The sequence below is a fragment of the Zea mays genome, chromosome 5, assembly GCF_902167145.1.
Source record: "Zea mays cultivar B73 chromosome 5, Zm-B73-REFERENCE-NAM-5.0, whole genome shotgun sequence".
Taxonomy (NCBI): Eukaryota; Viridiplantae; Streptophyta; class Magnoliopsida; order Poales; family Poaceae; genus Zea; species Zea mays.
In genome coordinates this window covers 74,587,107-74,659,195 of record NC_050100.1, presented here as the reverse complement: position 1 = coordinate 74,659,195, position 72,089 = coordinate 74,587,107, and positions in this window count along the sequence as shown.

The following is a 72,089-nucleotide window of genomic DNA, read 5'->3' as shown; positions in this document are numbered from 1 at the left end:
GGGAGACTGAATCACTTGGACGCTGAAGCAGTTCAAGAAACACTCAGCATGATAGTAGGTACGTTTCTAGTCGACTCCCATATTGCAGAAGTGTTATTTGATACTGGAGCAACGCATTCGTTTATTACTGCATCATGGGTAGAAGCACATAATCTTCCAGTAACTACCATGTCAACACCCATTCAAATTGATTCAACCGGTGGTAGAATTCGAGCCGATAGCATTTGCTTGAATGTAAGTGTGGAAATAAGGGGGGTAGTGTTTCCCACTAATCTCATAGTAATGAGTACTCAGGGAATAGATGTCATCCTAGGGATGAATTGGCTAGATAAGTACCAAGCAATTATCAGTTGTGATAAGAGGATAATTAAGTTGGTGTCCCCACTAGGAGAAGAAGTGGTAGCCGAGTTAGTCTCACCTGAACCAAGGAAAGGAAGTTGTCATCAGATGGCTATTGATAGCAAGGAGCCAGTTTCACTCGAGATTATCAAGGTTGTGTCAGAATTCCCAGATGTGTTCCTGGAAGACTTACCAGGCATGCCACCTAAGCGGAAAGCTGAGTTTGCTATAGAGCTTCTTCCTGGCACCGCCCCCATTTCTAAAAGAGCCTACATAGTATCTGGACCAGAGTTGGTTGAACTCAAGAAGCAGATTGATGAGCTGTCAGAGAAAGGTTACATCAGGCCAAGCACCTCGCCTTGGGCTGCCCCTGTCCTATTCGTGGAGAAGAAAGATGGCACTAGGAGGATGTGCATCGATTATCGAGCTCTGAATGAGGTCACAATCAAGAACAAGTACCCCTTGCCCAGAATAGAAGATCTGCTCGACCAGTTGAGAGGAGCCAGCGTGTTTTCAAAGATAGATCTGAGGTCAGGTTATCACCAGCTCAGGATTTGACCTTCAGACATTCCGAAGACGACATTCATTACCAAGTATGGGTTGTATGAGTTCACTGTTATGTCCTTTGGTCTAACAAATGCACCAACCTTCTTCATGAATCTGATGAACAATGTATTCATGGATTATCTCGACAAGTTTGTGGTGGTATTTATTGATGATATTCTTATATATTCTCAAAATGAGGAGGAGCATGTGGATCATTTGAAGATGGTATTGCAGAGATTGCGAGAGCACCAGTTGTATGCAAAGTTGAGTAAGTGTGAGTTCTGGATCAATGAAGTCCTGTTCTTGGGTCACATAATTAACAAAGACGGATTAGATGTGGATCCGAAGAAAGTGGCAGGCATTTTGAACTGGAAAGCGCCAACAGATGCTCGAGGAATCAAGAGCTTTATTGGAATGGCCGGATATTATCGATGATTCATTGAAGGGTTTTCGAAGATTGCGAAACCAATGACAACTTTTCTAGGCAACAAAGTTGAGTTCAAGTGGACCCAGAAATGCCAAGAGGCCTTTGAAGCACTGAAAGATAAGTTGACTACAGCGCCTGTTGGGGACTTGTTCTCAAATGCTATGAGATAAGAACAAGGCAACACAAAATATTAATGGTCAAAGACCTTCGTCCTTCGAAGCATTATCTCCCTTAGGATATAATGATCTTCAGACGAAGGTTATGAAGGACATACCTTCATCGTCTCAATATTATAATAATGAAAGTAGAAGCATGCGAAACATGGAAAATAACATGAATAATCATATGACATCATTAAGATATTTTTATTATATCATGAACAAATATGAACAATATCGAATTACATTTGTACCTTTGGCTTGATAGAAGGTGAAAATTCAGATGATGTGTGAGTGAATACAAGTCAGCGTGAACAGTACGGGGGTACTGTTCATCTATTTATAGGCACAGGACGCAGCCTGTGTAAAATTACATTCATGCCCTTCATATTCACTACTGACTTAAGAACAAATTGTCGAGTACTAGATAGCCTTTTCCTTCTTAAGTCGGTTCCTCTTTCTATTAATGAGTCGAAGCTTTCTCGCGCACAGCTTCGGCGCTGGTTCAATCCTTCGTTCCAATTCTGCTTTCCATACCGTATATGCTTTTAACCCGAGACCGAAGGTACCTGTTCATATGTTACACTTAGAAAACATTGTTAAATCATGTTTTTGAGGACCTTCGGAGCATGAAGGCCCCCAACAGTAGCCCCTCGCAATATTAATTTGTTTAAAATAACGAATTCAGACTGTGACATGGACGAAGGCCTTAAGCTGAAGGTCCGAAAAAACACCTTCCCTTTGCTAGAATAGCAACAACCAATGACAGACGGGACCCCCCAATTTGGGGCGTGCCGAGCGTATAAATAAGAACTCACACCAACCACATTTGATACGCTGCTTGTGCCATTTGCTTTGTTTTCTCAATTTCACAGCTCTTGCTCACTAACGCTTGTTAGTTTTTCAAGATTTCTGAGCTTTGGTTAAAAACATTTTCGTCATCTCTGAAGGAGAAATGTCTCAAGACAAGAAGGTTGCTGCTGAAACGAAGCTAACTGAAGAGGAGAAGCTTTTTGAGGAGAAGAAGGCTGTGAATCCTTACATTGCTGGATTTATCGAGTCAATGGCAAAAACAAATACAGAGAAGATTACTAAGGAGATACTGGAGGGCCTGTCTGAGGATACTGGCGACAGTGACAGTTATGATGCAGAAAGTGGGGGCGAAGATTCTGAGGATCGACCCTGGAGACCAAGTCATTCGATTTTCGGAAAATCGACCATCAAACAAAGTCATCTTGAGAACATGAGAGGAAGATACTTTTGGGATATGTCTATTGTAAGGGCTGGTGGAGACAACAATGTCCCGGCCCCCGAGGAAAACGAAGTTGTGATTTACCGAAGCTTCTTCAAAGCTGGGCTTTGGTTCCCGCTGAGCAGGTTTGTAGTTGAAGTTCTGAAAACCTACCAAATCTTCCTTCATCTGTTGACCCCCGAAGCCATATTGAGGATGGGAGTCTTCGTCTAGGCAGTAAGAAGCCAAGGGATAGAGCCAAGCGCGAAGTGCTTCTGCAGCATGCACAAACTTCTGTATGAGACGAAGGCCATGGGTAAAGAACATTATCACAACAACTTCGGTTGTTATGGATTTATCGCCCATCCCAACGCAAGCCACCCAGTGCCAACATTTTGGAAGAGATGGCCCAGAAATTAGATGGAAGAATGGTTTTATGTGAAGAACAACTTGATAGCGAGGGAGAACATCAAGGAGGTTATCATGCACCCCATATGGCCCCGCTTCGGTCTCCGAAAGCCGAAGGTTAAAATTGATGACGTCGCCAAAGCGTGTCAGAAGGCGTTTGGTACCGTCTGCTTCTTCATTGGTACAAGAGATTTAATTCAAGAGCATATAGCATTTAGAGTATGGCCGCTTGTAGAGAGCTGGGAAATGCCGAAGGAGACCATCACCAAGTCTAGCGAAGGTGAACTGGTCCGACTGAAGTATACATTCAGGTATGGTGATAAGTTTGATGAACCAAACAATGACTGGCTAAAATGCATCGAAGTTACAAGTGATGAGCTGCTTAGAGCTTATTCCAAGGCAGAAGATAATGCGCTATCTACAGCCTTCGGAGGTCGGGGAAAAAAGAGAATGAACAGAGTTTTTGACGCCATCGGCTTCGTCTACCCCGACTACCACTACCCGCTGCGGGGACATGGGAAGAAGAGAAAAGCTGCTGCTTTGGCCGCCCCAGCTGAACCTATGCCGAAGGCTGCAGGCAAAAAGATGAAGGTACTTACCCACCGGCCACGTTACATTGAACCGGCTGTGGTGCCTGAGTTTGGCGGGGAGGCCTTTTCTGCTGCTAAATCAAGAGAAATTGTTCCTCCCATGCAGAGGTCTGAAGAGCCAGCTATAATGCCGAAGGCACCTTCGGTTGAGTTAGTTGAAACGAAGGTTGACAAAGATAAAGCTGAAAGGTCAAAAACTGAAGAAGTAACAAAGATGCCAGGGATTTTAAGTCCTTCAACAGAAGCAACGACACTGAAGGCACAAAAGAGTTCTGCCATAACTCCTAAGAGGAAGAGGATGGTAAATGTATTAGATGTATTGGAAACAACTGACTCCATAAGTCTCGCTCCCACAGAGAAGGTTGCCAAAGCTGACAAAACACAACCCAAAGCTAATACTAAGCAAATAGAAGTTGAAGCTACAATAACCTAGGCTGAAATCGAGGCAGGACCCACAGTGCCTGCCGAGACGAAGCTTGCCACAACCGAGCAGGGGGCCGAAGGAATAACTCCAGATACTAATATAGCTTTTGAGAAAAGTGTGGCCAAAGAAGCCGAATCCTTACTCCCGAAGCACTCTCCGAAGATCTTGAATATATCATTCGATATGCTGCGGGAAAAAGATTATCTGAAGAAGAAATTTTTGAAGCCAAACACTATGCCCGGGAGCTGAAGTATCCAAAGGGGCCTTAGTGTTTAACGGTACAGACGAAGATGATTTCTTGTACTGTCTCCCGGACAACAAAGAATTATCCGTCTGCCGGGAGATGGCCAGAAGTATGGGTTTCCCAAAGCTCGAAGCTGGCCTTTGCGCCATGACGAAGGCCAATCTCGCAGATAGTCTTGCATACAACAGTCTAAAGGTACAGAAATTGTGAATTTTGAAGCTTATGAACTCTGTAATGAAGTCTTTTATTCTCATGTTAATCCTTTTATACTTTCTTGCAGGGCTTAATACTTAGGAACGCCCTAAGGGCACAAAAGAATGCTGAAGACGAGAGCTGCACTATAGCTCTCAACAACCTTCGAACAGAGGTTATCAAGCTTAGAAACGAAGCCAGAGAAAAAGACAAAATTCTAATTTCATTGGTGGATAAAGTAAAAGAAGATGAAGCTAGTTTCAAGGCTCAAGATGAAATTCAAAAGAATGAGATCGAAGATCTTTGGAAACAGCTGGCCGAGGCCAAAGAAAAATGTGGTCTCGCAGAGGCCAATCGAGATATTAGTGAATATTGGAAAAACTATTTAGAAAAAACAGTTGAAGAACTTCACGCATCCAAAGAAAGATGCTTTGAGAAATCCCTGGGCTGCGTAGAGAAGATAAAGGCTAGCTTCGCCAACGTGGGCGCCTATTCCAACAAAGATAACTTTATACGAGGCGATCTTGAAGGTGTTATCGAATGGATAAGCGGAGAGGCCGAAGCTTTTGAAGAAATTTTAAGTGATCGCGGGGATGTCTGCGCATTCTCCGGTGCAAGAGGAATTTCAGCCATCCTGGAGAAGGCGGGTTGCGATCATGTCAAAACCCTGACCTAGGTCAAAGCTGCCTTCTCCATGGATGACACAAAAGATCCCTCAGCTATAGCAAGTTTAATGGGCGGAAAATTTTACACTGATATCTGGGCAAATGGTGGCCGAGAAATGGCTCACGAAATTATGAAGAAAAGTGAAAAAGATATTCATGACGCTCGAGAGGCAGCGAAAAAAGCTGAGGAAGCTGCAGAACGCGAGAGATGGATATGTATTGCTTTGTGGCCTTTAGCTTCGGCGTTTGTTTTCGTGACTTCGAACTGATTAATTTTTTCTACTGCAGCTGAGCTATCTCCTCCACTGGAACTGTTCGACCCCCTGGTCGACCTAGAAACGAAGAAAGCAATAGAGATAATCAATATGGCCGAATCTATTGTTGACGAACTTGTTAACAAGTTGTTAAATGAATTTGCGGAGAAGGCCCTGAAAGAGGATTAATGCTTATTATAAAAAAATTAGATGATCAATGTAGCTTTGCTGTAACAAGACTATAATATTTGATGTGCATATTTTTTAATCTAATATGTAAATTATTTGTAATTCAGTTCTTTGCGATGCATAAAACTTTATATACATACCGTTTTTGAGCCTTCGGCGAAAAAACACCTTCCCTTCTTTTCATTCTTCGTAAAGAAAAAGATCCGTGCTTCATATAAATTCCCAAACTTCGTAAAAACATCCATGCTTCGTAAATAAGGAATCCCTTCTTTTGCAACAGAGCTGACGAAGCTATATTTTCGACTTTGTGCCTTGGCATATTTTCATTTTTACAGAGCATTCTCCAAAGATCGACTTCATAGTCAATTCGTGTCATAGGTGCGATATGATGTATGATGTGATGCTATGCGAGATGATGTGATGATATGACGCAAAGAATGATGTCAAGCCGAAGACTCACACCCACACGCCCACACTGAAACACACAATCTCTGCGCCACCTTAGGAACGATCGAAATCTCTTTGCCGTTTATTTTTCGGCTTCACCGCTTTTTTTCGGTGTAAGTTCTGCATCCCTTTAGGAACGTCTTTTTAACTTCTTCGCCTTCTATTTCGGCGGTATAAGTTCTGCATCCCCTTAGGAACGTCTTTTGAACTTCTTCGCCTTATATTTCGGCGGTATTTGGCTCTGCATTTCCTTAGGAACGACTTTTGAGCAGAAAACTTACATTGCGCTCCCTTAGGAATGACTTTTTGTAGCTTCGGCAAAACTTATGCCGCGTTCCTTTAGGAACGACTTTTTGTAGCTTCGGCGAAACTTTGGCTGCAATTTTTAGCTCTGCATTCCCATAGGAATGACTTTTGAGCTTCAACAATTTTTGAGCTTCGTAATTATTTGAAGAAGATATATTTCATACTGATAAAAGTGAAACTATTACAAGAAATTAAAACTAATTCTGCATTGTTTGTTCCTTATTGAAAAACAAAATGTCATAGAACATTAAAGTACTTCAGGGGTAGGATATCGCTCAATAAATGTGCTTTGATTCTGGCACAGTACTGTTGACTGTGCGAGCTTCGGATTCCTCCCTGACTTCACGTTGCTGGCCAGGAAGCCTGTGAGTGGCTAGCCGAAGCAGCAGAAGTTGTGGGATGATTACCCACATACTCTAATATGTAGGGAGAGTGGCACGAAGCAGTGTGCAAGACCTGCTTCGGCTGGTTCTGCCGAGCTTCGGCTTCTGCTATCTCCTTTTGCTTCTGAATGCTGATTTGGCACATTCTTGTAGTATGGTCCTTGTCCTCACCACATAATAAGCAGTAGATCTTTCTAGGTTGATCCCCAAATCTTCCCTCGAAGCCCCTGGCGCCTCTGCCCCTTGGAGCTGGTGGCCTGAAAGAGCTTTGTTGTTGCCCCGAAGATTGTGAGGTGTATTGCAACCTCTGAGGCTGACTTCCTTTGTCGTCACTCTGAGTGGAATTATGGATTGACCTGCCTCAGGTGGATTCTTCCTCCGAAGCCCCTGGTCATTTCTGAGAATCTGTAAGCTTCCTCCCTTCTTTGGCGGAAGTCGTTGTCAGCCCGGATGTACTCATCCATCTTCTGAAGTAGCTTCTCCAGAATTTGTGGGGGCTTCCTGGCGAAGTATTGAGTAGTAGGTCCTGGCCTAAGACCCTTGATCATGGCCTCGATGAAAATTTCATTGGGCACTGTAGGTGCTTGTGCCCTCAGTCGCAAGAACCTTCGTACATATGCCTGAAGGTATTCTTCGTGGTCTTGCGTGCATTGGAACAGAGCCTGAGCTGTGACCGGCTTCGTTTGAAAGCCTTGGAAGCTGGTAACCAGCATGTCTTTAAGCTTCTGCCACGACGTGATAGTCCCTGGCCGAAGAGAAGAATACCATGTTTGGGCTACATTCCGGACTGCCATGACGAAGGACTTCGCCATAACTGCGGTATTGCCTCCATACGAAGATATAGTTGCTTCGTAGCTCATCAGAAACTGCTTTGGATCTGAGTGCCCATCATACATGGGAAGCTGAGGTGGCTTATATGACGGGGGCCATGGGGTAGCCTGCAGTTCTGCTGCCAAGGGACAAGCATCATCAAAAGTAAAGGTATCATGATTAAAATCATCATACCATCCATCTTCGTTGAACAAGCCTTCTTGACGAAGCTCCCTGTGTTGGGGCCTTCGATCTTGTTCATCTTGAGCAAGATGACACACTTCTTCAGTAGCTTCATCGATCTTCCTTTGAAGATCAGCCAGCCGCGCCATCTTCTCCTTCTTCCTTTGTACTTGCTGATGGATTATTTCCATGTCCCTGATCTCTTGGTCCAACTCCTCCTCCTGGAGTATTGGACTGGTGACTTTCCTCTTCTGGCTTCGAGCCTCTCGAAGAGAAAGAGTTTCCTGGTTTGGGTCCAGCGGCTGCAGTGCAGCAGTCCCTGGCGCTAAAGCTTTCTTCGGCGGCATGACGAAGGTCAGTGCTTGCCGAAGGTGGTCAAAAGAGTTCACCGGAGGTGGGCGCCAATGTTGGGGACTTGCTCTCAAATGCTATGAGATAAGAACAAGGCAACACAAAATATTAATGGTCAAAGACCTTCGTCCTTTGAAGCATTATCTCCCTTAGGATATAATGATCTTCAGACGAAGGTTATGAAGGACATACCTTCATCGTATCAATATTATAATAATGAAAGTAGAAGCATGTGAAACATGGAAAATAACATGAATAATCATATGACATCATTAAGATATTTTTATTATATCATGAACAAATATGAACAATATCGAATTACATTTGTACCTTCAGCTTGACAGAAGATGAAAATTCAGATGACGTGTGAGTGAATACAAGTCAGCGTGAACAGTACGGGGGTACTGTTCATCTATTATAGGCACAAGACGCAGCCTGTGTAAAATTACATTCATGCCCTTCATATTCACTTTCGAGGACTAGATAGCCTTTTCCTTCTTAAGTCGGTTCCTCTTTCTGTTAATGAGCCGAAGCTTTCTCGCGCACAGCTTCGATGCTGGTTCAATCCTTCGTTCCAATTCTGCTTTCCATACCATATATGCTTTTAACCCGAGACCGAAGGTACCTGTTCATATGTCACACTTGGAAAACATTGTTAAATCATGTTTTTGAGGACCTTCAGAGGACGAAGCCCCCCAACAGCGCTTGTCTTAATCTTACCTGATGTGCACAAGCCCTTCTCAGTGTATTGCGATTCTTGTTACACTGGTTTGGGATGCGTGTTGATGCAGGAGGGAAGAGTTGTGGCTTACTCGTCACGACAGCTGAAGGTTCATGAGAAGAATTACCCAATCCATGACCTAGAGTTGGCAGCAGTGGTTCATGCACTGAAGACATGGAGGCACTATCTGTACGAACAGAAGTGTGATGTCTACACAGACCACAAGAGTTTGAAGTACATATTCGCTCAGTCGGAGCTGAATATGAGGCAACAAAGATGGTTAGAGTTGATCAAAGACTATGAATTGGAGATTCATTACCATCCAGGCAAAGCGAACGTAGTGGCAGATGCTTTGAGATGGAAAAGTCAAGTCAATATGATGGTTGCTCATTCGATGCCTTATGAGTTGGCCAAAGAGTTTGATAGATTGAGCCTCGGATTTCTGAACAGCATGCGAGGAGTAACAGTTGAGTTAGAGCCCACTTTAGAGCGGGAGATCAAAGAAGCACAGAAGAATGATGAGAAGATCAGTGAAATCCGGCAACTGATTCTAGAAGGCAGAGGCAAAGATTTTTGGGAGGATGCAGAAGGTGTGGTATGTTCAAGGACCGTTTGTGTGTTCCCAATGTCCAAACTATTCAGGAGTTGATCCTCAAGGAAGCTCATGAGTCAGCTTATTCTATACACCCTGGAAGTGAGAAGATGTATCAGGATCTGAAGAAGAAATTCTGGTGGTACGGATTGAAAAGGGAGATCACAGAGCATGTGGCAATATGTGACAGTTGTCAAAGGATCAAGGCAGAGCATCAGAGGCCAGCTGGATTGTTGCAACCGTTGCGAATTCCTCAGTGGAAATGGGATGAAATCGGGATGGACTTTATAGTTGGATTGCCCCGCACTCGAGCCGGCTACGATTCAATTTGGGTAGTGGTGGACCGCTTAACCAAGTCAGCCCACTTCATACCTGTCAAGACTAACTACAACAGTGCAATGTTGGCAGAGTTGTACATGTCCCGAATCGTTTGTCTCCACGGTGTGCCAAAGAAGATAGTGTCAGACAGAGGAACGCGACTCACCTGTCATTTCTGGCAGCAGTTGCATGAAGCTTTGGGTACACATCTGAATTTCAGTTCAGCTTACCATCCGCAGACAAACGATCAGACTGAAAGAACCAATCAAATCCTTGAAGATATGTTGAGAGCTTGTGCGTTGCAAGATCAGTCCGGATGGGACAAGAGATTGCCTTATGTAGAATTCTCCTATAACAACAGTTACCATGCCACCTTGAAGATGTCACCATTTCAGGCACTTTATGGAAGGAGTGTTTGGGCCAGACATTTTGCTCGAAGCTGAAGAGAACATCAAGATGGTTCAGGAGAACGTGAAGATAGCACAGTCAAGGCAGCGAAGTTATGCAGACACAAGAAGGAGAGAGCTGAGTTTCAAAGTCAGAGATTTTGTCTACCTGAAAGTATCGCCTATCAGAGGAGTCAGAAGATTCGGAGTCAAAGGCAAGCTAGCACCCCGTTATGTTGGTCCGTACCAGATTCTCGCAAAGCGTGGAGAAGTGGCCTATCAGCTCAGTCTGCCAGAAGGTTTGTCCGCATTTGAAAGGGAAATGTGCCCTTGGGCCATTTCTAAGTGTTTTGGTGATTTAGTGTCCAACACAAGTGCCTAAGTGTAAAAAGGTGAACAAAGTGCAAATCAAGGATAAAGGTATGTTTCTCAGACTTAGTACATTGTTTTATGGACTAATGTATTGTGTCTAAGTGCTGGAAACAGGAAAAATCCAATTGGAAATGTCTTGGCTCGAGCAGCCAAGAATCTGCTGAGTCTGGGAGCACCGGACTGTCTGGTGGTGCACCGGACAGTGTCCGGTGCGCCAGGCTGGCTCGAGTGAACTGGCCGCTCTCGGGAATTCACCGGCGACGTACGGCTAAAATTCACCGGACTGTCCGGTGTGCACCGGACTGTCCGGTGAGCCAACGGTCGGCCGCGCGATCTGCGCGGGACACGTGGCCGAGCCAACGACTAGAAGATGGCACCGGACTGTCCGGTGTGCACCGGACATGTCCGGTGCGCCAACGGCTCCAAGTCTGCCAACGGTCGGCTTCGCTATTTAAGGAAGGAAATCGGGCACCGGACAGTGTCCGGTGTGCACCGGACTGTCCGGTGCCCCCGACGACAGAAGGCAAGAATGGCTTTCCAGATTTGTGCTCAACGGCTCCTAGCTGCCTTGGGGATATAAAAGGGACCCCTAGGCGCATGGAGGAGAACACCAAGCATCCTTTGAGCATTATTGATCACTCACACTTCATTCTTGCGCACTTGTTCGACATTCTAGTGATTTGAGCTCCGTTCTAGTGTGCTAGTCTCTTGAGCTCAAGTCTGGGTTTTGCGTGTGCGTATTCGCTGTGATCTTTGTGTCGTGTGTGAGTTGCTAAGTCCTCCCTTGCTCTGTGATTCTTTGTGAACATCTCTTGTAAGGGCGAGAGGCTCCAAGCTGTGGAGATTCCTCGCAAGTGGGATTAAGAAAAGCAAAGCAACACCGTGGTATTCAAGTTGGTCTTTGGACCGCTTGAGAGGGGTTGATTGCAACCCTCGTCCGTTGGGATGCCACAACGTGGAGTAGGCAAGCGTTGGTCTTGGCCGAACCACGGGATAACCACCGTGCCATCTCTGTGATTGATATCTCTTGGTTATTGTGTTGTGTTGAGATCCTTCTCTAGCCACTTGGCAAATTACTGTGCTAACAATTAACCAAGTTTTGTGGCTTAAGTTTTTGAAGTTCTACAGGATCACCTATTCACCCCCCTCTAGGTGCTCTCAATTGGTATCGGAGCCGTTCTCTTCAAGAAAGGGACTAACCGCCCGAAGAGATGGATCCTAAAGGCAAGGGGATGGTGATCAACGACAAGGAGAAGGAGTCCTTCGTCAACGAGCCCAATGATGACAGGCCCACCGACTCAGGCTCGGGCCACAAAAGAAAAGACGGGAGGAAGAAGAAGACAAGGCGCATCAAGGAAATTGTCTACTACGACAGCGACGAATCTTCCTCCTCCCAAAAGGACGACGACGACTACGATAGACGAAAGACGGTTAACTCAAACTTTTCTTTCGATTATTCGCGCATCCCGCATAGTTCAAATGCTCAATTGCTCCCCATTCCACTTGGCAAGCCCCCTCACTTTGATGGAGAGGACTATGGATTTTGGAGCCACAAAATGCGTACTCACCTGTTTTCTCTCCATCCAAGCATTTGGGAGATTGTGGAAAGTGGAATGAAATTTGATAGCTCGGATAGCCCTGTGTTTATTAATGAATAGATTCATAAAAATGCAAGCTACTACTGTGTTGCTAGCCTCTTTGTGCAGGGACGAGTATCACAAGGTGAGCGGCTTGGACAATGCCAAGCAGATCTGGGACACCCTCAAGATCTCTCATGAGGGAAACGACGTCACCTTGCTCACCAAAATGGAGTTGGTGGAGGGCGAGCTTGGACGGTTCGCGATGATAAGGGGCGAGGAGCCGACACAAACATACAACCGGCTCAAGACCCTTATCAACAAAATAAGGAGCTACGGGAGCACGCGATGGACGGACCACGACGTCGTCCACCTAATGCTAAGGTCATTTACCGTTCTTGATCCTCATTTGGTGAACAATATTCGTGAAAATCCCAGGTACACCAAGATGTCGCCCGAAGAAGTTCTTGGGAAATTCATTAGCGGGCGAATGATGATCAAGGAGGCGAGGTACGTGGACGACGCCTTGAATGGTCCGATCAACGAGCCGCAACCCCTTGCTCTCAAGGCAACACGAAGCAAGGGGGCGCTACCTAACAAGGTGGCACAGATTGAGGCGGCCGGACTTAATGATGAAGAGATGGCTCTCATCATCAAAAGATTCAAGACGGTGCTTAAAGGTCGCAAGGGACAGCCAAGCAAGACCAAAGCCAAGGGGAAGCGCTCATGCTTCAAATGCGGTAAGCTCGGTCATTTTATTGCTAACTGTCCCGACAATGATAGTGATCAGGATCAAGGGAACAAGAGGGAGAAAAAGAAGAACTATAAGAAGGCAAAGGGCGAGGCTCATCTTAGCAAGGAGTGGGATTCGGACTGCTCTTCGTCCGACTCCGACAATGAAGGACTCGCCGCCACCGCCTTCAACAAGTCATCCCTCTTCCCCAACGAGCGTCACACTTGCCTCATGGCAAGGGAGAAGAAAGTAAGTACTCATAATACTAGTACTTATGCTTCTTCAAGTGAGGATGAGTCTAGTGATGATGATGAGATAGATTACTCATGCTTATTCAAGGGATTAGATAGAACCAAGGTAGACAAAATTAATGAATTGATTGATGCCTTGAATGATAGGAATATACTTTTAGAAAAGCAAGAGGATTTGTTGTATGAAGAACATGATAAATTTGTAGAAGCTCAGAAATCTCTTGCTCTAGAAATTAAGAGGAATGAAATGCTCTCTAGTGAATTATCTTCTTGTCATGAAACTATAGCTAAGTTAAAAAGTTTTAATGATGATTTAAATGCTAAACTAGAAGTAGCTAGTAAATCTAATTCTTGTGTAGAAATTGTTGAAACTTGTAATAGGTGTAAAGATTTTGACATTGATGCTTGTAGTGATAATTTAGTTTCAATTTCCAAATTAAATGAGGAATTAGCTAGTCTTAATGCCCAACTTAAGACTAGCAAGAATGAATTTGACAAGCTAAAATTTGCAAGGGATGCCTACACGATTGGTAGACACCCCTCAATTAAGGATGGACTTGGCTACAAGAGGGAAGCCAAGAACTTGACAAGCCATAAGGCTCCCATCTCCGCCAAGGAGAAAGGGAAGGCCCCTATGGCTAGTAGTGTGCAAAAGAACCATGCTTTTATGTACCATGATAGGAGACAATCTAGAAATGCTTATAGGAGTTGTAATGCATATAATGCCTTTGATTCTCATGTCATGTTTGCTTCTAGTTCTTCTTATGTGCATGATAGAAATGTTGGTAGGAGAAATGTTGTTCATAATATGCCTAGGAGAAATGTTGTTAATATTCCTAGGAAAGTAAATGAACCTTCTACAATATATCATGCTTTAAATGCTTCTTTTGCTATTTGTAGAAAGGATAGGAAGATAGTTGCTAGAAAATTAGGGGCAAGATGCAAGGGAGACAAAACTTGCATTTGGGTCCCTAAGGATATTTGTGCTAACCTTGCAGGACCCAACATGAGTTGGGTACCTAAGACCCAAGCCTAAATTTGCCTTGCAGGTTTATGCATCCGGGGGTTCAAGCTGGATTATTGACAGCGGATGCACAAACCATATGACGGGGGAGAAGAAGATGTTCACCTCCTACGTCAAAAACAAAGATTCCCAAGATTCAATAATATTCGGTGATGGGAATCAAGGCAAGGTAAAAGGGCTAGGTAAAATTGCAATCTCCAATGAGCATTCTATCTCTAATGTGTTTCTAGTGGAGAGTCTTGGATATAATTTGCTATCTGTTAGTCAATTATGCAATATGGGATATAACTGTTTATTTACAAATGTAGATGTGTATGTCTTTAGAAGATGTGATGGTTCACTAGCTTTTAAGGGTGTACTAGACGGCAAGCTTTACTTAGTTGATTTTGCAAAAGAAGAGGCCGGTCTAGATGCATGCTTAATGGCTAAGACTTGCATGGGCTGGTTGTGGCATCGCCGCTTAGCACATGTGGGGATGAAGAACCTCCACAAGCTTCTAAAGGGAGAACACGTGATAGGTCTAACCAATGTTCATTTCGAAAAAGATAGACCTTGTGCAGCTTGTCAAGCAGGTAAACAAGTGGGAGAAGCACATCACAGCAAGAATGTGATGACCACGTCAAGACCTCTGGAACTGCTGCATATGGACCTCTTCGGACCTGTCGCCTATCTGAGCATAGGAGGAAGTAAGTATGGTCTAGTTATTGTTGATGACTTTTTCCGCTTCACTTGGGTGTTCTTTTTGCAGGATAAGTCTGAAACCCAAGGGACCCTCAAGCGCTTCCTAAGGAGAGCTCAAAATGAGTTTGAGCTCAAGGTGAAGAAGATAAGGAGCGACAACGGGTCCGAATTCAAGAATCTTCAAGTGGAGGAGTTCCTTGAGGAGGAGGGGATCAAACACGAGTTCTCCGCTCCCTACACACCTCAGCAAAATGGTGTGGTAGAGAGGAAGAACAGGACACTCATAGATATGGCGAGGACTATGCTTGGAGAATTCAAGACCCCCGAGTGCTTTTGGTCGGAAGCCGTGAACACGGCTTGCCACGCCATCAACAGGGTCTACCTTCACCGCCTCCTCAAGAAGACGTCGTATGAGCTGCTAACCGCTCTCCAAGAGAGCAAGCTGTTGATCTTGATGATGTAGATGAAGAAGACGTTCCAACGGCCGCGATACGCACCATGGCGATTGGAGATGTACGGCCTCAGGAACATTTGGAGCAAGATCAACCGTCTTCCTCAACAATGGTGCATCCCCCAACCCAAGGTGACGAACAGGTACCTCAAGTGGAGGCGCATGATCAAGGGGGAGCACAAGATGTTCAAGTTGAAGAGGAAGAAGCACCTCAGGTACCTCCAACCCAAGTTCGAGCGACGATTCAAAGGGATCATCCCGTCGACCAGATATTGGGTGATATCAGCAAGGGAGTAACTACTCGTTCAAGATTAGTTAATTTTTGTGAGCATTACTCTTTTGTCTCTTCTATTGAGCCTTTCAGGGTAGAAGAGGCCTTGCTAGATCCGGACTGGGTGTTGGCCATGCAGGAGGAACTCAACAACTTCAAGCGCAATGAAGTTTGGACACTGGTGCCTCGTCCCAAGCAAAATGTTGTGGGAACCAAGTGGGTGTTCCGCAATAAACAGGACGAGCACGGGGTGGTGACGAGGAACAAGGCTCGACTTGTGGCAAAAGGTTATGCCCAAGTCGCAGGTTTGGACTTTGAGGAGACTTTTGCTCCTGTGGCTAGGCTAGAATCAATTCGTATCTTGCTAGCATATGCCGCTCACCATTCTTTCAGGTTGTACCAAATGGATGTGAAGAGCGCTTTCCTCAACGGGCCGATCAAGGAGGAGGTGTACGTGGAGCAACCCCCTGGCTTCGAGGATGAACGGTACCCCGACCATGTGTGTAAGCTCTCTAAGGCGCTCTATGGACTTAAGCAAGCCCCAAGAGCATGGTATGAATGCCTTAGAGACTTTTTAATTGCTAATGCTTTCAAGGTTGGGAAAGCCGATCCAACTCTTTTTACTAAGACTTGCGATGGTGATCTTTTTGTGTGCCAAATTTATGTCGATGACATAATATTTGGTTCTACTAACCAAAAGTCTTGTGAAGAGTTTAGCAGGGTGATGACGCAGAAATTTGAGATGTCGATGATGGGCGAGTTGACCTACTTCCTTGGGTTCCAAGTGAAGCAACTCAAGGACGGCACCTTCATCTCCCAAACAAAGTACACACAAGATTTGCTAAAGAGGTTTGGGATGAAGGACGCCAAGCCCGCAAAGACGCCGATGGGAACCGACGGACACACCGACCTCAACAAAGGAGGTAAGTCCGTTGATCAAAAAGCATACCGGTCCATGATAGGTTCTTTGCTTTATTTATGTGCTAGTAGACCGGATATTATGCTTAGCGTATGCATGTGTGCTAGATTTCAATCCGATCCTAAGGAGTGTCACTTAGTGGCTGTGAAGCGAATTCTTCGATATTTAGTCGCTACGCCTTGCTTCGGGATCTGGTATCCAAAGGGGTCGAACTTTGACTTGATTGGGTACTCAGATTCCGACTATGCTGGATGTAAGGTCGATAGGAAGAGTACATCGGGGACGTGCCAATTCTTAGGAAGGTCCCTGGTGTCATGGAACTCTAAGAAACAAACCTCCGTTGCCCTATCCACCGCTAAGGCCGAGTACATTGCTGCAGGACAGTGTTGTGCGCAACTACTTTGGATGAGGCAAACCCTCAGGGACCTTGGCTACAATCTGAGCAAAGTCCCACTCCTATGTGATAATGAGAGTGCTATCCGAATAGCGGAAAATCCTGTTGAGCACAGCCGCACAAAGCACATTGACATCCGGCATCACTTTTTGAGAGACCACCAGCAAAAGGGAGATATCGAAGTGTTTCATGTTAGCACCGAGAACCAGCTAGCCGATATCTTTACCAAGCCTCTAGATGAGAAGACCTTTTGCAGGCTGCGTAGTGAGCTCAATATCCTAGATTCGCGGAACTTGGATTGAAATGTGGCATACATGTGTTTATGCCTTTGATCATGTTCATTCTGCATTTTGTTGCTTAGTGTGGTGCTCAAGTTGTACAAACACTCCCTGGACCTCACAAGTCCTGTTTGCAAGTGATGCACATATTTAGGGGGAGCTGTGCTACAACTTGACCCTTTGAGACTAACCATGTACTTGAGTTTGGTTGTTTTAGTCTCCAAGGAAAATTGAAAGGGAAAAGGTGGACTTGGACCATGCGAGACTTCCATTGCACTCCGATGAAAAGAGTAACTTTTCCAAGTTCATCTCTATACTCTTATTGCCTATTTGCTCTTAGTTGAAGATTTTGGTGAGGAAATGGGGTTAAAGGGCCAAGATTGATCCCGTTTTGGTGCTTGATGCCAAAGGGGGAGAAAATAAAGGCCAAAGTGATAAATGGATCAGCTACCACTTGAGAGATTTTGAGATTTTGAAAATAGTAAAATAGAGCTTTTTGGTTTGTCAAAACTCTTTTGTTGTCTCTCTTGTCAAAAGTTGGCTTCTTGTGGGGAGAAGTATTGATTATGGGAAAAAGGGGGAGCTTTTGAAATCTTGAATCAATTTCCCTTGGAATGACTCTCTTTATGTCTTAACATGTGTGTTTGATTTAGAGATAGGAATTTGAGTTTGATTTGCAAAAACAAACCAAGTGGTGGCATAGAGTGATCCATATATGTCAAATTGAATCAAAACAATTTTGAGTTCTTATTTGATTTGATTTTGTACTTGTTCTACTTGCTTTATGTTGTGTTGGCATAAATCACCAAAAAGGGGGAGATTGAAAGGGAAATGTGCCCTTGGGCCATTTCTAAGTGTTTTGGTGATTTAGTGTCCAACACAAGTGCCTAAGTGTAAAAAGGTGAACAAAGTGCAAATCAAGGATAAAGGTATGTTTCTCAGACTTAGTACATTGTTTTATGGACTAATGTATTGTGTCTAAGTGCTGGAAACAGGAAAAATCCAATTGGAAATGTCTTGGCTCGAGCAGCCAAGAATCTGCTGAGTCTGGGAGCACCGGACTGTCCGGTGGTGCACCGGACAGTGTCCGGTGCGCCAGGCTGGCTCGAGTGAACTGGCCGCTCTCGGGAATTCACCGGCGACATACGGCTAAAATTCACCGGACTGTCCGGTGTGCACCGGACTGTCCGGTGAACCAACGGTCGGCCGGGCCAACGGTCGGCCGCGCGATCTGCGCGGGACACGTGGCCGAGCCAACGGCTAGAAGATGGCACCGGACTGTCCGGTGTGCACCGGACATGTCCGGTGCGCCAACGGCTCCAAGTCTGCCAACGGTCGGCTTCGCTATTTAAGGAAGGAAATCGGGCACCGGACTGTCCGGTGCCCCCGACGACAGAAGGCAAGAATGGCTTTCTAGATTTGTGCTCAACGGCTCCTAGCTGCCTTGGGGCTATAAAAGGGACCCCTAGGCGCATGGAGGAGAACACCAAGCATCCTTTGAGCATTATTGATCACTCACACTTCATTCTTGCGCACTTGTTCGACATTCTAGTGATTTGAGCTCCGTTCTAGTGTGCTAGTCTCTTGAGCTCAAGTCTGGGTTTTGCGTGTGCGTATTCGCTGTGATCTTTGTGTCGTGTGTGAGTTGCTAAGTCCTCCCTTGCTCTGTGATTCTTTGTGAACATCTCTTGTAAGGGCGAGAGGCTCCAAGCTGTGGAGATTCCTCGCAAGTGGGATTAAGAAAAGCAAAGCAACACCGTGGTATTCAAGTTGGTCTTTGGACCGCTTGAGAGGGGTTGATTGCAACCCTCGTCCGTTGGGACGCCACAACGTGGAGTAGGCAAGCGTTGGTCTTGGCCGAACCACGGGATAACCACCGTGCCATCTCTGTGATTGATATCTCTTGGTTATTGTGTTGTGTTGAGATCCTTCTCTAGCCACTTGGAAAATTACTGTGCTAACAATTAACCAAGTTTTGTGGCTTAAGTTTTTGAAGTTCTACAGGATCACCTATTCACCCCCCCCCCTCTAGGTGCTCTCGGCATTGCATGATGTCTTTCATGTGTCTCAGTTGAAGAAGTGTCATGTGACAGAAGAGCAGTTGCCAGTGGAAGGTCTGGAGGTCCAGGAGGACTTGACCTACATAGAAAAGCCAGCGTAGATCTTTGAGACTGTAGACAGGGTCACTCGGAGGAAAACTAGCAGAATGTGCAAAGTCAGATGGAGTCACCACTCTGAGGAAGAAGCAACCTAGGAGCGTGAGGATGATCTGATGGCTAAATATCCCGAACTCTTTGCTGGCCAACCTTGAATCTCGAGGGCGAGATTCTTTTAAGGGGGATAGGTTAGAATTTTTTCTTCTTTTTACTCACCAAATTCAGGCGTTACTCTCTTTTCTCTTCCCGTTTCGCTCCTTCCCAAATTCAAAGAAGTATAGCGACTGGTGTCCGTATCGTGTGTAAAAAAAACCTAAGTTGACATGGGTGTTGCATCATGCCAAATCATATTTCTTTTGTCTGATGTCGTGCTTAATCACGTGTTTGCCTAGTCTCGTTTCGGTTTTCATTTCGCGAATTGGATTCCGATATGTGGTTGTGTGTGCCGCGGGATTTTGACCCGCGGTGTGGCTCAGCCCAGCCCGCTCTAGCCCGCATGCCCCTGGCGCCCTGCCCCTCCCCCATGCGCCCCTCCTTTCTCTCCCTTTCTCTCATTTGATTTTCCCGCACAGCAACTTCCTCTCCACCTCTCTCTCTCCCCCGTGGTGCCCTAGGTTTTGGAGACGGTGATCACCGGATTTGGACCCTGAGGTGAGCTCCCCTCTCCCTCTCTCTCTCTTCTCCTCCCCCTCCCCTTTCTTCTTCCCTGGGCGCCCCCTGTTTCCCCCTGCGCGCGCACCCCTGCGCAGCCTCGGCCCCCCGACGGCGTGCCCCTGCTCCCCCGTGACGCGGCCTCGGCCCCCTCCCCCTGCGCGGCCCCTGCCCCCCGCGGCGGCCCCTACTCCCCCGTGGCGCGGCCTCGGCCCCCTCCCTCTGTGCGGCCCCTGCCCCCCGCGGTGGCCCCTGCTCCCCCCGCGGCGCGCCCCTGCTCCCCCCTGGCGGCGCGGCCCCTGCCCTCCCCCGCGGCGTGCCCCTGCCCTCCAGCGGCGCGGCCCAGCCCCCTCCCCGACGCGCGGCCTCGGCCCCGGCGCGCCGCCCCTGCCCTGGCAGCACGGCCCCTTGCGACTTGCCTAGCACGTTCCCGCGTGCGCAGCCCCAGCGCGCGCGGCGATCGAATTTCAGTTTAATTAGTTTTGAATTTAGTTTAATGAACGTGCTGCGTCACGCGCTTCGTCGCGCGACGAATGAGTTTAAATTCAGATTTATTAATGTGGTTCATTGCGCGCTTCGTCGCGTGACGAGTTGGATTAATTTTGGTTATTTAGCGTGCTGTGTCGCGCGCTTTGCCGCGCAGTGAATTAGTTTGATTTCAGATTCTATTAATGTGTGGCATCGCGCGTCCAGTTGCGCGACATTTTCGTTTTAAATTCAGTTTAGATGACGTATGTCATCGTGCGTTTCGTCGCGCGACGCGTGACGTTATTTTCATACTTGATGCAAATGTATTGTTGCGCGCTCCGTTGCGCGACGAGTCGTTTATATCTTAATTCAATTTAAGTGTTGTGTCACACGTTTCGCCGTGCAACAATCTTTTTAATTCTACTTTGATCTGCTTATGATGATTAAATACGGAATATGACTTTATCCTATGCTTAGCTCAATTGCCAAATTAATACTGTTCTGTTTAGACGAGTATTTTAATTTATAATCGTGTGACGTGATCGCTCGTCGACCGTAGCCTCGACCGTTACCTTCTCTTTCTCGCTTAGTCGTAGGTGTGAGCCCCTGTGTCAAACGTCTGTTTATTTATTACATTCTATTGTATGGTGTACTGTTCTTTTGTATTAAATTTGTGGAATGTATGTTTGAACTCGCATAGATAACCGTCTGTTGGTGGAGTCTGAAGGAGTTACAGGTGAAGACCCTGAGCAGCAGTCGGTTGGTGAAGGCAAGTGTCCCTTGACCCATCTATGTCTTACTCATTCTTATAATTCACTTCCCGCATTTACACAATTTATACCTAAGGCTTGACTAGCTTTTGTTTATCTTGTCCTTGTTTACCTATTTTGGTTGGGTTATTTTGGTTTAGCTTTATGCTAGCGCTTCACATTAATCAATAAACATGATGAGATTATCTATGATACGTTGTTTTCCCTTTTGATTATGATGATGGTTCTGTGACATTTAAGGGGACTCGAGCTGTTTCTCGAGTGCCTATCCGTAAGGACTGGTTCGTTGGATGACCGCCCAGGAAAACAGTGCAACCATGAGGGTGGAGTGGAACGCCCTTAGCTGAGTAATTAGAGGAATTGGGGTGTAGTTCGCTTCGCCGTCGTGACGTTAATGGGGCTCGGTGTATGCGGCTCGCTCTGCCAAGGTTGGTTCGCCCCTTAGGGAGGAGTGCGGTGCATTTAGGAAACCTAACGGGCGGCTATAGCCCCAGGAAATCTTTGTAAAGGCTACGTAGTGAAACCCTGCCTATTTACCTTGGTAGTGTTTAAGGGTTTGATCGGTCCGAGGCAAGAGGGAATCATGACTTGTGGGTAAAGTGCGCAACCTCTGCAGAGTGTTATGAAACTGATATATCAGCTGTGCTCGCGGTTATGAGCGGCCAAGAAAGCTCCATTGATTAGAGATACTTGATCAGAGATGCATGGTTTACAGGTGGTGATGAAGATGATGGTTATGATTATGACTATGGTAATGGTAAGTGGTATTCTTTCCGTTTGGAAAGGGTACATTGGGTTAATAACTTGGGTTAATGCTAAAACCTGGCTTTCTACTGGTAATAATAACCTGACCAACTAAAAGCAACTGCTTGGCTTAACTCCACATAAAGCTAGTCCACTATAGCCAAACGAGACATATTGCTGAGTATGTTGATGTGTACTCACCCTTGCTTTACACACCAAACCCCCAGGTTGTCCGTGTTGCAACCACTGCTCAGGAGAAATGAAGTCGTGGAGAAGGACTTCCAGGAGTTCCAAGAGTACGATGAGTTCTTGGCGTGGGTTAGCGGCAAACCCCCAGTCGGCTGCCTGTGTCGGCCGTGTGTATCTACGTTTCTTTTCCGCACTTTGATAATTGTTATAGACTATGTGGATGTCTCGGACATCATGATGTAATCGACTATTATACCTTCTTTTATGTCATTATTTGAGCACTGTGTGATGATGTCCAATTATGTAACTGCTGTGTACGTGAATTGCTGATCCTGACACGTATATGGTTCGCATTCGGTTTGCCTTCTAAAACCGGGTGTGACAGCCTGGCTCCTTCCGACGGGTCGTGTGCTTCCGTACTCTTGGTATGACATTCTATCTTATCCATCCGGCGTACGAGTCATTGTAGCTTGCTCTACGCCTATGCTTTCGCACCTGATGTGTCCCGAAGAATGCGCTCACTGTAAGGTTGAGGTTCATGTACAATATGACTTCATCTTCTGTCAATGCCCTTGCGCCACCCTCCAACATGGGTGAGTATGCACTAGGCACGTTGTCCTATCCTTTTCTAGTACGTGGGTCGTCATTTATGGAGACTCTGTTGTCGTGGTCCCCCTTGGCACTGTACACATGGCCTGAACATAGTTTGGTGATGATGTGTCTTGTCACGACGTCGTGGGCCTACAACGTCGGTCTGGGTTCCTTCCTTTGCGATCCGTTCATGATCTTGGTCGTACGCCCTGCCTCGTAGGCATGCTTGGTGGGGACTTGGTTGCTGGCCTCGCCTTGCAGACTTGCTCGGCGAGGACTTGGTCGTTTGCCCCGCCTAGCAGACTTGCTCGGGTGAGACTAAAGAGAGGTTTATGGGCCTCACCATGGGTACTCGATAGCAGCCCTCGAGCCTTCGTGGGACTCTTTGGAGTTGGTCGGATGCTTTCTTGCTAGGGATCAAAAGGCCCGGGTGCGCGCAAGCGCATCAGTATGATGTAGCCCTCGAGCTCCCGAGTAGTCCGTGAGGATTGCTTGGGGTTTACTTAATTCTTGGTGGAGCCATGGGCCTGCCTTTTGCCGACCTCCTCTGATCTTCTGACTGCATCGGATACGTGCCCATTTTGCGTCGTGGCTTCTGATTTGGCCCTTCACCGGAGCGGACCATAAACTTCAATCCGCATGAAGTTTCTCAGAGGTAGTTGTCCCTAAAATGGAACGTGGCTTCTAAGGACAGACTCGTATGGAGTTGCCTAGGGGCAGTGCCCGTCAGAGCGTGGCCTGAATGCGCGCAAGCGCATCAGTGTGATGTAGCCCCCGATTGATCTGTGAGGATTGCTCGAGGGTTTACTTTTTTCTGCGAAGATCGAGACTTGCCTTCTACTGACCTTTCCTGATCCGACCCTCCAAGTTGGGCGTTGATGCCTGTCGATTCTTTGTTATGCACACATCTCCCCTCGGAAGGGCTTTCAGGCCCTTTTGAGAGGAGGGTCGTCTTCCCCGACCATGTCGGTGCGAGGGAAAGGGTCGTCGAGCTACAAACGAGTTATCCAAGTGAGATCTGACGGTCCCTTTATAGGGTCTGGTCTCGGTGAGCGGTCACAATGGGGGGCTCGACCCGCTGGGGGCATCTCATTTAGTCCTTCCTTATTCTATCTCGTATCGGCCCTCCGGTCCGTCTGGCCGACTGGAGGGGACCTGTAGCCACCCATCAGCCAGGTTTCCGCATGAGAATGTGAGGTACGACCTTGGACGTGGGACCGAGCAAATGACCTATGGGCCAATTGTAATACCCAAAAGTGTAAACAATGATAATAAAGTTGATCTCCTTAAAAGTTTTCTTCTCTATATATTAGAACATGTGAACAACCACATTCAAAGTGATTAAGTATCTAATTACACCTAAATAACCTATGCATCATGCTAGAGTTTAGTTGATTGTGCATTTATAAATAATGATAACGATAATATCAATAAAAATATATTGATGCCTAAATTTGGATTAAGACTTGATTTACAACTTAGAGTGGGAGAAAAGAACGAAAAATACTACACCAAAATAAAGAGAATAAAATATATATATAAATAAAGTCTCTCATACTGGTATACTCAATTGGTATATTTAAAATGAGTATAAATTCATAGTTAAATTCGAATTCAAATTTGAGCTTCAAAAACAAAAAGGGAAAACAAAACATAAAATTCCAATTAATAAAGAAAAGAGACTAGAAAGTGGTTGGGTCAAAATCCTTGAATCGGGCCCACTCACCTATTACCGCTGCTCGGCCCACGTATTGCTGGCACCATCACCGCTGACGGACCGGAGCCACTCCTCAGCCAACACTGATGCGGGCGCGTGTCGCGGACTCACCAACCGATGGGCCCTCCCGGTCATTCAGATGCGCTACGCCTGCGTCGTCCGCGGCCCTGCGTGTGGGTCCCGCCTGTCGGGCACACCCCCTCGCAACCCACCACGCCGAGTCCGACGGCGACATGCACGGAGAGCTCGCGTGGCCATTGTGGTCGACCGGTTGCGGACTTCACTTCTCAGCTCTATAAAAATATCATACTCGCGCCGTGTTGTTCCATCTCACCCACCTCGATAGCCCAACACCGCGACTAGAAAACGCCGCCGTAAGCCGCTGTCGTCAGTAACCGCCGTCGGCCTCGCCTAGCGCCCATGGTGCGCTCCCTGATAATCGGACGGGTGTGAGGATCGTACGCCAGGAAGAAATTGGGCGAGCCGAAAAAACATAGGAGGTTGAGGCTAAGAATGCGAACGCGGGGTGAAGGCCACAGCCAACCCCTCCCAAATATGTAGAGGAAAAGAGGAAGGGGAACCGACGAATCCGACGAGATTGAAATCGAGCTCCTCGCAGTTAATGTCGAATCCAAAAGTTGATTTTGTTCCTCGAATCCCACGTGCACACGTACGACAACAGATTGCCCATGGGCATCACGTCCCGTCACATTAACTCCTGCTCGTGGGCCACACATCTCGTCTGGTTGACAAAACCTGCAGATGTCGCTCTGTCTCCCATCGAAAAAAAATCTACCAACTCTCAAAGACCCGATAAAATGCCCAAAAGGTTCAACAGAACCTCCAAGCAAGTGCCTACACTCCCTTGAACACTCGGAGGCTACTGTCGGGTACCATAATTAGGAATACCTATATCACAAAAAGGTATCATGGATGCATTGACAATGGGTAGAAGGCGATGTCACCAATGGATACCATTACAATAATTCATCATATATGTATATATATATATCAAAAAACGTATATAGCAATACAATAATACATATATACTCATGGAGAGAGAGAGAGAGCTGACAACCGAATAATGCGAGAGAGTGTGATATCGACCGCCGTACATCCATCCCATACTTTGTCCATGCATACATGGTGGTCGATATGACAGCCTCTCGCATTGCTCGGTTGTTAGCTTTGTCTCTTTCTCTCTCTATAGGCATAAACATAAATGCGTGTGGACTTATAATCGCTATTCATGTATGGCATGCTAGCGACTGATGTCTGAGATCTGGGCGACGATGGTGTCCAGGTTGACGAAGGTGTGAACGACGCGTCTTGTTGTGCTGCCCCCGACGGTGGTTTGGACTTCAATCCATGTAGCTCTTGCCCGTCGGCGTGGATTTTGAACATCGCCGGATAAATAGGCTAGCCTGTCACCTCCGGCAGCCATGATGTCTTCTAGAATTATCATGTCTTTCTCAGTTTTAACACGTGATGAGTAGCTACTGATAGAAAATATATGCTAAGAGTAAGAAGAAGAAGGGGAAGAGTAGGAGGAAGTACGAGGAAGAAGAAGAGGTGTGGTATATGTGTCCGGGATTTTAGCTTTGCAAATGGCGCTTATATATAGCATGTCATCTGTCTATGAATGCAGGTTACTTCCTCGTCATTGTGCAGCGACGCATAGCATAGATCGCCCACGTTGGGACTAACAACTTTTTTTTTTGCATACAAAATTGTTGCTGCCGCCGGGACATATGCGTGTGTGCAATCGTCACAGATATGATTATCATATACTGTATGTGTCCATATGGCGATGGTATCCTGGTGAACATTGGCGTCTTGTGATTTGTCTAGCTAGGCCTTTGTGATTTCATGGAATCTGGTGGTTTGTCTTGGAGCACCTAGGTAGCTGTACTATGGAATCTGGTGATATGTCTGAGGGCATCCAGCTAGCTACTATGAATCTGGAGATCTGTTTTGGTGCTAGACAGCTCTGCCATTGTGGAATCTGGTGATTTGTTTGTAACCAGCTAGTAGCTACGACTAATGGAATCTATCGATTTCTAACACTAGCGCATCAGCTCATAGATCCTTAGGAGCAGACGTACAAAAGTATTAGAATTTCACTAATTCAGTGTGCAATAATTTATAACCCACGACTAACCAAACTCGCACATATTTCCTATTTATTCGACAATTTTTAAAGTGTACCAAACATAAAATATAACTATGGTGTTTAAAGCGGGATTAGTGATTTGAGGTGATCGTGACTAAGGTGAGTGTCGGGTATCAAAATTAGGGGTACCCAGATTACAACCCTAAAGTGTATAAACGCTTGGGTAAAAGGGGGTCACAAGTAAACAAGCTCCAAGGACACGCGGAACCTAAATCACGACTCGCTTGAGGCCAACCTCGGGCGGGAAACACATTCACGACTCGCCCGAGGCCAACCTTGGGCCAGAAAGACATTTCCTGCTCTCCCGAGGGCCAGAGCGTGCCCGCCTCGCCCAATCACTCCGATCCTAGAACGCGCGTAAACTAATGTAGTCCGTACAACCACCTGCCTCGCTGAATGTGCCAAAGTCAACAAACGAGTCACGATCTAATCTACTTTTACCACCTACAATGACGGTCAGGACGAATACATGGTACTATTCCCCCACTCTGACCACTGTTTCAATCACCCAGAGTGTGACTACAAGCAATGTCTAATCTTGGCCTCGGCCTTGGAAGAAATCTTCGCCTCGCCTAAGCTCGCCCTTGGCCAACTGCCAAACATGGAAGCATGTGCATTAAATGCCACCTACTCTCCCACGAACCCTGCTGAAGACCCATGCCGAGCACTGCTTCAACCACTCCGACTCGACACTTGGAAATGTCTTAGGCTCAGACATACGCCCATGCTCCCGAATCTAGCCTCGACTCTCTATCTAGTCAAAGGAATGGGCTACATGGATTGGGCGGCCTTGTCCTGACCAAAGACGACAACAAGGATGAGGGCCATCTCGCCGGCCATTCCGCTATAGGGCTCAGACACATCTCTCTGACCGCAACAATAGCGTAGAAATACATGTATACTGGGCCTCCTCCTTGCGACTATAAAAGGAGGAGCACAAGGCCTTATTTGGGGAGGTTGAGGACAACACTTCACCGTTGACTCCTCACCCCACTACTGATATTGGCACTCGCCTCAATCATACTCAGAGACTTGAGACTCACTCCCTCTCTCGACTTGCTTGTATCCCCTACTACGAGCACTTAGGTGCAAGGTAATACAAGTCTCCTTCCCCCATTGGATGTAGGGCCTTCTCTTGCCCGAACCAGGATAAACCTTGTGTGTCTTCTTGCATCAACCATCTGGGACAAGGGAACACAACACAAATTTACTAGTTAGTTAGCACCCTCGAGTTCAAAACATCAAAAGTTGGCGCACCAAGTAGGGGGCGCTGCATGTTGACATCACATTCCTATCAAAGTTCCAGATGGAAAATTCTGAACGCCCTTTGCCTCTTGGCACGATGATCTGGTTTGGGAGCCTTGAGTTCCTATCCCTTGGCTACGACTATGACAAGGTAGTCCTCACACCCAGTCACCACACCGGCGACGACTATTGTTTCTCCCAGCCAGGAGGGGCATGTCCGCTCCTGCTTTCCTAGCCAGAGGTGGGACACCCAGACCTGTGCCACCGTCCCTCTCGCTAGAAGAGATGGAGACAGAACAATCACAACCGCACTGCGAGTAGTGTTTCCACCTAGCCGACGATTCTGGGCAAGCGGACAACGCTGACTCCCTTGCAATGGACTTGTCTAGCGTCAGCCTCACTCCAAGAACAACAACGGCTACACACGTAGATCCCACGACAAGTCCATCAACCCCTCCTCCCGTGATCTGGAGGTAGGATCGACGTCACGCTCTTTCCCTTTCGGGATAACTTACACCGAAATCAGGAGCTACTCCTATTCGATAAGTACTCATATGGGTGCATACTCTGAGCTTCCAAGACACGATCTGTAGTCAACACTGGACCTGCTCGCAACCACTCCAACCTCAGAGCACGTGGACTCTGAGGAAGAAGATGACATGGATCCTGGCTTGGACTTTTCTAGGCTCCACGATCCTGATTCCATGCGGCACTTCCTGTCCGTGTGCGATTACTACCTCTCTGACGGCTCCAACGACTACAACTTTGACGACGAGGGTTACAACCCAACTTGAGAATGCTTCCATACCGAGCATGAGGAGCACAAAGGAGAAAACCAACTTGGCATGCCTAAGAATGACAACACCCCAGCACCAGCACGAGGGAACGAGATGTGGTCCGAACCCATATGGGGAGTCAGGACCAACTCCACGAGATTCAAGCCAAGCTCGATGAGGAGCAAAAACGACTAATACAACTCTGGCAAGTTCTTGAGAAGGAAACGGTAGGCCAAGCCCTCTACGGAGGAGCACGCGCCAAATCGTGCGACGTCTACCGTCGCATCGTAGAGGACACGGGGGCTGAGCAACCCTTAGTCTTTAATAGGGCCAGTCAAAACCTCGTCGCGGTAGCAATCTTACTTCGAATAATGCTGGAGCCATCCACGACTGAGGTGCGCCGAGTCCAAGGTGAGATCGAGAGTCTCCTGGAATGTGTCGCGGTCCAGCAGGTCGAGAGCTCTGCCTCTCGACTTCGAGGGTCCACCTCGGAGCACCAAGCGGGGCCCTCCCTTTAGGAGAGAGAGGCCTCGATCCATCCCGAACCCACAACGGAGAAAGCCTCCGTGTCCCAAGACCACACCCTTGGCAACCACCAGAATCACGATGTCGGACCCCACCTTGGTGAGCGACTACTTCATGTCGATAGTCGCCACACCACATGAATCTACCACCCTCGACGGGGTGGCCGCTACAACAGTGAGGAGGACCGAAGCCCCTCACCCGAACATTCGAGCCCACAAGTCTTCAGCCGAGCTATACGTAAGGCACCATTCCCGGCTCAGTTTTGTGCACCAACTACCATCACCAAGAACTCGGGAGAAACCAAGCCTGTGCTATGGTTCCCTGATTATCGCCTGACATGTCTATTGGGGGGGGGGTACAAATGACGATAAAATCATCATTCGTAACCTGCCCCTATTCCTATCCGACGCCGCCCGAGCCTAGATCGAGCACCTTCTGCCCGCACAGATCCATGACTGGGACGACCTGGTTAGGGTCTTCAGAAGAAACTTCTAGGGCCCATACGTGCACCCTGGTAACTTCTGAGACCTCAGGAGCTGTCGGCAGAAGCCGGATGAAGCCATGCACGAGTACATCCGATGATTCTCCAAGCAATGCACCGAGCTGCCCAACATCACCGACTTGGACGTCATTGGGGCATTCCTTGCCAGCACCACCTGCCGAGATCTGGTCAGCAAGCTGGGTCGTAAGACCCCCACCAAAGCAAGTTAATTGATGGACATCACCACCAAGTTCGCTTCAGGGCAAGAGGCCATCGAGGCCATTTTCCACAAGCACAAGGGCAAGGGGAAGCGGAAGAAGGATGCCCCTAAAGCATCCACACAACGCAACTCTAAGAAGAACAAAAAGAAGGCGCCATAGAAGAAGCACGAAGTCCTCAAGACCGATCATGTTGCTGCTACAAACCACAGAAGTCCTCGAGGCCCCCTCGGGGGTCCCAACGTCTTCGACAAGTTGCTCAAAGAGTCATGCCCTATCACAAGGGCCCAATCAAGCACACCCTCAAGTATGGTGACCTACTTCAACCCTACTTGAACAAACCCAACCTCTCGGCAGACGACAACAAGAAGAGGGGTCCTAGTGACAAGGGCGACGACAAGGATGAGGAGTTCCTAGAGGTCCACAACTGCTTCATGATCTTTAATGGACCGATGATGAACCTCTCAGCGCGACAACAAAAATGAGAGCGCATGGAAGTCTTCTTGGTCTAAGTGGCGGTGCTAGTCTACCTAGACTGGCCAGACAAAGTCATCACCTTCAACCAAGATGACCACCCATACTACATAGCTAACCCAAGAAAGTACCCGCTCGTCGTTGACCCTGTCATCGGCAACACCAGACTCACCAAAGTTCTCATGGATGGAGGCAACAGCCTCAACATCATCTATGCCGAGACCCTAGAGCTAATGGGGATCAACAAGTCCTAGATCTGAGTCGGCGTCGCACCATTCCATGGCAACACCCCCAGCAAGCGAGTCCAACCCCTCTGATAGATCGTTCTGCCCATTTGCTTCGGGACCCCCTCCAACTTTAGGAGGGAGGTCCTCACCTTTGAGGTGCTAGGGTTCCAAGGTGCCTATCACACTGTCTTGGGGGAGGCTGTGTTACGGCAAGTTCATGGCCATCCCAAATTACACCTACCTCAAGCTATAGATGTCAGGCCCAAGGGGGGGTCATCACTGTTGGCCCCATGTATGGCCATGCTTACGAGTGCGACGTCGAGTGCATTGAGTATGCCGAGGATCTCGTTGAATTCAAAGCCGTCATCATTGACCTGGAGAACCTCGTCAACAAGTTGCCCGACCCCAAGCGACACGCCAATAGTTTCGAGCCGGCCGAGATAGTCAAGGATATCCCCCTCGATCCCACTGGCTTTGGTGATAAAACATTGAAGGTAAGCTCCGAGCTCGATCCCAAATAGGAAGCAGTGCTTGTCGACTTCCTTCATGCAAATACCGAAATATTCGTGTGGAGTCCGTTAGACATGCCTATCATACCTAGGGATGTCACCGAGCACTCCTTGGATATCCAAGTCGATTCTAGACTGGTGAAGCCACACCTATGCCGCTTCGATGAGGAAAGGCGCAGAATCATCGGGGAGGAGGTCCACAAGCTTTTGGTGGCAGGGTTCATCAAGGAAGTCTTTCACGCCGAGTGGTTAGCTAACCCTGTGCTGGTTAAGAAAAAGGGAGGGAAAACCTAGCCTTTGCCTCGGATCGATCAAACCGTTGATTCCACTTCAGGATGCAAAACCGTTGATTTACTCCGGTTACCATCAAATTAAGATGAAAGAGTCCGACTAGCTCGCGACTTCTTTTATCACACCATACGACATGTATTGCTACACTACCATGCCCTTCGTCCTGAGGAATGCAGGCGCCACATACAAACAGTGTATGAACCATGTTTTCGGGGATCACATCGACAAAGCAGTATAGGCTTATGTCGATGATATAGTGGTCAAGACAAGAAAAGCCCGTGACCTCGTCTCCAACTTAGAGATAGCATTCACATGCCTGTGGGCTAAGAGTGTCAAGCTAAACCCGAGAAGTGTGTCTTCGGCGTCCCCCGAGGCATGCTCCTAGGATTCATCGTGTCTGAGTGGGGCATCGAAGCTAACCTAGGAATTTTTTTTGCTATCACCAACATGGGTCGGATCAAATACTTGAAAGGAGTTCATAGGGTCATGGGGTGCCTTGTGGCTCCAAGCCGTTTCATCTCATGCCTCGGCTAGAAAGGTTTGCCCCTGCACCGTCTCGTAAGGAAAACTAAGCACTTCACTTGGACCGTCGAGGCCGAGGAAGTTCTCGGCAACCTCAAAGCACTCCTCACCAATGCACCCATCTTGGTGCCCCCTACCAAGGGCGAGGCCCTTTTGCTCTACGTCGCTGCAACCATTCAGGTGGTAAGTGTTGCGATCCTAGTTGAAAGGCACAAAGAAGGGAATGCTTTGCCATCTAGAGGCTGGTTTACTTCATCAGCGAAGTACTATCCGAGACTACGAACCGCTACCCACAGATCTAGAAGCTATTATATGCAGTAGTTTTGGCTCGGCGTAAAGTTGTGTCACTACTTTGAGTCTCACCCAGTAACAGTAGTGCCATCCTTCCCTCTAGGGGAGATCATCCAGAGCAGGGAAGCCTCAGGTAGAATAACCAAGTGGGAAGTGGAGCTCATGGGGGAAACACTCACGTTAGCCCCTCGAAAGGCTATCAAGTCTCAAATCTTGGCAGATTTCCAAGCTGAATAGATCGACACTCAACTACCGACGACCCCAATCCAAGCCGAGCCATGGACCATGTACTTCGACGGGTCGCTGATGAAAACATGGGTGGGCGCGAGCTTTCTCTTCATCTCACCCCTTGGAGTGCAAATACGTTAAGTGATACGCCTCCACTTTGTCGCGTCCAACAATGTAGCCAAATACGAAGCCCTGGTCAATGGTCTGCACATTGCCATCAAGCTAGGAGTTCGACGTCTTGAAGTTTGAGGTGACTTCCAGCTCATCATTAATCAGGTCATGAAGAATTCGAGCTGCCACAACCCAAAGATGGAGGCCTATTGTGAAGAAGTACGACACTTGTAGGAAAAGTTCTACGAATTAGAGCTCAACCACATCACACAATGATACAACAAACTTGTTGCGAACTGGCAAAGATAGCCTCGGAACGAACCAAAGTTCCCCCGAATGTTTTATAGAGACGTCTATGAGCCGTCCGTCATGATCGATGAATCACCAGAGCCATGTCCTGGCACCAAAACGCCCTCGACCACCGAGCTCGAAGCCATGCAGATCAAGGGGATAGGTATGAGGCCACACCAGCTTTAGACTGGCAGGCCCCATAGCTTGAATATCTCCTCCGAGGAGAGCTACCCCTCGATAATGATGAGGCCTGGCGACTAGTGCGATGAGCCAAGTTGTTTGTACTATTGGGGGAGGAAAAGGAGTTGCACCGATGTAGCCCCTCGGGAGTCCTCCAATGGTGCATACCCATCGACTGGGGCCAGGAACTACTAGGTGAGATCCACTCGGGGCCTTGAGGGCACCACGCTATGCCTCAGACCCTCGTCGGAAACGCCTTTACACAAGGATTCTACTGGCTGACCGTGGTAGCCAACGCTACTAGGATTGTGTGCTCCTGCAAAGGATGCTAATTTTACCCCAAACAAATGCACCTGCCAGCTCAAGCCCTACAGACCATCCCCATCATTTGGTCGTTCGCTGTATGGGGGTTCGACCTCGTCGTTCCTTTGTAGAAAGCACCCGGGGGCTTTACACACCTATTGGTTGCCATCGACAAATTCTCCAAGTGGATCGAGGTCCAACCCATCAACAACATCAGGTCCGAGCAGGCAGTAGCTTTCTTCACCAACATCATTCATTGCTTCAGAGTCCCAAACTCCATCATCACCAACCACGACGCACAATTCACATGAAGGAAGTTCTTGGACTTCTGTAACGACCACCACATCCGTGTGGACTGGTGAGTCGTGGCTCATCCAAGGACAAATGGGCATGTGGAACGTGCCAATGGCATGATCCTACAAGGTCTTAAGTAACGAATCCATAATGAGCTAAACAAATTCGGCAAGCGATGGTTCAAAGAACTCCCCTCGGTCGTTTGGAGTTTGAGGACAACCCCGAGCCGAGCCACGAGGTTCACACCATTCTTCCTAGTTTATGGGATTGAGGCCATCCTGCCCACGTACTTAGAATATGGATCCTCGAGGCTAAAGGCGAATAGCGACCAGAGCAACCAAATCGGCCGTGAAGATTCACTCGACCAGCTGGAAGAGGCTCGGGACATAGCGCTGCTGCATTCCTCCAGGTATCAGTAGTCACTGCGGCGTTACCACACACGACAAATTCAATCTCGAGGCTTCCAAGTTGGTGACATGGTACTTTGGCTATGACAATACAACCGAGGGCATCACAAGCTCACCCCTCCCTGGGAAGGGTCATTCATCATTGCCGAGATGTTGAAACCAGGAACTTACAAGCTGTCCAACAGCCAAGTCGAAATCTACGACAATGCTTGGAACATCGAGCATCTACGTCACTTTTACCCTTAGAATTCTAAGTCATTATGTACTTCAATCTTCGAATATAAATAAAATATATTCCTCAAGTGAGGCTCGACCCTGTTTCACCAGACCGAACCTCCCTCGAGGGCTACAAGGGGAGAACCCCCTCCACGTCACTTTTTTCTCAGAAAGGTTTTTCTTCTAAAAAATGACTTTTGTGTTTTTGGCATAGTCAAAAACGAAATCCTAAAAGAACAAGAGATATCCTGAATGGTAAGGATGACCGAGCCGCGGGAACGCCTACACCTCCGGGATATGAATTCTCCACTCACCACACTTCACCTAAATGTTAACTCGCGTTTTGGCAGTGTTTTCGTGAAACGATAATCTAAAAGCATGAAACATGGGGAAAAGTGCAACCCACCACACAAACATAAAAGTATTCGGGCCTCAGGACATCGCCGTTCACAAAAGACTTAAAAGGTTTTTTACATGGGCCTGTAGGACCAGCCTTTCAGCAACTCAGGCATTGGGGTGGGGAGAAGAGGCATCTTCAGGGTCGACGTCACCCACCATGGATGAGGTAGCTTCGGCGTTGCTAGAGGGCGTGGCCGCGAAATAAGACCTGGCGTCGAGTAGAGATACAGGTGGAACCACCTCTTCATCAAAATGCAAGGGCAGCGTCGAACCTGGCCCCTCGACAGCATCTACAAGCCTCCAGACATGTGCCTCGGCAAGATCATCTCTCTCCAGCAGAACGTAGCCCTCGCTCAAGATCGATCTTGTAGTGGGAAGAGACGGTAGCTAGTGCTCGCTTCACACCGGTGTGCAGAGCCCCACGGAGTTTGCTTCGCATGTGGCCACTCAAGGCAAGCATGCGGCTCTATGGGGAACTGCCCGATGGGACGTCGTCAATCCCGAAGGTCTGAGAGTCCGACAGAATGTGGCAACTGCGTCGGACGGAGCGTTGTGCTCGACACTTTTTTCATCGAAGGCTTGTGCAAGTGTCTTGGACGTGTCGATAGACTCGAGAAGGTCCTTCTCAAATCCTAAAACCAACCAAACAACATGTAAGCACAACGAAAGGAGGAGTCCAGTCAGGCCGATCACAGACAAGCGAGACATACCTTCTGCCCGAACCTTCCACTACGAAGCCTCGGTCCGGAATGACTCAGCCGCCTCTATGCCCTCGGCCAAAGCCCTTTCCTTCTAAGCATACGCAGTCCGCTGCACTTCCAACTCCTCGGCGAAGGTCACGACCTTAGTGGTAGGGTAGCCTCTGCCAGCTGCCCGACAAGGGTCTCTGTGTAACGCACCCACTGGGCCAGTCCGCCTAAAGCCCACCATCGCCAGCGTCGGACGTTCATGCGCTCGTGCGCAGCCTATTCAGACGGGCACCTCACTCTCAAAACCTAGGCTGAGAGAGGAGGGAGGCCCGCCCTTATAAGTGCAACACGGCCCCCTTAGCTAGGCGAGGTGGTACTAACCCAGGGCGTGCATACCAGCCCCTTACATCCACCCCCCTAAGAGGCCCAAAGCTCTCCCAGGCAGCAGCAACAATGTAGGCTCTGATACCAATTGTAACGCACCCACTGGGCCAGTCCGCCTAAAGCCCACCATCGCCAGCGTCGGACGTTCATGCGCTCGTGCGCAGCCTATTCAGACGGGCACCTCACTCTCAAAACCTAGGCTGAGAGAGGAGGGAGGCCCGCCCTTATAAGTGCAACACGGCCTCCTTAGCTAGGCGAGGTGGTACTAACCCAGGGCGTGCATACCAGCCCCTTACAATTGGTATCGGAGCCTACATTGCCGCTGCTGCCTGGGAGAGCTTTGGGCCTCTTAGGGGGGTGGGATGTAAGGGACCGGTCTGCACGCCCTGGGTTAGTACCACCTCGCCTAGCTAAGGGGGCCGTGTTGCACTTATTAAGGGCGGGCCTCCCTCCTCTCTCAGCCTAGGTTTTGAGAGTGAGGTGCCTGTCTGAATAGGCTGCGCACGAGCGCATGAACGTCCGACGCTGGCGATGGTGGGCTTTAGGCGGACTGGCCCAGTGGGTGTGTTACAATTGGTATCAGAGCCTACATTGCCGCTGCTGCCTGGGAGAGCTTTGGGCCTCTTAGGGGGTGGGATGTAAGGGACCGGTATGCACGCCCTGGGTTAGTACCACCTCGCCTAGCTAAGGGGGCCGTGTTGCACTTATTAAGGGCGGGCCTCCCTCCTCTCTCAGCCTAGGTTTTGAGAGTGAGGTGCCTGTCTGAATAGGCTGCGCACGAGCGCATGAACGTCCGACGCTGGCGATGGTGGGCTTTAGGCGGACTGGCCCAGTGGGTGTGTTACAGTCTGCTCGAAGGGAGGCTTCCATGGCCTGATTCTAGAATTGATGCCGCTCGCCGGACACCTTGCTAAGATCCCCCTCTAGCCGATGCACCCTCTCGGCTAGAGGTGCCGCTTCTCTTTGAGACAAGGCGGCCTCTTCCTTCAGCCATGCGCAAAGCATCCAGAGATCCGTTGCATCGGTGGTCTTCTGAGCAAGACGCTCGTTTGCCTGGGCAAGCAAGCCCTTCTAGTGGCACAACGAGTCCCAAATACAGGTTCCACGACGAAGGAACATGGACTTGGCCGCGATCTTCGGTATGAGTTACTGAAAAGAGAAAGAAATGCCACCAAGACATCACAATCACTCGTCAATTCAGGGTAATGACCAGAAGCCCTTACCTTGGTTACCGAAGTCATGTCTCGGGTGAGGGTGTTTGTCGCCGCCTTGAAAGATTTCTCCACCACCAGGCCAATGTCCAAAAAATCCTGTCACAGCTGCATCTCCTCCCGATCATAAGGGTGAACACGGGCTCATCCCCTGCGGTGCAGTCCCACCACATGAGACGCGGCCTCACCATATGTTGGGGTTGCCCACTAAAGACTTGTTCGGTTCTACCACAATCCATATGGATTGAGGGGGTTTTAATCCCTAGTAAATCAAAATATCTCTCAATCCGTATCGATCTCCTCCAATTCATATGGATTGAAAATAACCGAACAAGCCCTAAGGGAACGACGGTGATGTTCCCCTCACCAGGTTGGAGCTCGATACACGCCAAGACCGGGACCTTGGGTTGCTCCGAGGGACCGGTTCCGTCATCACCAGCCACCCCCTTACCTCGGTCAAAGGCCGAGGAATCAGGGATAAAGATGACTGATAACATCTATCCTAAGCACAAAATTAAGAAAATTCATGCTAGAAAAACTCATACTATTTCTCATCATACTTATATGTATAGTAACGAGGCTTCTAGCTCTAAGCATTTAACTCATATCAAAATGCCTAAAAAGAAGACTATCAATGCATCAAATGAACATTGCATTTCATTTAAGACTTTTGATGCATCTTTTGTGCTAACTAACAAATCAGGCAAAGTAGTTGCCAAATATGTTGGGGGCAAACACAAGAGCCCAAAGACTTGTGTTTGGGTACCCAAGGTGCTTGTTTCTAATGTGAAAGGACCTAGGACCGTTTGGGTACATAAGAACAAGGCCTAAATTTGTTTTGTAGGTTTATGCATCCAGTGGGTCAAGTTGAATAATCGATAGCGGGTGCACAAACCACATGACAGGGGAGAAAAGGATGTTCTCCTCATATGAGAAAAATGATGATCCCCAAAGAGCTATTACATTCGGGGATGGAAATCACAGTTTGGTCAAAGGTTTGGGTAAAATTGCTATATCTCCTGACCATTCTATTTCTAATGTTTTTCTTGTAGATTCCTTAGATTACTACTTGCTTTCTGTCTCTCAATTATACAAAATGGGCTACAACTGTTTATTCACTGATGTAGGTGTTACTGTCTTTAGAAGAAGTGATGATTCAATAACATTTAAGGGAGTGTTAGATGATCAGCTATACTTAGTTGATTTCAATGATAACAATGCTGAACAAGACACTTGCTTAATTGCTAAGACTAATATGTGATGGCTCTGGCATCGCCGACTTTGCTCATGTTGGGATGAAGAATCTTCACAAGCTTCTAAAGGGAGAGCACATTTTAGGACTAACAAATGTTCATTTTGAGAAAGACATGATTTGTAGTGCATGTCAAGCAGGAAAGCAAGTTGGAGCTCATCATCCACACAAGAACGTCATGACGACTGACAGGCCGCTTGAGCTACTCCACATGGATTTATTCGACCCGATCGCTTACATAAGCATCAGTGGGAGTAAGTACTATCTTGTTATTGTGGATGATTATTCTCGCTTCACTTGGGTATTCTTTTTGCAGGAAAAATATCAAACCCAAGAGACCTTAAAGAATTTTTTGAGACGAGCTCAAAATGAGTTCGAATTGAGGATCAAAAAGATTAGAAGCGACAATGGAACGGAGTTCAAGAACTCTTAAATTGAAGGATTTCTTGAGGAAGAGGGCATCAAGCATGAGTTCTCTTCTCCCTACACACCTCAACAAAATGGTGTAGTGGAGAGGAAGAATAGAACTCTTTTGGCTATGGCAAGGACCATGCTTGATGAGTACAAGACACCGGATTGGTTTTGGGCGGAGGCGATTAACACCGCTTGCTACTCCAGCAACCGACTCTACCTACACCAAATCCTCAAGAAAACATCATATGAACTCCTCACCAGTAAAAAGCCCAATGTTTCCTATTTTAGAGTTTTTGGAGCAAATGCTTTATTCTTATTAAGAGAGGTAGAAATTCTAAATTTGCTCCTAAAGCAGTAGATGACTTTTTACTTGGTTATGACTCAAACACAAGGGCATATAAAGTCTTCAACAAGTCCACTGGATTAGTTGAAGTTTCTTGTGACATCGTGTTTGATGAGACTAATGGCTCCCAAGTGGAGCAAGTTGATCTTGATGAACTAGATGATGAAGGGGCTCCATGCGTCGCGCTAAGGAACATGTCCATTGGAGATGTGTGTCCAAAAGAATCCGAAGAACCTCCACAAGCACAAGATCAACCATCATCTTTCATACAAGCATCTCCACCAATTCAAGATGAGGAAATGACTCAAGAGGACGAGGATCAAGATCAAGACGATGAGCAACCTCAAGAGGAGGACATTGATCAAGGGGGAGATGAAGATGAGCAAAACAAGGAAGATGATCAAGAAATTCAGGATCAAAGACCACCGCACCCAAGGACCCACCAAGCAATTCAAAGAGATCACCCTGTCAACTCCATTCTTGGTGACATTCACAATGGGGTAACCACTCGATCTCGAGTTGCTCATTTTTGTGAACATTACTCTTTTGTATCTTCTATTGAGCCATACAGGATAGAGGATGCACTTAGAGATCCAGACTGGGTGGTGGCAATGCAAGAGGAGCTCAACAACTTCACAAGGAATGATGTTTGACATTTAGTTCCACGTCCTAACCAAAATGTTGTAGGTACCAAATGGGTATTCCGCAACAAACAAGATGAGCATGGTGTGGTGACTAGGAACAAAGCCCAACTTGTTGCCAAGGGTTATTCACAAGTCGAAGGTTTGGATTTGGATGAAACCTATGCACCCATAACTAAGCTTGAGTCAATTCATATATTACTTGCCTATGCTACTTACCATGGCTTCAAGTTATATCAAATGGACGTGAAGAGTGCCTTCCTCAATGGCCCTATCAAGGAAGAGGTATATGTTGAGCAACCTCCCGGCTTTGAAGATAGCGAGTATCCTTCTCATGTTTATAAGCTCTCAAAGGTGTTTTATGGGCTCAAGCAAGCCCCAAGAGCATGGTATGAATGCCTGAGTGACTTTCTTATCACTAATGGCTTCAAAGTTGGTAAAGCTGACCCTACTCTCTTCACCAAAACTATTACTAAAGACTTGTTTATATGACAAATTTATGTTGATGATATTATATTTGGGTCTACTAACAAGTCACCTTGTGAAGAGTTTAGTAGGATCATGATATAGAAATTCGAGATGTCCATGATGGGGGAGTTGAAGTATTTCCTTGGATTTCAAATGAAGCAACTCCAGGAAGGCACCTTCATCTGCCAAACTAAGTACATTTAAGATATACTCAAGAAGTTTGGAATGAAGAATGCCAAACCCATCAAGACACCCATGAGAACAAATGGACATCTCGACCTCGACATAGGAGGTAATCCATAGATCAAAAGGTATAGCGGTCGATGATAGGATCTTTACTCTACTTATGTGCTTCACGACCGCATATAATGCTTTCAATATGCATGTGTGCAAGGTTCTAGGCGAATCCTAAGGAAATTCACCTTAGAGTCGTGAAAATAATCATGAGATATTTAGTTTACACTCCTAAGTTTGGGCTATGGTACCCCAAGGGATCTACCTTTGATTTAATTGGGTATTCCGATTCCGATTATGCCGAATGTAAAATTGACAGGAAGAGCACATCAGGGACTTGTCAGTTTCTGGAAAGATCCCTGGTGTCTTGGGCTTCAAAGAAACAAAACTTAGTAGCTCTATCCACCACCGAGGCCGAGTATATTGCTGTAGGACATTGTTGTGCACAATTATTCTAGAAGAGGCAAACCCTTAGGGACTATGGCTACAAGTTGAGCAAAGTCCCTCTCCTATGTGATAATGAGAGTGCAATCCGCATGGCGGATAATCCCGTTGAACACAGCCGCACTAAGCACATAGACATCCGGTATCACTTTTTGAGAGATCACCAACAAAAGGGGATATCGAAATTGCTTATGTTAGCACCACAACCAATTAGCCGATATCTTTACCAAGCCTCTAGATGAAAAGACTTTTAGCAAGCTTAGGAATGAACTAAATATCCTAGATTCTTGAAACTTTGATTGAAACATTGCACACATAACTCATTTATATACCTTTGATCATATCTCCTTCATTTGGTACAAATGCATATTTCTTATTCTTCTTGTGCCAAGGCTAAGACTAATGTGCTTCTAGAAGTATCTCTTTGATTAGTCTTAGATTGAAACGGAAATGGAGTATTCCGCAAAGGCAAGGTTTCCACTCAACTATGACGGTGTCGTTTATCCTTTGCCCTCATCATATACTTTCATTCATACTCAATGGGGGTGAATTAGAAGGCCTCTCAAGTTTCTTCATTTTTAGCGATTAATGCTAAGGGGGAGAAATAAAAAGGCCCAAAGCAAAAGGAACGCACCACCACCCATTTTCAATTTTTTCAAAAACTATTTCACAAAGGGGAAGAAATTATTTCAATTGCAAAAACCCCCTTGACAGCTAAGGGGAGAACTTCTTCAGGGAGAGTTTTTATCTAGCCAAAGGAAAAGCATTTGAAACAGGGTGAGAATTTTCAAAATCTTGAAAAATGCTTTTTGAAATCATATTCCTATACCATTGGCTATTTGCAAAAGAATTTGAAAAGACTTTTCCAAAAGATTTGCAAAGTGGTGCAAATGTGGTCCAAAATGTTAATATAGAAGAAAGCAATCATATATACTTAGAAATACTTTTAGTTGGTTTAAATTCAAAATAACTTATGCACATCTGTCTAAATTGAAAACTAGTTATATTCCTACACTTTATATTTTCTTTGATTTGTGTTGGAATCAATCTCCAAAAAGGGGGAGATTAAAAGGGAAATGGGCTCAAAACATTTCCTATAATCGATTTTGGTGTTTGACGTCCATCACAAACCATGTGGACTAACTAGTTTGCCTAGTTGTCATTTATCTCAGGTGCATAAAGTTCAACATAAACCAACAAAGAAAATGAGTTGGGAACTCTACAAAGTTTGGAGCAAAAGACAAGTATAGGTGCTGCCAGTGGTGCACCGGACACTGTCCGGTGCCCAGGCCGAGGACCCGCGAACTGGCCGCTCTCAGATTTTCCCCAAAGTCGCTCCTCTATAATTCACCGGACTATCTGGTGTACACCAGACATGTCCGTGCCACAAGAGGACAAAGGACTTCAATGGTCAACCGCTCCAAACCCCAATGGGCAGCTGACGTGGCACGTGCCGGACAATGAACAACGCCATGTCCAGTGAACCACCAGACTGTGCAGTGTGCCATCGATAGAAACGACTAGAATAGTGGTTGGGGCTATAAATACCCCCAACCACCACCATTCAAGCCATCCAAGTTTTCAGACCTCAACATTCAATACAAGAGCAAAAGCCTACACTCCAAGACACAATCAAAAGATCAAATCCTCTCCAAGCCTCAAAATCAACTCAATTGCTTAATGACTTAAGAGAGGGTGTTTAGTGTTTCTTTTGTTGCTTGGATTGCTTTTTCGTTCTCACTCTAATTCTTCTAAGTGACTTGTAAAGCTAGCAAGAGACACCTACGTGTGTGGTGATCCTTGCGGGGACTTAGTGACCCAAGTGATTAAGAAGAAGCACTCGACTGGTCTGTGTGACCGATTGAGAGAGGGAAAGGGTTGGAATAGACCCGGCCTTTGTGGCCTCCTCAATGGGGACTAGGTTCTTTGGAACTGAACCTCGGTAAACAAATCATCGTGTTCATTTGTGTTGATCTCAACTCGATTTGTTTCCCCCTTTCCTCTATCTAAAGTTCCCTTGCTCATATTGATTTGAGTTCACTCCCAAAGTTATTCGCATTGATTGAACAACTCATAGCAAGGAGAACTATCTTCCGCACTCCGAATTATTTCTAACACTAACCCCAGGCATAGTGCGTGTTCAAAGTTTATAATTTTCAGGTTTCGCCTATTCACCCCCTCTAGGCGACTTTCACCCCTCCAAAATATATATAAGAAAAGAGGAAGGGGTACCGGCAATCCATCGAGATTGAAATCGAGCTCCCCGCATTAATGTCGAATCCAAAAGCCGATTTCGTTCCTCGAATCCTGCGAGCACGCGCACGACGACAGATTTCCCATGGGCATCACATCCTATCACATTAACTCTCGCCCATGGGACACTTGTCTTGTCTGGTTAACAAACCTGCAGACGTCGCTCCGTCTCCCAGAGGTGAGCGCCTAAAAGGGTCTGCCCCTCTCTCTCCCTCTCTACATATGATGGAAAGGGAATATTCATTTAGGTTTCCTTCCCACATAAGGAAATGGGCTCCGAGCCCTTTACTGTTTAGGGGGTTAGAAGGTTGGCCCCTCGATGGGGTTCGATGACTGCCCCAGAATGTAGAGTCAGGGATGAACGTGGGTATGTCCATACACGGCCGAGGCTCAGGCTACAATTCTGAGATACCCTAGGACATGTCCAAGACCTACATGAATGATTCGTAATGGTATCCCACCAAATGGAGGTACCGAGCCCTCGGATCCTATCAAATGGGTCTGGGACCAGCAAATCACCTGTAAATACATTGGGGTGGGTCTGCGGACCACTAGCCGACCCCTATAGGATGGGGCTCGGGCCTCTACTCGGACTACCTGCTAACAGCTCACCCAGGAAACATCGTGCTCATTACCCACCGAGGGTAGCATGATACTTTCGCCCACTTCCTCCTTGTGGAAAGGCGACGTAAGTGGCGTATCATCAAAAGTTAAGGCAGTCCCTGATCGTTCTCTCGCCCTATGCAGAGGCTCAAGGGATGCCCTTGCATCTAGACTATGATCAAAGTTGTTTGTAGAACCAACAGACTGACGAAGTCCATAGAGGAGAACATAAAGACCTCGAAGGAGTAACCACTCCTCCGAGGCCTTAGGGGCTACACCCGACGAGTGCACTCACGCGCACCCATCAGAAGAAATCTACCAACTCTCAAAGACCCGACAAAACACCCAAAAAGGTTCAGCAGAACCTCCAAGCAAGTGCCTACACTCCTTTAAAGGGTTGGGGGCTACTACCAGGTACCATAATTAGGGGTACCTAGATCACAAAAAGGTATCATGATGCATTGCCCATGGGTGCAAGTCGATGGCACCAATACATATCATTACAATAATTCATCATATATATCAAAAAATCTATACAACAATACATGAAGACATATATATATATATATATATATATATATATATATATATATATATATATATATATATATATATATATATATATGCAGAGAGGGAGAGAGAGGGCTCACAACCGAATAATGCAAGAAAGTGTGATATCGATCGCCGTACATCCATCCCATACTTTGTCCATGCATGCATGGTGGTCGATATGACAGCCTCTTGCATTGCTCGGTTGTTAGATTTGTCTCTTTCTCTCTCTATAGGCATAAACATTAACATAAATGGTCGATATACCCACTAACAGCTCACCTAGGAAACATCATGCTCATTACCCACCGAGGGTAGCATGACACTTTCCCCTCTTGCTCCTTGCGGAAAGGCAACGTAAGAGGCGTTATCATCAAAAGTCAAGGCAGTCTCTGATCATTCACTCATCCTCTGCAGATGTCACACCCGGATTTAAGGGACAAACCCGGGCACGAATCAAATGTGTGCTGGGATCAAGTCTCACACATATGTTGACTCATGGTATAGAAACGAATGTCACATCTTTAATATATAAATGAGTTCTGTACAAAATAGTTAAATAATTACATCATACGAAGACAACGATCTAGCAACCAAAGTTGACTGGGAGATGACGACCTAGACCACTCACAAACTCATCACAACATCCTTCACGCGCCTCATCCTGTGGTACCTATTCTTGACCTGGGGGGTGTGAGTACAACAAGGGTGAGCTCACATACTTTCATCGCTCAACAAGTTGTGTGGAATAATGTGCATGAACTCACTAATGGTGGGAGCTCATGTGAAGTGTATTTATAAATATTATATCATCCTAAAAAAATCAATTTGTATAAGAATCTTTCATTTGGTCTCTACTAAAAGAAGGTTCCTAAACACAAAGAGATTATTTAAGAATAGTCCACGAGTTCAATATTTGAAGATGTTTTCTCTAGTTTTCAAAGTTTAATTCTAAGCCTTGAGCTACCAACAATTTCAATATTACTATCTATGTTCTTTAGGGAAATATATTTTGCAAAGAAAGGAATTTTTTCTTAAGGTACACTTTAACTCATTTTTTGGGAGAATCTTTTATAAATCCCAAAATAGGATTTTGGGTATCACAGCAGAGGCTCGGGGGCTGCCCTTGCATCTAGAACGCGGTCAAAATTGTTTGTAGAACAAACCGACAAAGTCCACAGAGGAGAACATAAAGATCTCAAAGGAGTAACCACTCCTCCGAGGCCTCAGGGGCTGAAGAAATCCACCAACTTTCAAAGACCCGGCAAAATGCACAAAAGGTTCAGTGGAACCTCCAAGCAAGTGCCTACACTCTCTTGAAAGCTCAGGGGCTACTATCAGATACCATAATTAGGGGTACCCAGATCACAAAAGGTATCATGGATGCATTGCCCATGGGTACAAGGCGATGGTACCAATGCATATCATTACAATAATTCATCATATGTATCAAAAAAAGTATATAGCAATACACGAAGACATATATATACTCAGAAGAATATATATATAATTATCTGAGAGAGGGCTGACAACCGAATAATGCGAGAGAGTGTGATATCTACCGCCGTACATCCATCCCATACTTTGTCCATGCATGCATGGTGGTCGATATGACAGCCTCTCGCATTGCTCGGTTGTTAGCTTTGTCTGTTTCTTTCTCACAACAACACTGCTACTCATTTTCGGCGGCTACCATTATTTTCGACGGCCGGTGACTAGAATCAGCCGTCGAAAATAAGCTTATTTTCGGTGGCCGGCTTTTAACACGGCCGCCGAAAATAAACATAAATGCATGTGAAATTAGAATCGCTATTCATGTATGGCATGCTAGTGACTGATGACTAAGATCTGGGCAACGATGGTGTCCAGGTTGACGAAAATGTGAACGACGCGCCTTGTTATATTGCCCCCGGAGGTGGCTTGGACTTCGATCCATATAGCTCTTGCCCGTCAGCGCGGATTTTGAGCATCGCCGGATTGGATAAATAGGCTAGCCCGTCACCTCCGGCGCAGCCATGATGTCTTCTAGAAATTCATCATGTCTTTCTCAGGTATAATATGTGATGAGTAGCTACTGACAGAAAATATATGTTAAGAAGGAGGAGGAAGTACGAGGAAGAAGAAGAGCTGGTATGTGTCCGGGATTTTAGCTTTGCATATGGCGCTTATATATAGAATGTTATCTGTCTATGAATGCAGGTTACTTCCTCGTCATTGTTGCTGCCGGGACACATAGCACAGGTCGCCCACGTTGAGACTAACAACTTTTTTTGCATACAAAATTGTTGCTGCCGGGACACATGCATGCGTGTGTGCAATCGTCAGAGATATGATCATTATATACTGTATGTGTCCATTGGCGTCTTGTGATTTGTCTAGCTAGGCCTTTGTGATTTCATGGAATCTGGTGGTTTGTCTTGGAGCACCTAGGTACCTGTACTATGGAATCTGGTGATATGTCTGAGGGCATCCAGCTAGCTACTATGAATCTGGAGATCTGTTTTGGTGCTAGACAGCTCTGCCATTGTGGAATCTGGTGATTTGTTTGTAACCAGCTAGTAGCTACGACTAATGGAATCTATCGATTTCTAACACTAGCGCATCAGCTCATAGATCCTTAGGAGCAGACGTACAAAAGTATTAGAATTTCACTAATTCAGTGTGCAATAATTTATAACCCAAGACTAACCAAACTCGCACATATTTCCTATTTATTCGACAATTTTTAAAGTGTACCAAACATAAAATATAACTATGGTGTTTAAAGCGGGATTAGTGATTTGAGGTGATCGTGACTAAGGTGAGTGTCGGGTATCAAAATTAGGGGTACCCAGATTACAACCCTAAAGTGTATAAACGCTTGGGTAAAAGGGGGTCACAAGTAAACAAGCTCCAAGGACACGCGGAACCTAAATCACGACTCGCTTGAGGCCAACCTCGGGCGGGAAACACATTCACGACTCGCCCGAGGCCAACTTTGGGCCAGAAAGACATTTCCTGCTCTCCCGAGGGCCAGAGCGTGCCCGCCTCGCCCAATCACTCCGATCCTAGAACGCGCGTAAACTAATGTAGTCCGTACAACCACCTGCCTCGCTGAATGTGCCAAAGTCAACAAACGAGTCACGATCTAATCTACTTTTACCACCTACAATGATGGTCAGGACGAATACATGGTACTATTCCCCCACTCTGACCACTGTTTCAATCACCCAGAGTGTGACTACAAGCAATGTCTAATCTTGGCCTCGGCCTTGGAAGAAATCTTCGCCTCGCCTAAGCTCGCCCTTGGCCAACTGCCAAACATGGAAGCATGTGCATTAAATGCCACCTACTCTCCCACGAACCCTGCTGAAGACCCATGCCGAGCACTGCTTCAACCACTCCGACTCGACACTTGGAAATGTCTTAGGCTCAGACATACGCCCATGCTCCCGAATCTAGCCTCGACTCTCTATCTAGTCAAAGGAATGGGCTACATGGATTGGGCGGCCTTGTCCTGATCAAAGACGACAACAAGGATGAGGGCCATCTCGCCGGCCATTCCGCTACAGGGCTCAGACACATCTCTCTGACCGCAACAATAGCGTAGAAATACATGTATACTGGGCCTCCTCCTTGCGACTATAAAAGGAGGAGCACAAGGCCTTATTTGGGGAGGTTGAGGACAACACTTCACCGTTGACTCCTCACCCCACTACTGATATTGGCACTCGCCTCAATCATACTCAGAGACTTGAGACTCACTCCCTCTCTCGACTTGCTTGTATCCCCTACTACGAGCACTTAGGTGCAAGGTAATACAAGTCTCCTTCCCCCATTGGATGTAGGGCCTTCTCTTGCCCGAACCAGGATAAACCTTGTGTGTCTTCTTGCATCAACCATCTGGGACAAGGGAACACAACACAAATTTACTAGTTAGTTAGCACCCTCGAGTTCAAAACATCAAAAGTTGGCGCACCAAGTAGGGGGCGCTGCATGTTGACATCACATTCCTATCAAAGTTCCAGATGGAAAATTCTGAACGCCCTTTGCCTCTTGGCACGATGATCTGGTTTGGGAGCCTTGAGTTCCTATCCCTTGGCTACGACTATGACAAGGTAGTCCTCACACCCAGTCACCACACCGGCGACGACTATTGTTTCTCCCAGCCAGGAGGGGCATGTCCGCTCCTGCTTTCCTAGCCAGAGGTGGGACACCCAGACCTGTGCCACCGTCCCTCTCGCTAGAAGAGATGGAGACAGAACAATCACAACCGCACTGCGAGTAGTGTTTCCACCTAGCCGACGATTCTGGGCAAGCGGACAACGCTGACTCCCTTGCAAGGGACTTGTCTAGCGTCAGCCTCACTCCAAGAACAACAACGGCTACACGCGTAGATCCCACGACAAGTCCATCAACCCCTCCTCCCGTGATCTGGAGGTAGGATCGACGTCACGCTCTTTCCCTTTCGGGATAACTTACACCGAAATCAGGAGCTACTCCTATTCGATAAGTACTCATATGGGTGCATACTCTGAGCTTCCAAGACACGATCTGTAGTCAACACTGGACCTGCTCGCAACCACTCCAACCTCAGAGCACGTGGACTCTGAGGAAGAAGATGACATGGATCCTGGCTTGGACTTTTCTAGGCTCCACGATCCTGATTCCATGCGGCACTTCCTGTCCGTGTGCGATTACTACCTCTCTGACGGCTCCAACGACTACAACTTTGATGACGAGGGTTACAACCCAACTTGAGAATGCTTCCATACCGAGCATGAGGAGCACAAAGGAGAAAACCAACTTGGCATGCCTAAGAATGACAACACCCCAGCACCAGCACGAGGGAACGAGATGTGGTCCGAACCCATATGGGGAGTCAGGACCAACTCCATGAGATTCAAGCCAAGCTCGATGAGGAGCAAAAACGACTAATACAACTCTGGCAAGTTCTTGAGAAGGAAACGGTAGGCCAAGCCCTCTACGGAGGAGCACGCGCCAAATCGTGCGACGTCTACCGTCGCATCGTAGAGGACACGGGGGCTGAGCAACCCTTAGTCTTTAATAGGGCCAGTCAAAACCTCGTCGCGGTAGCAATCTTACTTCGAATAATGCTGGAGCCATCCACGACTGAGGTGCGCCGAGTCCAAGGTGAGATCGAGAGTCTCCTGGAATGTGTCGCGGTCCAGCAGGTCGAGAGCTCTGCCTCTCGACTTCGAGGGTCCACCTCGGAGCACCAAGCGGGGCCCTCCCTTTAGGAGAGAGAGAGGCCTCGATCCATCCCGAACCCACAACGGAGAAAGCCTCCGTGTCCCAAGACCACACCCTTGGCAACCACCAGAATCACGATGTCGGACCCCACCTTGGTGAGCGACTACTTCATGTCGATAGTCGCCACACCACATGAATCTACCACCCTCGACGGGGTGGCCGCTACAACAGTGAGGAGGACCGAAGCCCCTCACCCGAACATTCGAGCCCACAAGTCTTCAGCCGAGCTATACGTAAGGCACCATTCCCGGCTCAGTTTTGTGCACCAACTACCATCACCAAGAACTCGGGAGAAACCAAGCCTGTGCTATGGTTCCCTGATTATCGCCTGACATGTCTATTGGGGGGGGGTACAAATGACGATAAAATCATCATTCGTAACCTGCCCCTATTCCTATCCGACGCCGCCCGAGCCTAGATCGAGCACCTTCTGCCCGCACAGATCCATGACTGGGACGACCTGGTTAGGGTCTTCAGAAGAAACTTCTAGGGCCCATACGTGCACCCTGGTAACTTCTGAGACCTCAGGAGCTGTCGACAGAAGCCGGATGAAGCCATGCACGAGTACATCCGATGATTCTCCAAGCAATGCACCGAGCTGCCCAACATCACCGACTTGGACGTCATTGGGGCATTCCTTGCCAGCACCACCTGCCGAGATCTGGTCAGCAAGCTGGGTCGTAAGAACCCCACCAAAGCAAGTTAATTGATGGACATCACCACCAAGTTCGCTTCAGGGCAAGAGGCCATCGAGGCCATTTTCCACAAGCACAAGGGCAAGGGGAAGCGGAAGAAGGATGCCCCTAAAGCATCCACACAACGCAACTCTAAGAAGAACAAAAAGAAGGCGCCATAGAAGAAGCACGAAGTCCTCAAGACCGATCATGTTGCTGCTACAAACCACAGAAGTCCTCGAGGCCCCCTCGGGGGTCCCAACGTCTTCGACAAGTTGCTCAAAGAGTCGTGCCCTATCACAAGGGCCCAATCAAGCACACCCTCAAGTATGGTGACCTACTTCAACCCTACTTGAACAAACCCAACCTCTCGGCGGACGACAACAAGAAGAGGGGCCCTAGTGACAAGGGCGACGACAAGGATGAGGAGTTCCTAGAGGTCCACAACTGCTTCATGATCTTTAATGGACCGATGATGAACCTCTCAGCGCGACAACAAAAATGAGAGCGCATGGAAGTCTTCTTGGTCTAAGTGGCGGTGCTAGTCTACCTAGACTGGCCAGACAAAGTCATCACCTTCGACCAAGACGACCACCCATACTACATAGCTAACCCAAGAAAGTACCCGCTCGTCGTTGACCCTGTCATCGGCAACACCAGACTCACCAAAGTTCTCATGGATGGAGGCAACAGCCTAAACATCATCTATGCCGAGACCCTAGAGCTAATGGGGATCAACAAGTCCTAGATCTGAGTCGGCGTCGCACCATTCCATGGCAACACCCCCAGCAAGCGAGTCCAACCCCTCTGATAGATCGTTCTGCCCATTTGCTTCGGGACCCCCTCCAACTTTAGGAGGGAGGTCCTCACCTTTGAGGTGCTAGGGTTCCAAGGTGCCTATCACACTGTCTTGGGGGAGGCTGTGTTACGGCAAGTTCATGGTCATCCCAAATTACACCTACCTCAAGCTGTAGATGTCAGGCCCAAGGGGGGTCATCACTGTTGGCCCCATGTATGGCCATGCTTACGAGTGCGACGTCGAGTGCGTTGAGTATGCCGAGGATCTCGTTGAATTCAAAGCCGTCATCATTGACCTGGACAACCTCGTCAACAAGTTGCCCGACCCCAAGCGACACGCCAATAGTTTCGAGCCGGCCGAGATAGTCAAGGATATCCCCCTCGATCCCACTGGCTTTGGTGATAAAACATTGAAGGTAAGCTCCGAGCTCGATCCCAAATAGGAAGCAGTGCTTGTCGACTTCCTTCATGCAAATACCGAAATATTCGTGTGGAGTCCGTTAGACATGCCTATCATACCTAGGGATGTCACCGAGCACTCCTTGGATATCCAAGTCGATTCTAGACTGGTGAAGCCACACCTATGCCGCTTCGATGAGGAAAGGCGCAGAATCATCGGGGAGGAGGTCCACAAGCTTTTGGTGGCAGGGTTCATCAAGGAAGTCTTTCACGCCGAGTGGTTAGCTAACCCTGTGCTGGTTAAGAAAAAGGGAGGGAAAACCTAGCCTTTGCCTCGGATCGATCAAACCGTTGATTCCACTTCAGGATGCAAAACCGTTGATTTACTCCGGTTACCATCAAATTAAGATGAAAGAGTCCGACTAGCTCGCGACTTCTTTTATCACACCATACGACATGTATTGCTACACTACCATGCCCTTCGGCCTGAGGAATGCAGGCGCCACATACAAACAGTGTATGAACCATGTTTTCGGGGATCACATCGACAAAACAGTATGGGCTTATGTCGATGATATAGTGGTCAAGACAAGAAAAGCCCGTGACCTCGTCTCCAACTTAGAGATAGCATTCACATGCCTGTGGGCTAAGAGTGTCAAGCTAAACCCGAGAAGTGTGTCTTCGGCGTCCCCCGAGGCATGCTCCTAGGATTCATCGTGTCTGAGTGGGGCATCGAAGCTAACCTAGGAATTTTTTTTGCTATCACCAACATGGGTCGGATCAAATACTTGAAAGGAGTTCATAGGGTCATGGGGTGCCTTGTGGCTCCAAGCCGTTTCATCTCATGCCTCGGCTAGAAAGGTTTGCCCCTGCACCGTCTCGTAAGGAAAACTAAGCACTTCACTTGGACCGTCGAGGCCGAGGAAGTTCTCGGCAACCTCAAAGCACTCCTCACCAATGCACCCATCTTGGTGCCCCCTACCAAGGGCGAGGCCCTTTTGCTCTACGTCGCTGCAACCATTCAGGTGGTAAGTGTTGCGATCCTAGTTGAAAGGCACAAAGAAGGGAATGCTTTGCCATCTAGAGGCTGGTTTACTTCATCAGCGAAGTACTATCCGAGACTACGAACCGCTACCCACATATCTAGAAGCTATTATATGCAGTAGTTTTGGCTCGGCGTAAAGTTGTGTCACTACTTTGAGTCTCACCCAGTAACAGTAGTGCCATCCTTCCCTCTAGGGGAGATCATCCAGAGCAGGGAAGCTGTTATCTGTCTATGAATGCAGGTTACTTCCTCGTCATTGTGCAGCGACGCATAGCACAGGTCGCCGACGTTGAGACTAACAACTTTTTTTGCATACAAAATTGTTGCTGCCGGGACACATGCATGCGTGTGTGCAATCGTCAGAGATATGATCATTATATACTGTATGTGTCCATTGGCGTCTTGTGATTTGTCTAGCTAGGCCTTTGTGATTTCATGGAATCTGGTGGTTTGTCTTGGAGCACCTAGGTACTGTACTATGGAATCTGGTGATATGTCTGAGGGCATCCAGCTAGCTACTATGAATCTGGAGATCTGTTTTGGTGCTAGCCAGCTCTGCCATTGTGGAATCTGGTGATTTGTTTGTAACCTGTAGCTAGCTACGACTAATGGAATCTGGCCATTTCTAACGCTAGCGCATCAGCTCATAGATCCTTAGGAGCAGACGTACCAAACTTGCACATATTTCCTATTTATTCGACAATTTTTAAAGTGTGTTGAGCACCAAAATGTAGTTGCGGGCGGTTCGGCCCTGAGGCCGGATGGTCCGCGGTCCAAACGGTCCATGGTGGTGGCGCGGACAATCCGCGCGTTCGCAGAGTCAGTTAGAGTTCATAGTTTCTCGCGGGATTTGTTACCTAAAACCGCGGGATTAGCTAGGGAAACAATTTGCTACGATCGATTAAACCCCCAACAATCGATCAAATCAAGTCTATTTCTCGTTTTACTTATGCATTTAGGAGTAGTTCTAGTCTAGTTCTAGTTTAGTCTTCCAATCCCCAAATTCTCCGCTTCTCCTCGACTCTACGTCGATCAGAGGAGTCTAGGTCGGCTTGCCGAGCCTAGACAACACCTAGGATCTCTCCTCCCCGACGGGGTCCCTCCCGGGAGCGAGATCCAGGCGCCGTCGATGAACTCCGTCGTCCCTGCGCACGCGCGGACCGTCCGTCCCCAGGGCGTGGACCGTCCGGCACGTCAGGCAGGGAACCCGAGAGCTGCGTCAGGTCGCGGATCGTCCGTCCCCTGGCCGCGGACCATTCACGTTTGTGCAGAGAGCACCGCCGCCGGTTCTCATTATAGTGATTGGCGCCCGAAAAGGTGTCAACACACTTTTTGGCGACTCCGCCGGGGACAGGTGTCTAGATCTACTAAAAATCAAGCCTTCAAATGGCAGGTTCTAAAGATCACACCGATATCTCCCCGGACAATATCCTGAAGCCGGCTGTTGAAAGTCTGACGGCCGATGAGCAACAACAATACGAGGACTACAAGCGTCAAGCGAAGGAGAAATTCTTATCACAATACATGGTGGATCGCCACCAGAAAGTTGTCAAACGTGGAGAGACCGACGCCGCATCTCTTCTATCTTCGCTTTAAATCCCCCAACGTAAGTAAACCCGACGACATCGAGTCTACTAAACAGTATGTAGACCATCAGTAGAATCAAATGAAACAACAGATTGGAGGGTTAGAAGAATCAATTAGAAAATTAACGTGTACATTGTAGAAGTATGTTGCTCCTAGTTTTCCATCATATGAAACTAGTAACATGATATCTATGTCTAATACATCGGTGACAAATGGGGATTCGCAGCCCTAGTCATTATATGGTATGCCGATAAACTCATATCCAGGGCAAATGCCACCACCTCCGTCCCTGCTTGGCAGATCGACGTCCCTGGACATGGTCGGACCATCCGAGATTTTGCCCGGACAGTCCGGCCTTTACACAGACCATCAGGCTTTCCCTGCCGGACAGTCCGCGACCGCATTAGGGCTACCGCGTGGCACGCCAATAATAGCGAACACAACCGGCCAGTTCGTATGTACCACCGGACAGACCGAATACGCATACGCAGAACCTACTGTCGCACACTACACACCAAATTATTACACACCACAGCAGCAGTACGTTTCGCCCCCTACATATTTAAACCACAGCACGCCATATGATCACAGGCCGATCAACATTATCGATCGGTAATGGCAAGAAGGTCGGCATAACAATGCTCGGCCGAATGATCCCCACAACCTAGGGTCCGGTGGTCTGCCACCGGGTGCAATGGAAAAAATTAGAGAAGAGATGGCTGAACTATTCCGAGATAGGCTCGGAGTTAGTGTAACTAGAGTGGGGCAATCATATCAGAAGCCATATGATCACCGGTTTGACATTGTCCCATATCCACAAGGGGTAAGGATACCGGAGTTTTATAAGTTTTCTGGTGAAAATGGAAGAAGCACACACAAACATATAGGCCAATTCCTAGCACACCTAGGCGAATTGGCCGATGGGGAAGCATTTCGTGTTCGTTTATTTTCTTTATCCCTTACTGGTACCGCTTTTGCATGGTACGCCGCCCTGCCTCCTAATTCTATTAATTCCTGGAATGATTTAGAGAGTAAATTTCATGAGCATTTCTTTTCCGGGGAATATGAATTAGGGCTAGCTGATTTAGCTTCAGACCGACAAGGACATGAAGAATCGGTTAACGATTATATCCGGAGGTTCCGGGACACTAGAAACCGATGCTTACGGATCCATGTCGCAGACAAAGAGCTAGCAGGACTGGCTTTTAATGGGTTGCTATCCTACTTAAAAGACAAATTAGATGGGACCCAGTTCTTTTCAATAGCTCAGCTACATCAGTGGCCTTTAGCCTGTGAAAGCCGATTTAAAGAGACATCAAAATCAGCCACCCGTACTATACATCTAGTAGAGCATGATAATTCAGATGATGAATCTGCATGTGTATATACCGCTGAGTTTGTTTGGCCAGCAAAGGCCAAATCTTCTGCATGTTCTTCCTTACAACCGATTCAAAAGAATCGGCAAGAGATTAAATTTACCTTTAATGTTGCCAAATGCGATAGGATATTTGATGAACTACTAAAAAATGACAACATTAAATTAACTCATACTATTCCTCCTATGGATGAATTAAAGAGACATGCTTATTGTCAGTGGCATAATTCTTTTTCTCATACCACCAATGATTGCAATGTTTTATGTCGAAAGATACAATTGACCATAAATGAGGGCCGGTTGGCTTTTCAGGAGATGCAAGTGGACACGCAGCCATTTCTTATCAATACCATAGGACCCACATGCAAAGAGGTCTTGGTTCGGCCCGAAGTGGCCGATAAAGGCAAAGGCAAAAACATCATCATTGGCGATCCTCGCACGTCAAATATATCACAATAAGAGATTGCTCGGAAGACTCCGGACAAAGAGACTAGCAAGTCCAGAGGCGCCAGGGGGGCAAACTCAATTGAGGAGCCAAGCACGACAACCTGACCCGAGCATTGCGGACGGTCTGACACCTACGTGCGGACGGTCTGGTGCTCAGATAGACAATTCGGCTGACTCAGCCAGACAGTCCACCCATGGCCAGAGGCATCAGCGTCCACACAAAGCAAGGAAAGAGACGCAAGGGCAAAGCCGACATGACGCACATGGTCGGCTGGTAAAAGCTGGCCCTACATTCGATCAATTGCTAGCCAAATATGCTAGCAAGAAGGTCGTTCTATGCGATCGGCCAACAAAGAAACCCCGGTCACCCACTAAAACAAAATGACTGAGTAAAATGGCCCGAAAGACGACGTAACAAGCATTGCCTGTTCATCCTGTCATGCTAGGATGCTTCCCACCCACCTACTCATCGTCGATGTGTTGTCCTGTTCAAATATGGAATGGTACGACGATGAACCCATGGTACATGCGTACTCCCTTTATCTATTCAGGCTAGGGGGCACCTCCATTCTAATCCTTTTGATCCATTGATCAAATGGTCATGGCCGAGAAAGATGCAGTCCTAAACGGCCTTTATGCATTGGGGATCTATTGAATGATCACCATATTGGATTGAAAAAGCCGGTGGCTTGCATCAGGCTTAGTTCATATGCTTTTGGTTCGTCAACCTACACCAAAAGGCAGGGGCATATGTTGAGCACCAAAATGTACTTGCGGACGTTCCGGCCCTGAGGCCGGACGGTTCGCGGTGGTGGTGTGGATGGTCCGCGCGTGCGCAGAGTCAGTTAGGGTTCCTAGTTTCTTGTGGGATTTGTTACCTAAAACTGCGGGATTAGCTCGGGAAACAGTTTGTAGCGGATCCAGACCTCCCCTTTATATAGATGAAGGGTTACGACCGATTAAACCCCCAACAATCGATCAAATCAAGTTTATTTCTCGTTTTACTTAAGCATTTAGGAGTAGTTCTAGTCTAGTTCTAGTTTAGTCTTCCAATCCCCAAATTCTATGCTTCTCCTCGACTCTACGTCAATCAGAGGAGTCTAGGTCGGCTTGCCGAGCCGAGACAACACCTAGGATCTCTCCTCCCCGACGGGGTCCCTCCCGGGAGCGAGATCCAGGCGCCGCCGGTGCGCACGCGCGGGCCGTCTGACCCCAAGGCGCGGACCGTTCGACACATCAGGCAGGGAACCCGAGAGCTACGCCAGGTCGCAGACTGTCCAGCCCCTGGTCGTGGACCGTCCACGCCTGTGCAGAGAGCACCGCCGCCGGTTCTCATTATAGTGATTGGCGCCCGAAAAGGTATCAACAAAGTGTACCAAACATAAAATATACCTATGGGGTTTAAAGTGTGATTAGTGATTTGAGGTGTTCGCGACTAAGTTTAACGTGAATGTCGGTTACCATGGGGTACCTATGTAACACCCCAGGTGTTTATTTCCCATTCAACAACGAGCTTGGAATTAATCACGAAATAACGATGAGAATATCAGTTCCTATATATTATTTTTTCTTCGCTTATCCTGAGTTTGACATCATTTCCATCTTAATCTATCTGGTTTATCTTGAATATTGCCTAAAGTTCGGACTATAACGATTATTTTTAGATGTCGAGTCTATGCTGTTCGGATCGATCTAGTCGATGGGTGTAGTTTCAAAAAAGGGGTTAATTTTATAAACTCGACCACATTCCATATCTAAGAAAAATAGGACGTAAAATTATTACCTGAATTGATTACTAGTCAAATGTTCGGATAGCGGCCAAATTCGTCCTGGTTCGACTAAATCGAATGTTGACTAAAATATTGAAACCAATATCGTTTGGTTTGATCCATCGACACCTCGCTCAAATCCTAATACGAGAACTCAGATTCCTGAAATTTTGCTTTTGCCAAAATTAATGAGATTCAGATAAATTCTATTAGGTTTCGATTAAATCAAACCCTATCACAAGTACCGTCGACCCGTATCGTTGTGGTCTGATCCACTTATACCCTGTTCAAACCCTATTTTAGAGATCGGGTTTGTATTCTTTTGTTGAAGAAAAACGAAAAAATCAGTTTTCTCCTATCACTGGCCGACCCAATTCACTCCACCTCTCATGGAAATTTTTTGAAAGCCATCGTGGCCTTGTCACCGGTGCACGCGTCGTCCTCATCTCCTCCCTCCCAGCTGAGTCTCTCCTTCCCCACCTCAGAACGATGGCCTCACCTTCCATTGCGCCTGAAAGGGAAATGGGCTTAATCATTTTCTATAATCGATTATGGTGGTTGACGTCCATCACAAACTACGTGGACTAACTAGTTTGTCTAGATGTCATTTATCTCAGGTGCATAAGGTTCAACACAAACCAAAAAAGAAATTAAGTTGGGGACTCAAATTTATTTGTAGCAAGACTTGAGAGTGTGCTGAAAAATGGCACACCGGACAGTGTCCAGTGCACCAAACCAAGCAACACTCCAACCAGCCACTCTTGGGTTTCGTCTGGGCGCGCTCTGCTATAATTCACTGGGCTGTCCGGTGAGCCAACGGAGCAACGGTAACCTGGCGCCAACGGTCGACTGCAATGAACAGTAAAGTGAGCAGTGCGCGGGTAGATGTCAGGCGGCGAAGTCAGAACGCACCGGACTGTCCGATGCCGCTAGAGGACAGAGGGTTCCAACGGTCGACTGCTCCAAACCCTAATGAGCGTGCTAACGTGGCGCGCACCGGACAGTGAACAATACGTGTCCGGTGCGCCACCGGACTGTCCGGTGTGCCCATCGCCAGCAAAAACAGCCAACGACTAGGAAATGGTTGGAGGCTATAAATACCTCCCAACCACCTGCTTCAATGGCATCCAAGTTTTCTGAAGTTCCTATTCAATACAAGAGCAATAGCATTCACTCCAAGACACATTCCAAAGATCAAATCCTCTCCAAGTCCCAAAATCAACTCAACCACTTAGTGACTTGAGAGAGAGAGAGTTTTGTGTTCATTTGTTGCTTGGTTTGCTTTCTCCTTCCCCATTCTTATTCTCATAAGTGATTTGTAAAGCTAGCGAGAGACACCTAAGTGTGTGGTGGTCCTTGCGGGGTCTTAGTGACCCAAGTGATTAAGGAGAAAGCTCATCTGGTCTAAGTGACTGTTTGAGAGAGGGAAAGGGTTGAAATACACCCGGCCTTTGTGGCCTCCTCAACGGGGACTAGGTTCTTTGGAACCGAACCTCGGTAAAAACAAATCACCGTGTTCACTTGCATTGATCTTCGCTTGATTTGTTTGCCCTCTTTCCTCTCTCTAAAGTTTCCTTGCTAATATTGATTTGAGTTTGCTCCCAAACATCATCCGCATTAATTGAGCAACTCATAGCAAGAGAAACAATCTTCCACACTCGAATTTAATTCTAACGCTAACCCCGACGTGCAAGTTTAAGTTTGTAAATTTTAGGTTTCGCTTATTCACCCCCTCTAGGCGACTATCACTTGGTATCAGAGACAATGCTTCATTAAGAGTCTAACAAACTCGAAGTGATGTCTGGAGATCACGCCAAGAGGGAGATTGTCACAGGCAACAAGGCCATAGGCTCGTGAAGGACTCTATCAAGAGAGTCCGATGACAAATACAAGGAGGAATCCTCTTCCTCCATCAAGTCACATACGAGGGGTGACAAGAAGAAAAAGAAAATGAAGAAGGTGGTCTACTACGAGACCAACTCTTCATCACCCTCCACATCTGGCGTTGAGTCTACAACTTCGAAGCGCCACAAGCGCAAGAAGTATAGTAAGATGCCTCTACGCTATCCTCGCATTCCTAAACATGCTCCTCTACTTTAGCTACCCCTAGGCAAACCACCATATTTTGATGGTGAAGATTATTGTATGTGGAGTGATAAAATGAGGCACCACCTAACCTCACTCCACGAAAGCATATGGGATATTGTTGAGTTTGGAGCGCAGGCACCACAAGTGGCGACAAGGACTATGACTCGGACGAGGCCGCCCAAATTAGGCATTTCAACTCCCAAGCAACTTCTATACTCCTCGCCTCCTTGTGTCGAGAGGAGTATAATAAGGTGCAAGGGTTGAAGAATGCCAAAGAGATTTGGGACGTCCTCAAAACGGCGCACGAAGGGGACGAGGTGACCAAGATCACCAAGCGTGAAATGATCGAGGGAGAACTCGGTCGATTCGTCCTCAACAAAGGAGAAGAGTCGCAAGCGATGTACAACCGGCTCAAGACTATGGTCAATCAAGTGCGCAACCTCGGGAGCACCAAGTGGGATGACCATGAAATGGTCAAGGTTATTCTTAGATCTCTTGTTTTTCGAAATCCCACTCAAGTGCAACTAATCCATGGAGATCCAAGATATAAACAGATGTCTCCCGAGGAAGTAATTGACAAGTTTCTGAGCTTTGAACTTATGATCAAAGACTCCAAACACATTGTCAACTTGGAGCAAGGCGCCACCTCTACACCCGAGGTGCAACCTGTTGCATTCAAAGCAACGGAAGAAAAGAAGGAGGAGTCTACACCAAGTAGACTTCCAATCGACGCCTCCATGCTCGACAACGAGGAGATGGCCCTTATCATTAAGAGCTTTCGACAAATCCTCAAATAAAGGAAGGGGAAGGACTACAAGCCCCGTTCCAAGAGGGTGTGCTACATGTGTGGTAAGTTCGGTCACTTTATAGCTAAATGTCCATATACAATTAAAAGTGTCAGGGATGAAGACAAGAAGGGAAAGAAGAAAATGGAGAAGAAAAGGTATTAGAAGAAGAAAGGTGGTGAGGCGCACATGGGGTGGGAATGGGACTCCGACGAGAGCTCCACTGACTCCTCCTCCGACGAGGATGCCGCCAACATCGCCATCAACGAAGGCATCCTCTTCCCCAACATCGGCCACAAGTGTCTCATGGCTAAGGACGACAAGAAGAAGAAGGTACATTCTAGAGATACCCCTAAATACACTACATCTGATGATGAGGGTAGCTCTAGTGATAATAATGATGATTTAATTTCTCTCTTTGCCAACCTTACCATGGACCAAAAGAAAAATTAAATGAGCTAATAGAAACCATTAATGAGAAGGATGATCTCTTGGAATGCCAAGAGGACTTGCTTGTTAAAGAAAATAAAAATTTTGTTAAGTTGAAAATTTTGTTAAGGAGCTTAGCATTTGCAATAATTCAATTTCCTGTCTTAGAGATGAGAATGCTAGTTTAAATGCTAAGATAGAAGAATTGAATGTTTGGAAACCCTCTACATCTACTGTTGAAAATGTCACTATTTTCACTAGATGTAGAGATATTAATGTTGATGCTATTGATGATCACCTTACCATGATAAAAGAACAAAATAATCACATAGCTAAATTAAATGCTAAAATTGCCGAGCATGAGTTAGAAAATGAAAAATTTAAATTTGCTCGTAGTATGCTTTATAATGGGAGACACCCTAACATTAAAGATGGCATCGGCTTCCAACAAGGGAGCCAAATCAACACCAAACTTAATGCACCCAAGAACAAATTGTCTAACTTTGTTAAGGGTAAGGCTCCCATGGTTTAGGATAGAGAAGGCTACATTTTATATCCTGCAAACTATCCTGAGCATAATATTAGGAAGATTCATGCTAGAAAACCTCACAATGTTTCTCATCATGCTTTTATGTATAAGAATGAGGCTTCTAGTTCTAGGCATTCCACTCATATCAAAATGCCTAAAAAGAAAATTCCTAATGCATCAAATGAGCATAACATTTCATTTAATACTTTTGATGCATCCTATGTGCTTACTAACAAATAAGGCAAAGTAGTTGCCAAATATGTTGGGGGCAAACACAAGAGTCCCAAGACTTGTGTTTGGGTACCCAAGGTGCTTGTTTCTAATGTCAAAGGACCCAAGACCATTTGGGTACCTAAGAACAAGGCCTAAATTTGTTTTGTAGGTTTATGCATCCGGTGGGTCAAGTTGGATAATCGATAGCGGGTGCACAAACCACATGACATGGGAGAAAAGGATGTTCTCCTCATATGAGAAAAATGAAGATCCCCAAAGAGCTATCACATTCGGGGATGGAAATCAAGGTTTGGTCAAAGGTTTGGAAAAAATTGCTATATCCCCTGACCATTCCATTTCTAATGTTTTTCTTGTAGATTCTTTAGACTACAATTTGCTTTCTGTTTCTCAATTATGCAAAATGGGCTACAACTGTCTTTTTACTGATATAGGTGTTACTATCTTTAGAAGAAGTGACGATTCAATAGCATTTAAGGGAATGTTAGATGGTCAGCTATATTTAGTTGATTTTAATGATAACAAGGCTGAACTAGACACTTGCTTAATTGCTAAGACTAATATGGGTTGGCTATGGCATCGCCAACTTGCCCATGTTGGGATGAAGAATCTTCACAAACTTCTAAAGGGAGAACACATTTTAAGACTTATAAATGTTCATTTTGAGAAAGACAAGATTTGTAGCGCATGTCAAGTAGGAAAGCAAGTTGGAGTTCATCATCCACACAAGAACAACATGACGACCGACAAGCCGCTTGAGCTACTCCACATGGACCTATTCGGCCCGATCGCTTACATAAGCATCGACGGGAGTAAGTACTGTCTTGTAATTGTGGATGATTATTCTCGCTTCACTTGGGTATTCTTTTTGTAGGAAAAATCTCAAACCCAAGAGACCCTAAAGATTCTTGAGACGAGCTCAAAATGAGTTCGGATTGAGAATAAAAAAGATTAGCAGCGACAATGGAACGGAGTTCAAAACTCACAATTTGAAGGATTTCTTGAGGAGGAGGGCATCAAGCATGAGTTCTATTCTCCCTACACACCTCAACAAAATGGTGTAGTGGAGAGGAAAAATAGAACTCTCCTGGATATGGCAAGGACCATGCTTGATGAGTACAAGACACGGGACCGGTTTTGGGTGGAGGCTTTTAACACCGCCTGCTACTCCATCAACCAGTTATGTCTTCTTGAATCCTCAAGAAAACATCGTATGAACTCCTCACTCGTAAAAAGGCCAATGTTTCTTATTTTAAAGTTTTTGGGAGCAAATGCTTTATTCTTGTTAAGAGAGGTAGAAATTCAAAAATTGCTCCTAAAGCAGTAGAAGATTTTTTACTTGGTTATGACTCAAACACAAGGGCATATAGAGTCTTCAACAAGTCCACTGGATTAGTTGAAGTTTCTTGTCACATTGTGTTTGATGAGACTAATGGCTCCCAATTGGAGCAAGTTGATCTTGATGAATTATATGATGAAGAGGCTCCATGCGTCACACTAAGGAACATGTCCATTGGGGATGTGTGTCCAAAGGAATCCGAAGAGCCTCCACAAGCACAAGATCAACCATCATCTTCCAAACAAGCATATCCACCAACTCAAGATGAGGATGAGGCTCAAGAAGAAGAGGATGAAGATCAAGATGATGAGCCACCTCAAGATAAGAACATTGATCAAGGGGAGATGATGATAATGAAGATAAGGAAGATGATCAAGAGATTCGGGATCAAAGACCACCGCACCCAAGAGTCCACCAAGCAATTCAAAGAGATCACCCCGTCAACTCCATACTTGGTGACATCCACAAGGGGGTAACCACTAGATCTCGAGTTGCTCATTTCTGTGAACATTACTCTTTTGTGTCCTCTATTGAGCCATACAGGATAGAAGATGCACTAAGAGATCCGGATTGGGTGGTGGCAATGCAAGAGGAGCTCAATAACTTCACGAGGAATGAGGTATGGCATTTAGCTCCACGTCCTAATGAAAATGTTGTAGGTACCAAGTGGGTATTCCGCAACAAACAAGACAAGCCTGGTGTGGTGACAAGAAACAAAGCCTGACTTGTTGCAAAAAGGATATTCACAAGTCGAAGGTTTGGATTTTGATGAAACTTATGCACCCGTAGCTAGGCTTGAATCAATTCGTATATTACTTGCCTATGCTACTTACCATGGCTTTAAGTTATATCAAATGGACGTAAAGAGTGCCTTCCTCAATGGTCTTATCAAGTAAGAGGTATATGTTGAGCAACCTCCCGGCTTTGAAGATAGTGAGTACCCTAACCATGTTTATAAGCTCTCAAAGGCGCTTTACGGGCTCAAGCAAGCCCCAAGAGCATGGTATGAATGCCTTAGAGACTTTCTAATCACTAATGGCTTCAAAGTTGGTAAAGATGACCCTACTCTCTTCACTAAAACTATTGCTAAAGACTTGTTTATATGCCAAATTTATGTTAATGATATCATTTTTGGGTCTACTAACAAGTCCTCTTGTGAAGAGTTTAGTAGGATCATGATACAAAAATTCGAGATGTCTATGATGGGGGAGTTCAAGTATTTCCTTGGATTTCAAATCAAGCAACTCCAAGAGGGCACCTTCATCAGCCAAACAAAGTACATTCAAGACATACTTAAGAAGTTTGGAATGAAGAATGTCAAACCATCAAGACTCCCATGGGAACAAATGGGCATCTCGACCTTGACACGGGAGGTAATTCCGTAGATCAAACGGTATACCGGTCGATGATAGGATCTTTACTCTATTTATGTGCTTCACGACCAGATAGTATGCTTTCTGTATGCATGTGTGCAAGGTTCCAGGCAAATCCTAAGGAAGTTCACCTTAGGGCCGTTAAAAGAATCATGAGATATTTAGTTTACACTCATAAGTTTGGGCTTTGGTACCCTAAGGGATCTACCTTTGATTTAATTGGGTATTCCGATGCCGATTATGCCGGATGTAAATTTGACAGGAAGAGCACATCAGGGACTTGTCAGTTTCTGCGAAGATCCCTAGTGTCTTGGGCTTCAAAGAAACAAAATTCACTAGCTCTTTCCACCGTCGAAGCAGAGTATATTGCCGCAGGTTATTGTTGTGTGCAATTACTTTGGATGAGGAAAACACTTAGGGACTATGGCTACAAGTTGAGCAAAGTCCATCTCCTATGTGATAATGAGAGTGCAATCCGCATGGCGGATAATCTCGTTGAACACAGACGCACTAAGCACATAGACATCCGGTACCACTTTTTGAGAGATCACCAACAAAAGGGGGATATCGAAATTGCTTATGTTAGCACCCACAACCCATTGGCCGATATCTTCACCAAGCCATTAGATGAAAAGACTTTTAGCAAACTTAGGAATGAGCTCAATATACTTGATTCTCGGAATTTTGATTGAAAAGTTGCACACATAGCTAATTCATATACCTTTGATCATGTCTCTTTCATTTGGTACAAATGCATATTTTGTATTCTTCTTGTACCAAGGCTAAGACTAATGTGCTTTCAAGTGTATCTCTATGACTAGTCTTAGATTGAAAGGGAAATGGAGTATTCGGCAAAGACAAGGCTTCTACTCCAACTCTGATGGTAGCATTTATCCTTTGCCATTACTCACAAAACTCCAAATTGGTATGACCTTTCACTCATATTTCTTTTACCAATGGGGGATAAAAGTAAAATGACTCTCAAGTTCTCTGTTTTTAGCGATTAATGCCAAAGGGGGAGAAAGGACTAAGCCCAAAGGACAGCACCACCATATATTAAAATTTTCAATTGGTATCTTATTTGGTTTCAAAATTTCAAGATAGTATAAACATGTCAATTGGTAAAATTTCATTTAATATCTATTTCAAAAAGGGAAATCATCTCAAAAACCCTCTTGAAAACTAAGGGGAGAATTTCTTAAGGGGGAGCTTTTGTTTAGTCAAAGGAAAAGCATTTGAAATAGGGGGAGAAATTTCAAATCTCAAAAATGCTTCTTGCAATCATATTCTTATACCTTTGGTTATTTCTAAAAGAATTTTAAATGATTTGCGAAAACAAAAAGTGGTGCAAATGTGGTCCAAAATGTTAAAATAGAAGAAAGCAATCACTTACATATACATATGTAGAAATTCTTTCAAATTGGTTTAAACTCTAAGTGACTTATGCACTTCTGTCAAAATTGCAAACTAGTTATATTCTTTCACTTTATATTTGCTTTGGTTTGTGTTGGCATCAATCACCAAAAAGGGGGAGATTGAAAGGGAAATGGGTTTAATCATTTCCTATAATCGATTTTGGTGGTTGACGTCCATCACAAACCACGTGGACTAACTAGTTTTTCTAGATGTCATTTATCTCAGGTGCATAAGGTTCAACACAAACCAAGAAAGAAATTAAGTTGGGGACTCAAATTTATTTGGAGCAAGACTTGAGAGTGTGCTGAAAAATGGCGCACAGGACAGTGTTCGGTGCACCAGGCCAAGCAGCACTCCAACCAGCCACTCTCGGGTTTCTTCTGGACGCGCTCCGCTATAATTCACCGGACTATCCGGTGTGCACCGGACATGTCCGGTGAGCCAACGGAGCAACGGTAACCTGGCGCCAACGGTCGACTGCAGTGAACAATAAAAGCGAACGGTGCGTGGGTAGATGTCAGACGGCAAAGTTAGAACGCACCAGACATGTCTGGTGTGCCACCGGACTGTCCGGTGCCGCTAGAGGACAGAGGGTTCCAACGGTCGACTGCTCCAAACCCCAACGGGCGTGCTGACATAGCGCACACCGGATAATGAACAATACTTGTCCGGTGCACCATCGGACTGTCCGGTGTGCCCATCGCCAGCAAAAACAGCTAACGACTAGGAAGTGGTTGGAGGCTATAAATACCTCCCAACCACCTCCTTGAATGGCATCGAAGTTTTCTGAAGTTCCTATTCAATACAAGAGCAATAACATTCACTCCAAGACACATTCCAAAGATCAAATCCTCTCCAAGTCCCAAAATCAACTCAACCACTTAGTGACTTGAGAGAGAGTTTTGTGTTCATTTGTTGCTCTTGTTGCTTGGATTGCTTTCTCCTTCCCCATTCTTATTCTCATAATTGATTTGTAAAGCTAGCAAGAGACACCTAAGTGTGTGGTGGTCCTTGCGGGGTCTTAGTGACCCAAGTGATTAAGGAGAAAGCTCATCCGGTCTAAGTGACCGTTTGAGAGAGGGAAAGGGTTGAAACAGACCCGACCTTTGTGGCCTCCTCAATGGGGACTAGGTTCTTTGGAATCGAACCTCGGTAAAATAAATCACCGTGTTCACTTGCATTGATCTTCGCTTGATTTTTTGCCCTCTTTCCTCTCTCTAAAGTTTCCTTGCTAATATTGATTTGAGTTTGCTCCCAAACATCATCCGCATTAATTGAGCAACTCATAGCAAGAGAAACAATCTTTTGCACTCGAATTTAATTCTAACGCTAACTCCGGCCTTAGTGCAAGTTTAAGTTTGTAAATTTCAGGTTTCGCCTATTCACCCCCCTCTAGGCGACTATCAGCTCCAAAGCTCTGCTCGGCGCCCATCCCTGTGCGCGTCCCTGCTCCCCTTGTTGCTGCTCCCCACCGTGTCGAGCTCCTCACCGTCGTCCAGCTCGTCGGCCGAACTCCCTCAGCTTTGTCTTTGGCCACCGCCGACCCCATGGCGAGCTCGCACAAACTCCATCACCCAGTGCGCCCCTCTGTTCTGCTCCAACCCCTTCTCCACGCCGATGTCTCCTCCCATGGCTATCCCAAACCCTAGACGAGATCCCCTCCTGTGTTGGCCACCGTCTCCTTCACCAGGCGTCCTCCCCTATCCCCTTGCTGTTAGCACATGGCGAGCTCACCCCCTATGCCAGTCGAGTTTGTCACTTCCCCTGGAGCAACACCTTCATCTATGGTGCTCAGCTGCTCCTTGGAGTCTACGGTGGTGATCTCTAAATCCCTTTGTTGTTTAACTAGTTCTTGTTCATATAGGTTCTTGTTAATACCCTGCTAATGCGATGTTCTATGTGTGTTTATGTGTGCGATATGGGGTAAAATCCCTAGAGAATTAGGTGGAGAAGATGGTTAAGTTCAGCGCTCCGTAGGTGTTCGATGATATGCTCGAACTGGTGGCCTTCTTCGCTCTTGCTAAAAATCGAGTTGGAGTATGATGTGGTGAGCCAAGTTGTTTCTCTGACTACTTAGTTAATGAATGATTTGGTTAGATAATTATAGCTATAATGGTATTCGATGTACGATAAAATGACTTGGTTGTGTGCCATGATCTTGTTGATGTCATAATTAGACAGTAGAAGTGTTGTTTGATGTGAAGATAGGTTTGAAATGAAAGTCATGTGAATTGATTGTGTGCTTGATTATGAAGTATACTAGTCTATACATGTGATTAAGTAGGTGGTTTTAGCCATAATCAATGATACGATGTTAAAGTTTTATAAGTATCAAGAATTGGAGAAGCTAAATAGGATCTGAGTTAGGCTTCTTGTTGTTGGGCTGCAAGTATAGTTTTAGTTATGCAGAAAATTTAGTGAAGTAAATCATGTTTTCTATAGAAATGTTATATACAAAAGTTGTAGATAACTTCTTTATCTTGGTTGTGTTAAAATTTCATGACCATAGGTTTAGTAATTTGGGAGCTATGATTTTCTCAAGTCCAGTCTTAGAATCTGTCTAAATTCTGTACTGATTTTAAAAAAATGCCTTGTTTGACTAAGCTAAACTGAGAATAAGTTCTTAGTAATTATAGGATAATTGTAGTACTTTTCTTAAGCTTTCCAAAAAGTTTTGGATCACCTTTTTTGGTGGTTTAGAGACCAAGTTACAGTTGTTTGAACTATAGAGTCTGAATCTATCCAAATCTGGACAGAGAAGTCTGTTTCTGTTAACTGACTTTGATATGCATTGAATTAACCTGAGATGTTTATAAATGAATTGTACACAATTCTATTAGCTTTCGAAAAAGTCTAGGATCACTTGATACGCTTGAGACTCCAGTTATGGATTTTTGAAGTGAGTAGTCGTAGTTGAATTCTGTCCAAATCTAGACAGAATTTACATTTAGCACTGTTTGACCCTTCTAAACGTTGAATCTCGTTGGGATGATAACACCGAAGTTCTAGAGGACTTCATAAGCTTTCCAGGAAGTCCTAGTTTACTATTTTTGGATGAATATCTTGTGAGTTATGAGCTAAACAAATAGCTGTTGTTCTGCTGTCCAAAATCAGCAAGTATTTAAAAAATGATTGCTTGGAGTTTCTTTTGTGTGGGTAACTAGATTTGGTTAGTTCTTGTCTTGATTAATGAAGTCTTGTAGTTGCATATGGTTGTTTATTTTCTTTCTTAATACTTGCTTTAGACTTGAATGAATTAAGGAGGTAAACACTTTTGTGAATGTAAATGAATTGTGATTATTTAGGTTTGTGTAAGTATAGTGAAATCAGTAATACAAAGTAAAATTAAATTAGTCCTTCGTGAGCGATGTTTGGTATAAATAATAATGTGAGAGATAAATTAGCATTTCAGTAATTAGTCGATAAGTTATGATTAGACTAATTGTGTTAAATGTGTTAGTTTTCTTCTCCCCATATGTTAGTCCTAGAAGCCGATAGTGGTGAATTTAATTGGATGAATCTTTTGGTATTATACTCTACCTAAGTACGATAGGACTTGTATTCATTTAAGATTTCTTAATGTTTGAGTTAAATTCGTTTAAATTGAAGAAGCATACTTGTTGTACTTATGATATCTCGACATCTAGTGTTTCCACGTAAGAGTTGTAATGCTTTGCTATAATTGTTTTATCCTATTCATTGTAGGATATCTATCTTGTGCTAGTTATACTTGTTCTCATTCATGTGCATTATGCATATCATTTAGGTATGTTAATTGATCACGTGATGTGGAGGATTAGAGCCAAGTTATTCATAAAATGATGCAGAGAGTGGGCATCTTCGCAAGACGATGTCGTTAGTCGGGCCAACTTAAAGATGGATAAATCAAGCCAGTGCTGGCTAAGAGATGATCGACAAGTAAGTCTCGTCTAACAAACACTAACCTAGTGTTATCCCAGGCAAGCCCCGGTGCATTTGCCCCTTCCTTGTTATTTAAATGTTTTATCACCTTATATGATGCATTAGGTGCTAGGAGTTGTGTGACAAACAATTGATGCATTACCTTTCCTTGGAATTCGATTACTATTTCTTGATACATGTTTTATAAAAAGAACTGATAACGCTTATCCCTGCTTAGAAACTGAAAAATCGTCTGTTTTAAAAAAAGAATGATATGGAACACTGTTATGGGCTTCTTGTTTCAAAAATCAAAGCAAACTTATGGTGATGATTCCACTTTGGCCGGAGTGGGTTCATCATTCGAAAAAGAGTATCCATGCCGGGTATCAAAAAAGGGAAAATGGTTTGAATAAATCTAGACCAGACGCTAAGCTGACAAGGTCGCTCGTATGTGTCGTTTAAGGACCGCAACGATTGTTGGCCAGCTGATCTAGGACCCTTTAACTGGCCACATGCCTCATCATGGGTAAGCTTAGCCTTAGCTGGACCAATACCAGAAAGGCTGGCCCGCAATGGGAGTGGAGAGATGACGAGAATATCGTGTATCCACCTCGCAAGAGGCTGGATGGTGGGGCACTGAGCTCTCGGTTGGCGGGGACCCGTTCTGGTCTTGAGAAACCCGGGTGCGAGTTGACATATGCAAGGGTTAAGTGCTACATATGTCGTGTGGTAGGAGATCCCCAGCTGGGTATTAATAGATTCGGGTCACCGAACTTCTCGGATATGAAGACTAGATCTTCGACCCTCATCGTAGATAATAAGTGAAACTAAAGTTGATAAAAGGAAGCTAGTGTAGGAAAAGTGAATGCTCTAGATTAGGCAAATCTAGATCAGGCATAAGGATCCACTACTAGTAAGCTTTCTGCAAAAATGAGTCTTTGAAACTTGATGAGCCTTACCTTGATTCCCAACAAACTAGCATACCCTTGAGAGTCTTTTCTTTAGTTGGGTAAGTCTTGCTGAGTAATTGCGTACTCAGGATTTTATTCCCTGTTGTTTTTCAGGTTATAATTTTGTTCTGTTGTGGATGGTGCTAAGTGCCGGTGGGCTCAGCCTTCTCATATGTATAAGTATATCCCATCTATAGGTTCTTTATTGAGGATTGTCACTTAAGCTAGCATGCATTTCAAACTTACAAATATTTTATAACAATTCAAAGTGTAACTCTTTTGAAGCACTTTCTTTTGTAATCAACTCCGATAATTGTATAATGTAAACTTATTGTAACTTGTAATCATTTTGCAACAAAGAATTTATTTCCACTGCAAATGTTTGTATGTGAGTTGTGTTTACTTAATCCTATGATCTTGGCGGTAAGTGGTTTATCCAGGGTCCTTAGGACACTCGGACAGATCCTGTTAAGTTGTTTGGTGCACATGCATAGCCGTCTGAGGTCGTTGAGACAAGGACAGGTGCATGTGGGCCCAATAACTTAGGAGGTTCTGTGACAACCCAGATCACAACCCTAAAGTGCCTAGACGCTTGGATAAAGGGGGGTCACAAGCAAACACACTCCAAGGACACGCGGAACCTAAATCACGACTTGCCCGAGGCCAACCTCGGGCGAGAAACACATTCATGACTCGCCTAAGGGCTAGAGCGTGCCCACCTCGGCCAACCACTTTGATCCCAGAACGCGCGTAAGTAATGTAGTCCGTACGACCACTAGCCCCGTTGAAGGTGCCAATGTCAACAAAGGACGACACGACCACGGTCTAATCTACTTTTACCACCCACAACGATGGTCAAGGCGCGAATGCAGGGTACTATTCCCCCACTCTGACCGCTGTTTCAACCACCCAGAGTGTGACTACATGCAACATCTAATCTCGACCTCGACCTCAGAAGAAATCTCCGTCTCGCCCGAGCTCGGCCTCGGCCAACTTCCCCAACAGAGAAGCACATGTATTAAATACCACATGCTCTCTCACGAAGCCCGCTGAAGACCCTTGCCGAGCACTACCTCAATTCGACACACTTGGAAATGCCTCATCCGCACCCCTGTACTGGCCGGGCTTAGACATACGCCCATGCTCCCAAACCATGCCTCGATCTCTATCTAGTCAAAGGAACGGGCTACAGGGATCGGGCGCCCTTCTCCTGACCAAAGACGACAACAAGGATGAGGGCCATCTCCCTGACCATACCGCTACAGGGCTCGAACACATCTCCTCCGACCACAACAATAGTGTAGCAACACCTGTACACCTAGGCCTCCTCCTTGTGACTATAAAAGGAGGTTGGGCCATAGGTGACCAGATGGGCTGGGTTATATGGACCAGCACGAGGCACGACCATTTTGGCATGTCATGATGGTAACTGTGCTGGGCCGACATGAGGCCCATCATGGGCCATGCTTGGGCTTAGGTACAAGCCCATCGGGCGGCACGAGTACGACCCATTTACTGTCGGTCCATTTAGCACGATGCTAGGCATGGATAGCCCATCAAATCGAGCACGACCCAACATGACCTGTTTGTGGCCCAGCCTTACTTGTCTTAATTTAGCCCACTATATATATAAATATGACGAGCTCGACCCCCAC